Consider the following 72089-nt stretch of genomic DNA (forward strand, 5'->3'; position numbering starts at 1 on the left):
AGGCTCTGTCACTGAGCATTTACTGCAGTAATTCTGGCTATCCTTGGCAAAGACTTTGCCAAAGTTTATTGCAGTACAAGTAAACCAGCAGACTCTTCCCTCTCTAATTAAAGAGTTTAGTTTGATGGCAGGCAAATCTAAGTAAGATATATAATTGAGATTTTGACCTTGAACCACAAGATTAAAGACTGCACCTGTCTTCAGAAACCGCATTATTTTCTGCACGCAATATGTATTTAAAGCAGTTACAGAATTATTAACCACATTTACAGAAATAGATGACCATAGTCAGGTGTTGACACGTATACTAAAGTCTATCATTAATAACAGTCTAGCTAAAGAAAATGAAACTTCTTTAAATCTCAATAAGAAAAAACTACAGTTTTTTTTCTAATATGACTCCCACACAGATCTGCAAGGACTTTAGCATAGCAGAAGCCTCCCTGCACAGCATCTCTGAAAATCCCCTGGAAGGCCACATACTGCTGCGTCCCTGCTCTGCCTGCTGAGGTCCTGCCACCCTGGGCTGCGTAAGTAGCACTGATGCTGCTCACTTCATTAGGCTTCTCTCTCCGCTGTGATCTTTGCTATTTTGCAGCAGGAATGTACATCAAAAGTTATGAGCAAAAAACCATGAAGCCAGAGGTGCTGCCTAGCTGCCTGGCTACCATCTAGCTGGTCTGACAACAGCACCTTGGCTCTAGTGGCTCAGCTGGAAGCTGACCCCCGCCAGCCCATGCCTGACCCAGTCCATATGCCCTCAGCAAACAGGGTGTATGCAAGTTGCAAGTAGTGACTACAGACTCCCTGTCAAAGTGGCAAGCAAGCAAGGACCTTGTGGGGCATACAAGAAGTACAAGTTTCTGCTTGAAAAGAAAAATGGAGTGAGCTAGTGACCTGTTGGCTTTGAGTTCTCCCAAGCCAATATAATTAAGGCCCTTGGTAACATTGCGTTTTCTTTCTGCCTTTTTTTTGCCTTCCTCTTGTAAGTCTTCCCTTTTAAAGTGCATGTAAACGGGAGTTGGATGTGGCTTGGAACCATAACACAGCCAGCCAGAAAGCTTCTTTTCTGCCTGTAAGGATAGCAGGGCAATGGCAGGAGTGAGACAAACTGTTATCTGAATCGGTAGCAACACACAGGGCCAGCATCCCACGTGGAAGTGGTGATACAGCAGCAGGCAATGAAGGACAGAGCAAGCTTGCTCCGTGCCAGCTGCCCGCTCAGCTCAGCTCTGCTGGGTCTTGGGGGCAACAGCCGTGCCTGTTTGTCACCACTATGGCTGGTCCCGCATGCTCTTCCCGAGGGCACACAGGATCATCACAGCTTTTGTCCTCAGAACTGAATTCTATTTCATGCATCTAGAAACCTTGCTCCTCCTCTTCAAAAGCTATACTCTTCCAACAAAAAGATAGTGCATGCTTCAGAGCACCAGCCAAGAGAACTTGCCCAGCGATCGACTGAACTCTAGCTTTTTAACAATCAGTGGAAGCCACTGTAAAAGCAAGTCTTGGCTGCATTCATACTCTGCATCTTGTGTAGATCCTCACACAACGGTCACTGTTGTCTAAATACAGAAGCAAAAATCACCTACAGAAATCCCCAATGTAAAATATATTTCTGTGAGACCTCTGATAAAAGTATTTATTTTTTTTTAGATTGGGCAAATATTAGTAAGAGAAATTTAGAACATTACTACAGATACATGGAATTGTGCTAAAGATACAAAGTAAACTGTTTATATTAAGCATATAAGAGGTAAAGATGTAAAAAACCAAACAAACATGCATTTATATGTTATGTGACCCAAAGCTTCATAATTTATAATAGACAATAATGGCATGATATTTAAATGGAACTTATTTAACATTTATGTAACATTCTCTTTATGTTGTCCTTTGCAGCATTTCTGTTATGTCAAATACTTGTTATGAACAAACTGCTTTCCTTGCTGCAAGCAACTTAGCAAATATCTACATAAAAATATACACACATAACTTCTATAGTAGCTACATATTAGAAGCAAAGAAAAATAAACCTAAACCCATCAAAACTGACATTCTTTCTTAAAGTATAACAGAAAGTCTGCAAATAGGGCATATTTAAAACTGGATTCCACAAGCAGCCAAAAATAAAGAACAAGAACAAAATAAGGAAAATAAGTTTGCTTCTGTTTCGCTCACCACATTTAATTCAGTAAAAATTTGCAGTGACATGAAGTTACCAATTCTAAGAGTAATTAGCACTTTGTAGGAATTAACTGTAAAAATCCTGTTGTAGTCAAACTATATATGCACAAGTCCAGCTTTTATTTTTACCTGAAATGTTATGCCATTGTCAAAATGTGCTACTTTTCTCATGCCTACTTTTAAAAATAACCAGAATATCAAATACCATAATAGCTTGTGCTTCCTTCCTTCTTTTTGACTTAAGATGTTAATGGAAGCAAAAGGGGTCTTAATGGGGATTTATAAAATAACCTCACTTGCATTTTTGAAGTAAAGAAAATTCAAATGTTAGTAAAAAAAAGAATTGTAAAGTAAAACTATCATTTAAGAGAGAATTAAAAGAATTAAAACGCCTGACAAAGGTAATCTTACAGTTAGTCAATACTGTTGCAGTTTTTAGAAAGGATTCCTCCCTGGACACACCTCCTCACCAGTTTTTCTGTTTCTAAATAGGAGAAATAATTAAAAAAGTATTAGACACTTCTGCACGAATAATGCAGCACTGTAACCAAAAGATGCAAATAGATTAAGTAAGGCTAAGAGAAATTCAGTAAAAACCTATAAAAGGCAGAAATCTGAAGACTGAACTAAAAAATAAAATGTTTCCAAAGTAAATAGAAATGTAGCTAAATATGTTTTGGGTAACAAAGGACCAAAAAAATCCCCTCAAGTTTTATTAAAAAACCTCAACCAGCTACTACAGAGAGCAATACTCTGTCCTCATCCCACCTCTCCTCTCTGTTATCTTGTCACAGTAGGTTGCACAAACATCAAAGGCATTGGACATGTATTGCTCCTCTTTCTACATCAGCTGCTCATTGTGCTGTTTAACTTCCCAGAAAAGTCATTCATAAAAATTTACTGCCAGTGCTACTGTTTCACAAATGCAAGTCAAAGTCCTTGGACCAATAACAACCTCTTTATGCTTTAGGTTAGTTAAAAACAGGAGCTAAATATCTCTGTAGTTCCAAATAGCTTACTAATTCATTTGAAAAATACATGGGAAGTTCAGACAAAGTTATATTTTTATTTTCTGAGCACACTGTGTTGAAAAAGTCTTATTTTTGTTTGATAGCTTATCCAATTCTATGAACATGTGAGAAGTTCCTTTTTGTTCAAAAAAAGTCTAATCTTCATAACTATAAAGAAACATTATGAGTTACACAGCAGAAGGTGAATAAAAAGACATTAATTCCTGTGCTTGTCCCTATTAAGACCTTTTTAAGTCTATCATTGTATTTTTGGCCTGAATTATGTTTTTTGAATTCCTGGAATTGGCAGTAGCACTACATTTGTGGAGAGGAGATAATTTTTCTTACAGAGATCTTGCAAAATTGGATTAATCCAAGTCTGCAAAACACTTGGAGCTCCTACAATGCATTTTCTAAATGTAAATGTATCATCAACCAGTAATTAATGTAATTTATTCAATATCCCATGAACTGTTGGGTCCACGCAGCACTTACAGAAGACCCATTAAGAAGTTTCGGGCAAACTGTTCTTCAGCAAGCTTGTTTTTGTTTTATAGATGTGCTACCGAAGCGTGGTGGTCTCCCTTTGGACTGGGAGGAGAACCTGCCCCGCAGCAGTGAGCTTGCTGGGCACTGGGCACTTGTTTGCTCTACCCTGCCCTGCTGCACCTGTGCTGGGGATATGGTCTGGGATTTACCTATGGCAAGCAAATGCACACCTGAAGCAGACTTGATGTGCTGCTCAGACCTGAGCCCAGCCGATCACAAGACCTTGCTGGAGTCTGGGGTAAAAGGAAACGGCTTTGCGCTTCATTTTCTTAGTGAAACCTTTAAGCTTGTGTTTGGGCTCCTCAGGAAGAAGTTTGCCTTCTGTTCCTGTTGTCTTTGACCATGAAATTAACTCCGGAGTGCGCAGCACTTAGCTTAAGCTTTGCTGGTCTTGGATGCCTGTGGTCTAGGATGGACACTGGTACCAGCAGCTCAGGCCAGCACCCCTGCATCCCTGCTCACGGGCGCTGCGATGTTAAAAGCACTGATTCATCCTCAGGCTGCACTGACCTGGAGATGTAAAAAGGCAGAGGTAGCTCTGAAGTAAATTTATCCTATTGACCGCCCTTTTAACTTGAAAGGTAGTGAGATGAATACAAGTTTGAGACTTTCAGGTGAGAGATGATGGGGGGCATTAAGTCATGCAGTTTCCATTAACGCCACGGAAATGGAGGTGTACGTTCAGGGAGGCATTTCCATATAAGTCACAGATGAGGCAGGGAAAGAGCTAAAACGGTTGCACTGCAATCTTTGGAAGTACAGAAGTGAACATGAAGTACATACACGGATAGCCCAATACCACAGCTATTTGGTCACAGAAACAGTCCCTTGAGGTCCTAGCTTGTGTATGGTGTGCCAATGAAAGCTGGTTGTCCACGGTTGGCAGGAGTCACGTGGTATTTCTGGCATTTTCTATTCTAAGCACAGGAATTAGTGCTTTAAATAATGCTCGTTGTAGGTGGCTGCAACACAAAATGTGCGGAGCCTTTTCTTGCAATCCATAGGCCTTATCTTCTAAAGGCTCATCCGTGTGACTAGGTCTTGATCACCAAAGTAGGTAATTGAAATAAATGATCTTATGATGTTTGGCTTGGCCTCTAATGCATGTAAAAATCCTTCCAATAAATAAAGGTCAGTCTCAGCACTGATTCAGGTTTATGATGTGAGCCATGGAATTTGACTCTGAAATGATATAGCCAGTTCCCTATAAGGTTAAAATCCACTTCTCTGGGAGTCCACACTGCTTCCAGTGAAAGGCATGGCTGTAACCAGACCTCATGGTCCTGCTGTGATGAGATGTAGTACAACTGATTTGTGACATTTTTTCCAGCAATAATTACATTTATGGCCATCTGGCAGTTCCTCTGTAAAGAATGCATGCTAGACACGAAATACCTTCATTGCTAGTCAAAGTTGATGCAAATATTCAGTTCCTTGCTATCTATTCCTACCCTTGTCAAAGGCTTTAAGGAAGCCAATTCAGTGTTGGAAATGCAGATATTATTTAGGGAAACATACTCGGGGAACTCAACTATCAGTAAGAATTCCTGATGAGCTGAAGTTTGCTGCTCTTCTTGCTGTTACAGTTGCTGGTACAAATATTTATGAGAGGCACTGTGCTCAAGGGAGCCACCTGGTATCTTATCAGACTGCAAAAGTTTCACCCTGTGATGTAAAGCAGTGTCAGTCTGAATATTGCCTACATGGGGAAGAGATGAGCTTAAACCAAGGGGAAAATGAGCTGGGATTGTTTGATCCCTGCTTAGGGAAGGAGTGTGATTTTTTTAAACCAATCTCAGCAGAACTAGCTGGTTATAAACCTGAAGCAGTTTTGTCTTCACTGGTCAAGCTCTCCGTTTCTTAGGTTTATATAAGCATGGCAGCAATAAATCCCACCATTTGGAGGACTCATCAAGCTTGAGATGAGGATGCTGGACTGATGCTCTCCTTCTGGTTTTACACAGCCAGGGCAAAGGGAGAGTCAGGAGAAACTCATTTTGTATTCAAAAATCAGAGGGTTGGAGGGAGCGAGATGAATGGCATCCATTTCCAGTCACTTGTCCTGGTTTTTAAAAGATGTTTTCATTCAAAGGCCAGTTTTCCTTTGTGTATAGTCCATTGAATTGTGGTTTGTCTTTACTTTGTAAGTCAGCCAACATACGTATTGCATATAAGTAAGTTTCACATATGTATGTACATGTACCATATGCATATTGCACCATAGGCATATTGCACATTGTAATAGTTTTTTAATAAAGTGGTTGAGAATCAGATATAAGAAAAAGCTTAAACACTGCTGGGATTTTTTCTCAAGCACTTGGAGTAAAATCCAACCCCATAGCTCTAAGACCTTATTCCTTACCCAGATAATAGAGACTGTGAAACACCTCAAGGGGGCAAACCCACAAGGCAAGGAGGTGAAGCTGTGCAGTGCTGGGGACCAGCAAAGTCTGAGGACAGGGCTGGATGTGAGTGCTGGCCCCGGCTCTCCGTCTTGGATGCCTGCAGGGAAGTGTTTGCCCCTACACCCAGGACCCAGAGCCCCAGACCCCCCCAGTGTCTGTGAGGAATGCCTGGCTGTGATTTCTGATGGGCAGAGGAAGGAAATGAAGAGCACCTGAGTCCTGCTTCAGTTAAAAGGAGTAATCTTGGCATCTGGGCTTTGCTTTCAGGCTTATTTCCGATTTTTATCCAGTGGCTGCTATACATAATGGCCCAGGCAGCAGAATCTGTGATCATGGTGATAAACAAAGCCCTAGAGACTAGTTTGTTTAGTCATGCCTATTTCAATGTTCTATAGGTGGGCATGTACATCCAGATGATAGGTGCTCTAAGACCATCTGCTTCATGGGTCCTAAAGCCACCTGCATTTACATACCTGTGTAAATAAAAAATAGTGTCGGCCTGCCAGCTTGATAGTTGTTTCATGTCATAATACTTTCTAATCAGACTATAGCTCAGGAAAGATGGGTTTCTTATTTTGTTTTGGCACAGTGGTATGTATTTTGAGCTGTCAAAATTGTGGACATGTCTCTATATTTATTGAATAGTGAATGAAAGAGGTAAAAAAAAATGCTTCTTTTGCATTTATAAGGAAAAAATATGATTTTGAAATATGCAATTCGTAACTTCTAATGCATATGCCACCCTAAGACAGCATGAGAATTAGCTAGAGGACACCAGCATGCTGGAAGAAAGTGAATTTCCCCTTGCTTCAGTGCAGAGCTCAAGTTTTAATCTCCTTTGGAGGTCTTGCAATAAGTAGTGTAAACACGAGTAATCTCTAGAATATGCATTGTTTATTCCAGAAGAGCCATTTGGTTCCATTATGTCATTGCTTGCAAGAAGAAAAAGGGAAACTAAAATCTATCATCTTGACCTGGGCAAGTTTAATAGCCCAGTTTAACAGCATTAGCTCAGCACCTAACAGGGGCCAGGACCTGATGGCAGCAAGTGGGAGGACTTCTCAACAGGCCTCTTCTGTCAGCAATGAAGACGGCAAGCCAGTATGGTCTGTCTGCGTGTGGTGGGAGAGGTCAGACCTCTGCGCCTGGGGAGGCTGGACTGTGGCTGAGACACTACATGTACAGAGAAACTTCTGTGGGGATGGGGCTGACCAAAGCCTTCAAGGAGATCTTCTGGGGACAAAAGTGGGGATGTGCTGCTTCATCGGAGCCAGGCATGCTGCTGATTCAGCTTCCTCCTGCTTTGAGGGTGGCTGCACATACCTACAAATGAAACCAGCATGGGATATCTCTGCCCAAGTTGCTGGGAGATTTACTGAACCGCGAGGTAGCATCGGTGTCAGTGCAAGCCAAGAAGGAGGTACCGTGTAGGTGAAAGGTGCTGGAGGAGGTGGCTAGGCTGAGATACAATGGTGGCTGGGAGAATTGCATCAATATAATGGACGTGGAGTCCTCCAAGGATAGCCAAACAAAGATGCTGGACACACAGAGCAGCGACAGCAGGGAAGGAGCATGCTCCTCAGGGGGGCTGAACTGGACTGTGAGCTTCCCTGAGGAAGGACAGAGCCCGTGCCTTCCAGCAGGTGGGCAAGTCACAGTGACAGGTCCAAGGAAGAAGGGAAGCAGAGAGTGAGTGTCTCTGCTTCTGAGACAGTGTGGGGGAACCTTTTCAGGTACCTCACCTGAGCTCCTGGTGGTCTGTTATCTGCTTCCCCAGACAGGATAACCGATCCAACTAAGGTTAGCAGGTCAAAACTGAAAATCAAGTTCTGGGAACAGGGATGATTCAGGTAAGATTCTCATCACCCAAGGCACAGGCGTACATGGGCCAGTCAGAAAGCTGTATCTCCTGGGTAGGAGAGCAGGGTTGCACAAGTGGTGTAGCTTCATTCATCCTGGCCACCTGGATACATCTGCTTACCCTTTTTTTCAGGGAATTTGCTGGACAGTCAGTGCCATGCTTTATTCCTATTCCTATCCCAACACACACCTATAAGGTGAACATAAGTTCACCCCTCTCCTTATGCCGTTTACCATGGTGCCTCTTGTTTTGGATGATTGCTTACAAAAATATGTTCATCTGATCTTCTTGGTCTGTGCATTTGTCCTCTCCCCAACACCACATCTTGCACCGTTGTATAAACAAATTATCTCAACATGAACAGGGATATAAACAGTAGAAAGGGCAAGGCTATCAAAATAGATTGAGGGATGTAAAAGAAAGGTCTGAAGAACATCTCAAATACAAGTAATATGGGGCCCTGTGACACATAATATGTTCTCAAGATTACAAGAACCTCAGAGATTTGGCTGAATAATTTCAGACTGGACTGTTTGTATGGGCGGGTAAAGTGCTTCAGAAAGAACCGACAGGAAAAAAAGTGAAATGTTGGTGGGGATGAATATATTTATTTTGAAGTGAAGAGTACAGCAGATCGGGGTGATGTAAGTGTCTGGTAATTGTACTATGATGAGAATCCACAGTCCTTGCAAAGGGAAAGAGGGAAAAGGGAAAAAATTACAATAGACTTGAAAAAAACCCAGATTTCTATAAAGTAAGATTATTGATAAGAAGAATTCATAGGAAACCAACCAAAGAAAAGCATTAGCAGGAATGACCAGGTCTCTGTATAAATGAAATGAACAGCATGATATGTCTCCATGCAGAATTGGTATTGGGAAGGGTAGTAAGAATAAAGTACTTTGTTAAATCAGAGCTCTTCCGTGTTGTCAAATTCACAAGGAAGCACAAAGACAGTCATAAGTAAGTTACATCACTAAAGATGAGTGTATAGCATAGGCAAATACAGACAAAATCAGAATTATGGCAGTGCAACTACCAATGCAACGAAGATAACATGAAAATGCTTTATAAGTAAATGCATCGGCAAGAGTTCTATTGTTTGGGAGACAGTGTTTGTAGGAGCCTGTCCTCAGCAGCACTGGGGAGTCTCACCTGGGAGAATCTGTGGGCAGAGCTCATCAGCAAAGGTGGAGAGTGACTGAGCAGTATCTAGAGGGCAACAATGTGAGTGAACAGATATCTGAAAGTGCCACAAGGATTACTTATGGAGACTAGGAGTGACCATTATTTGCATTTTTTACAACCAGGGAAGTTGCAGGTATACCTGATTCTGCCTCAGGAGAAGTAAAGAAAGGAGATGACCAGAAATCTGAGTTTCTTTTAAGCATTATTTTTCTATGCTTCTTCATCCACTGGTGCTAGCTCATTTTGGCATGTATTGATGATATTGTGAAATTATCACGCCCTAAGAGATCCATAAAAGACATATTTTCTAAACAAACAAAAAGGGAAAGAAGCTGAGGTCAGGCAGGTCCCATTAGTTTTGAAGGTGGAAGAGGTACATGGAGAGACATCAGGTGGATCGAAACAAGAAGTAAAAGTAAAAAGGCAAAGAGAAAAAATGAAAAAGGAGCGGGGGAGGAATGACAGAGCTGATAAATAGGAAAAGTGAAAAAGATGTGACTGATGATATGAGAAAAGTTGTTTCTGGAAAAACTGACTCCTTGACCAATGATTCACACAATAAACACCTGGACATTTGCCTTCTTTTCATCAGACTTACTCAGAAACAGCTGGCTCAAGGAACCAGCCTCACTGCTGAGTTTATTCTTGTGATTTTATCTATAGCACTGTGTTATGACTGCTGTAAAGCTTTAAGTGCTTCTGGACTTTGTAATGTATTTGACATGGGAGACTTTTTTTTCCCCCTGTGTGGTTACAACCTCTGTGGCTGGGAAATTATTTCAGCCAGAGAAAGAAAGATACTGGGGGCGAGCAGGCTCACCTTTTCCAGTGACTTTAAAAAAATATAGGTATTCAATCAAACATATTAGGTACCTTAAATTTATATTTCAAGTACCACACTGCACTTCCTAGTAATTGGAATTCCAAGCAGAGACACGAGCATTTGAAAGACAAACACCTGACTTATTTTTGTGGCTCTGACTTCTGACATCATTTCCTGAGTTATTCTGCACATGTTGTGTAAAGGAGGGCTAGAAAAAAGACATTAGGAATTCATTTTTGTGAACTTGTTTTTGCAGCATGAATTCTTGCTGTTTTGAAATTTATATTTCATGCTGAAAGTACGGCTCATCCATCTCCAACTAGTACACAGTTAATCTGCATATAAGTCACTTAAAGTCAACGTATTTCCAAGAAAGTTCTATCTCCATTATTATATTTACTTTGAAATCATTAAAAATGAGTTCTAAGGCATTAATGGAAATTGTTGGGTTTGTTTTGTGCTCTAAAGATAACTCAGTGCTAGCAGACAGCTTTGAGAAAGTCTGAATCATTCTGAGTGCATGAACAAATGGAGAACAGTTGTGTTTGAAAGCATGCTGAAAGCACAGTCTAGAGGGTTTTTCCTGCAAAAACAAACACTAATTTTGAGGGAAAAGTGTGATCTGAAGCACAAACAGAAAGCTTACCTTTCCCAGAATGGTGTGCCTTCCAGTTGTTATCGATTTCCAAATGCTGCTTTCTTTGGATGTATAATTCAGAAAATATTTAATGTGCTGCACAAATAATTTAACAATGTTCAAGAGCAACCTCACATACTGAGGAAATTGAAAGCAGGAGTTAGAACCTGGATGAAAAGTAACATTTCATGAGGGAATAAAATCAGACTTTTTAAAACTTCTGAAATAAGCTTGATATTAAAAAGTGAGTTAGCAGAAAGCATAAAATTTTAAGGATTATTATTTTTTTTAAAGTTCTGGGGGTTTGCAAATATGTTTTATTTATAATTTATTTTACCACAGTTCTTTACAGCCCCGTTGATTTCAGTTCCCCTTGCAACAGGTGCTATAATGCAGAGACCAGCAGGGACTGGTTCCCTGGAAGGGCTGAAAACTTAAACAGACGTGAAAGATGACACACGAGGGAAAGGAACGATTACATCCATTATGTGACGAGTATCTGGAAAAGGGCAAATAGAGTAAAATGCCCGAAGTTACTCAAAGTAAATTTGTTGCAGAGCTCAGACAGAATTTGAATCTTCTGAGTTGATGAATGACAAATTATTCTCATAACTAGGCTGAGTCCTCCCCATCTGCAGGTCTTCTGTGAAAACAAGCCACCTTTATGTCCAAGTTCTTGTCTTCCGAATGTGAGTTATCCCTGCAGCTAGGCAAGTAGCAAACGTGATCTCCACCTGAGGCCCATGCCTTCTCCTTTCCACCTCCTCTCCCAAAGGAACGATAACCTTCCCCCCATGGCTCCAACCCGTGCCCCGCATGTTCATTTCTCACAGCCCCACTGAAAAAAAATGAATTCAGAAAGAAAATCCCAAGGGACATAAAAATATTGAAGGCTGTAAGTTATCTTGGAGCTACATTGCTTTCCTCACATGGCAGCCATTTCACACCACACCTAGTCATTAGGAATCAATAATTCTCCATGCTGTTAATGTTTGAGCTGGGCGAGTCTGAGGAACCATAAAACCGTGTGGAGAAGCACAGGCAGGCACCACCGATCTGTGCAAAGGTGATTCCCACAGATGAAGGAGAGAAGCATTTTTAGAGCAAAATAAGCTTTTCATGTTACAGGTAAGGGATGATCTAGCTGTTGTTTCACAGAAGGATTTTAAAAGCTGAAGCAAGGGTTTTGCTGAATGAAGGCTTTTCAGGCAGCGTTAGGAACTCAGCTGTCCTTGTAAAATGTATGACTGCTGTGCTAAGGCTTAGTCTGGTTTGTATTTGATTTGGATCAATTTGCTCTGTTTTCTCTTTACTGGATTTGAACATCTGAAATCAATCATTTAAAGAAAATCAAAATATTTTTTTTTTCACAGAACCAAATACTTGTGATTGTTACTGATCTTTAACCTCCAGGAATATTCTTTGTTCTCCAAATGTTTGTCATTGAAAGTTGCTTGGATAGTTATATGATGATTATCTTAGAGATTTCTGTTCAGGCGGGGAAACCATAAGGAATTATTAGGGATATAGCACTGAGATGAAGCTACGAAATGAAGGGGAAAATATGGCTCCAGTTCCCTGCCAGATCTCAGGCTGCTTTTAGTTAAGCTGATCCTATTCTAATCCTGAAACTGCCTATTATTGAAAACTTTTGTATGAATTTATATATACTGAAACTCTGTTCTGAGTGACAGAGGAGTGTGTATTTTGCGGCTTAGGTCCTTGGCAGTGTGATGCTTCATGAGACTTGCTAACAGCTTCCAGCCAAAAATGAATGTTCGAGGGCTGATCAAGCCACTCATCCTGGCCTCGCCACAGGCACCGCAGATGGCACGGCATTAGGGAGTGATGTTTATGTTCAAACAGAAGGGAACAGCAAAGACACTTATCATGCGAACCCATAACCTGTGGCATGGCTCTAGTTCTACTGCTGCATTTCATAGCTGGATCTGAACAGAGAAACCTGGCTGAGACACAGTGCAGTTGGGCAGCCACATGAAGGAGTGCATTTTCTGTCCCCTACACTAAGGCTGGATGTGTCCCTTCCTTAAACTTTCTCCTTGCCATAGTAAGTCTTGTTCCTTCTCTATTCCCTGAACATAGACTGTGGTAACCCCAGACCTCCCCATACCCTTTTTCCTCATCTCTTTCTGGCTTCCCCCAGGAATTTTAGCTCCCTGGTGTCTCTGCCTTTGGGGAGGGTGCGCCTTTGGGTCCTCTGTTCCACCTGGTGCCCCCCCCCCCCCCCCCCAATAAATAAGGAATTAGTTTTTTGAAGTTCCCACCCTGCTATAAAGTGCATCTGAAACTGACCAAGGTATTCAGAAGGTATTCAGAAGAGACCAGGGGGAGGGGAGCAGAGAGGCTGTTGGACAGATGGAGGAACTGAACAAGCTTCTGTTGACTAACTCAAATATCAGCAACAGTCTTGGTTCAAAGTGTCCTCCCAGGAGGTTCAAAGTGTCTTCTCTACGCCCCTGTCCCACCTGTGCCAGCCCAGCTCCTCCAGCTGCGGGCAGGGCAGGGAGGGACCCGCTCAGCAGGCATCACTGCCAGGCAGCTGCGGGGGCTTCACCTTCAGCCCTCGTTTCCTGACAAACCTAATGATTTTCCTGATCCCTCCTGGTTTCAAAGGAGTGTCATTTTATCCTCTTCCAGTACTCACACACCTAGCTTCAGCCCAAGGAAAGAGCCCAGTAATTTCCAAGGGTGTCACTGAAGACCCTGCTCAGAATGGGATTTGCAAGATAAAGTCCTGTGGCACATCCTAAAATGAGTGCTGGGGAGAACAGCAGGGTGGGCAGCCGTCTCTGTATTTACAGGTCCCCTTTTGGGTCAGCCATTGAGGAAGGAAAAGGATGTGGGGAAAAAAGAGTATGATGGGAAGCCCAAGCAGGAAGGCTTCTGAAGGGAGCTGTGCCTCCACATGGTCTTCTTCTCCATGGACCCTCCATGGGACAGAACTGGGGTAGCTGATGGATACCTGTAGGTGTGAGCCACTAAATGTGGAGCACCACTGAAGACAGTAACACTGTACACCAGCTTCACCTCTCTCCAGAACCAGCCTCATAATTTTTGTTAAAATCTAGAAGTAGTGAGAAAGCAGGATTATATTTTTGAGGAAGCCATCTAGTTTCCAGGAGGATGTAACACAAGTCACGGCAGTGTGTGCTCAGCATTTCTTTGAAATTTGAGGCAGGCAGTGCTCCTTGGACTTGGAAATTTCATTTCCAGTAGCCATGTTGTTTTAAGGGGTGCAGACACCTCCAGCTTCCTCTGCCTCCACAAGCTGCACTGAACAGTTGTTTTTTGTAAGCAGAAGACAGAGTTCTCAGGATGGTCCCTGCAAGACCTTCATGTTCTTGTGGTTCTAGTGTTTCCTGTGAACGTGTTGTTGCCTTCAGTAAAGCAGAAATGAAAATTGGGCTTGGGTGACCTAATCATTGCAACGGTGAGGTTGCATGGCTTGAAGTTTTATGTCCAGTTTCGACCTCTGACAGCTGTTTGAGGCTCCTGCAGCATGTGGCACCTCCTGCACCACTGGAGACAGACCTTCCCAGAGAGCCCAGCAATGCCAGCGATCTCACCACCCATGGGCAGAGCTGTGCCTGGCCCTTCAGAGCTCACTCTCCCTACAGCTTTGGGAAAGATTAACTTCAGCCTCTATTCACAAAAAGATTGGGCCAACTCCATGGGGTTAAAGTGACTATTAAAGTGACTATTGTCTCTTCTTTGCAGGACCTGAAGCAAGGCGTATTCCAGTATGTTGAAGCTGTGTGGAGTTCAGTTTCTGCTTGTCATTCATTCGGTGAGTTACAGCTTTTCCTTTGTTTATCTGGGATCAAACAGCAAAGGTTGCGTGTGTGCCGCTGAGCTCTAACCCACAGGGCGTCCCGGTGCGCGGGTCGGGCTGGCAGCACGGGCTGGCAGAGCAACTGTAGTGCTGGGTGCGGGAGTGCAGCCTCCAGCACCTGTGTGAATCCCATGGCCAAAAGTTAAGACATGTCACTCATTGGGCAAAAGACTTTAAAAAGGCCTAAAAGTCACCGATTTACCTATTTTGCCTTTTGTACTTCCTCCTTAGATACTACTTTTTCCAATAGGTGGATTTCCTGCTAGAAAAGTTTTAAAAATACTGCAACAATTCACCAAACAGTGAAGACATCTGTATCATGTGTTCTGTATTATAATCCATACATGTGATGACATATTAAATGTTTTTTAAGGCATATAATGGCACATAATTTAAACCATGCTTATTAATTACTTAACCTTATTATTCCGTCTATGTGAAACCCTTTTCAGAGGACTTTCTGGAACTGAAATGTATTAGTTATGCTATTTACATACCTCATCTATTAAATTCAATAGTTTTATGGATATTTGTAGAGGCTACAGTAGTGGCTTCTACTTTACAATTGAAATTAACAGAGGAGATAAGAACAATGAATCAAATGCAAGTCTGTTAAAAAATGCCTCAGAATGTGGAGACCCTGAGGGGTGGGACTGATGTGCAGTGGTGAACACCTCCTTTTTCCTTCCCATTTCAAAAGCTGCTGCCTGTGGCAATGCCAATCCCCAATGAAGCCACGCCACAGGCATTATAGACATCTTCTTAAGGGATGCCAACCAGATATGGGCCAAGGCGAAAAGCCTATTTCCCCTTCAGACCCCTGAGCAGTGGTTCATGCTGTAGACATATGTTTTATGGCCCACATAAAGTAATTTTAATTGGCAGGAAGAGATATATCTTACTTGCTTTGCAGCCTGCACTTTGAACCTGTTGCGTTTTATAACATCACCCTTTGTTCCTCCATGGTGAAGAACATGACCAAGCAAAACCCCTCCAAAAAATGGCCCTGGGAGAAACCTCCAGGAGCCAGGTTGTGCCCACCAGTGCAACATGGGAACAGCTGTAGCACGTGAGATCCAGGGTCCTGCTATCTTGTCCCTGGCAGAGGCCAGCAGTTAGCATTTAGCAAAAATAGTAAAGGGTGGCCGTAAAGTATTCTTTCCTGTATGTGTACCTATAACATGGCTTTTTTTGATATTTTTCTACTGCCAGTAGTGTTTGCTAGCATCCCCCCCCCCCCCCCCCCCCCCTTCCTTCTCCTTTTCTCACAATATTCTAGTTTTCCTTTTTGTAAAAAGAGTCACAAAACCTTGCAGGCAAGGAGGGCAGCATCTCTGGCTATTATTAAGCAGATTCTGGTGTTATTCAAACACCACTTGTGACACACACAGAGAGCAGTGCTTTAGGGTAAATTGCAGTGAACTTAGAAATGTTGTTGTCATAGGCAGAATTAAGTTTTCCCTTGGTAATATGTAGACTGTGTTTTCTATGAGAGGTCGAATAGCTGTCCCAGCAGCAATAGGACCAAATCCAGGGGAAAAGTCATGCAGCAGAGAACATGTGCCCCCAGAGCCCGAATCCACGGGGTGATGAATTGAGTGGCAATGGCACTCCAAATCTGTAAAGCAAAATGAAGTAATTTTTCCTCTGGAAAAAAGGGAGTTTCACCTGTGCAGCCAGATGATGGAATCCTAATTCTGGCAGGCAGCTCCTCAGCACTGATAAGACCTTGGGGACAGGGAGAGTAAGCATTCAGGGGAGCTTGGTCTTGCCTTTGGAGAAACAGGTAGATTATCTGAACCGTAGGCTGAATTGTCTTATGTGCAAGAGCTGCTCTGGGAGGCTGATTTTTGCTTTGCTTTTTTTACCTGAAAGCAAGAACAGTACTGAAACATTAGGGCTAGAGTGTGTCCAGAGGTCTTTGGGCAGTAAGGAGGAGATGGTTATAAAACTCATAAAAATTTTGCCAGAAAAAACCCACATGTGAAGGCATTACCAGCCATTAGGAAGAAAACAGAGGCCAAGACAGTTTTGCATGGCATTTTTGCCATGAGGTAGAAACCAAAGATCAGCAGGACATGTTTGCAGGTCTTGGTTTTGGTTTGTGCTCACATGCAACTGTTGTGAAGACACAGGGCTGGAGCAGCTTGCCCAGATGGCTGTGAAGCTGTGGTGGGATAGGGGACCTGGGGAGGTCCACCTTTTTCTGTACAAAAAAGGTTTGATCTACTGAGCAAATTAAAAGGGGTGAAGCCCCAATTCCTCCCCATCTACAGATGTGGCACTGGGTCTCCCAACACACTTGGGGCCACAGGACTGTGCGGCTCCTGGATGGGATGTGGCTGGTTCTGCTGGGGACACAGAGGTGATCCAAAAATGCTTTTATAAATTTCCCCTTGTTCTCAGTCTACATTCAGCTCTTTGCTGCTTTTGTTTGCTATTGAAGGTAGATCAAATGTCATTTAATTATGTAGTGGTTAGAAAAGGTCAGAGCCCAAATATTTGTTTTCAAATTAATTAATAAATAACATTGCTTTTAGAAATGAATGTGCACTAAAGAATCCAGATATATTCAGTGCAAACCAGCAAGAGTGTCCTCCATTACACTACAGCAAAATAACTTGCAAGAGGCTCAGTGACGGAGAGCTGCTGTTCGTGTGTGGTGACAGCAGACGTTCCTCAGCTGCTTTCCTCCATCCCTTTCTCTCTCTCACAGGCTATGTGCCAGTACTTGGGGGACCTGCATGTAACTGGGCCTCTGAAGGACATGAATTTCTCTGTTCCAGAAGGAGGGGGAGTGCGCTTCATCTACCAGGTAATAAAGTGTCTCTTGGTCTCCACTCTGGACAAAACGCCCATAGCTTCACACACTGACCTCAACAGGCGGTGTTGTCATCGGTGCTGGTGGGAAGAACAGTCCCCTGAGAGGATCTGGAATTAACTTTGACTTCCTCTATCTGGGAATTCAAGAGTCGACATGCAAAAAGCAGGAGACAACCCCTTCTCTCGAACACATTTTAAGAGGATATCCTAAGACAGGGATTAATAAAACCAGCATTCCTAGAGAATGGGTTTCCATGTAACTTGTGTCATCATTTTCCTTCAGCTCTGAAGTTTTCTTCCCAAAGCTATAACCACAGAAGGACAGATCCAGCTCCCAGGCAAATGGAGGATGTGTGTCATTTTTTTCCACTCCCGTGCTCAAAGCCCTGTCCTAAGCAGACATTTGCTTTGGAAAGAAACCACAGCTGGGATTTCCTGAAGCATTCAGGAAATAATGTGAAAACTCCTCTGTTGAGGATCAGAAAAGAGCAGATTTGTTTGAGCAGACTCTTGGAATAGCATTCCCCTAGCCAACCACACTGTTGGCAACAGATATTAGAAGACACAAAAGCATGAAGTTATTTCGATTATGGTGAAAATGCTGAAAAAAAGTTGATTTTCCCTCTGATTTTTCCCCATTCTAGTTCACATCTGAGGTGCCTGCTGTGAGTTTCAGAGTGACTGGCGAAACAGATGGAATCATTGACATTGTGCCAAGGACAGGCATCCTGTATCTCAATGGGTCTCTGGACTGGGAGACCAGACCAGTGCACAGGCTGCAGGTAAAAACCCAGTGAAGAACAGCAAGTGAGGGTTAATCATGTTGACCCTTTTCTGTAAACTTGAGATTAATGGAAAACTGTTGAAATTTAAAATTATTTCTTTTGTCTATGTTTACAGACAGCTTTTTCTTTTTTAATATAGAGCTTTGTTGAAGGATGCATGATTTTACAGTTCTGAAAGACTTTGCATAGGAAAATGCTCCTTAGCATAGGCTGGTTATGTTGAGAAAACAAAAATGATGCTGATACCAGTCCTTTAATTCTCCTAATATGAGGAGCACACTTGACTGGAAGAGAAATCTGGCTCCAAGAATGAGATTCACTTGTCTCTGAAGACTGATAGGATGAATTCCATGGCTGGAATGGGAAAATAAACTGTTGTAATCTTTTTAGGAAGATTATAATCTATTTAGTGACAAATGGTGTGAGCAAATGACATTTAGACACAGAGGCATGGATCTAACCTCAGCAGAAAGCTGTTTGTCAGATGTCAGAGGCTATTAGAGGAAAGAGCATTGTGTGCTTGTCCTGCTGTTATGCTCTTTTCACAAGGATCTCATTGTAAACACTGTTGGGAGTGGGACAGTGTGTAGGCTATCTTTAGGTCTCAATATAGCCTTGTGCTTATATTCTGTGTGAAAAATAGTATCGTCTTTTTCTGAGGCACTAGCCACTGAAAAGGAGATGATTGTGAGAGGATCAATATCGGAACGGACAAAGTGCATGATGATGTTTCAGCTAACCTTAGCTATCTTTCTGAAGTTTAGCACCTCAGGTTTAATGGTTTCATGTCCTCAGCTCTAAAGCACCCTTGGAATGGAATTAGAGAGGATAATTTTCTAGCTTCAGAAGTTATTAACCCTAAACATAGGAATCCTTTACAGACAAGAAGAAGTGATGACAGAACTGAAAAATGATGCTTGGTTAGGCATAAATAATCATGATTTGATCTATTATGTGCAAAGAAAATAAAGTCTGACAGAAATGACATGGTTTAATCCCAGCCAGTAACTAAGTACGACACAGCCGCTCACTCACTCCCCTCTCACCCAGAGGGATGGGGAGAAGAATCAGAAAGGAATGTAAAAATCAAGGGTTGAGATAAGAACAATTTAATAATTGAAATGATATAAACCAACCAACCAAACAAAAATAACAGTTATAATGAAAAGGAGGGAGAAGGGGAGAGGAATGAAATCCAAAGGGAAGGGAGAAAAGAACACAAGTGATGCAAAATACAACTGCTGACCACCCGCTGACTGATGCCCAGCCAGTCCCTAGCAGTGACTGGCAGTCCCTGGCCAGCCTCCACCCCAGTTTATATACCGAGCATGATGCCCCATGGTATGGAATTCCTCTTTGGCTAGTTAAGGTCATCTGTTCTAGCTCTGTCTTCTCCCAATTTCTTGTGTCCCTCCAGCCTTCTCTCTGCTAAGGCCTGAGAAACTAAAAAGTTCTTGACTTGGTATAAACGTTACCCAGCAACAACTAAAACCATCGGCGTGTTAACAGCATGGCTCTCACAAAATGCAAACCACAGCACTGCACCAGCTACTAAGAAGAAAACTAACTCTATCCCAGTTGAAACCAAGACAAGATATAACATATACTTGGTGCTTCAAAATCAAGGAAGTCTGAGAAATAAGAAGTCAAATTGTTTGGAACAAAAATGTAATCAGAACTAAGAATTAAGTTTTCTTTACAGACACTTAGATCAGCCTATTTTTCTGCTTGATATTTACGATAGCACACTTGATTCTGCTATATCATGTTGCGTTTTCTCCTGGTTCTTTAGAAAGTATCTGTTTCTATTTAAAGAAAGCCGTGAAGTCTAAGCTGTGCAAAAATACAAGTAGTCTGCTACGACTGGAAGTAAGAAATTGCCCTCTGAAAAGTGTTATCAGAAGCAGGAGTAGGTTATTTTGTTTTGTTGGCATTATATACTGTGGTGAATTATTGTCAGTGAGCTACTGTGGTAAATCTGTACTTGTACATGGAGCCACCCAGTGATGGCTCTCACCAGATTTGCATTACAGTAAGAATTTTATATCCTGATGTTCATTTATGTCTTTTAATTTATCTACGTGAAAATATTTATTTGCTGTTCCTTCTTTTTCCAAATCAAGGTGGAAAGCCTGGATCAAAAGGGAAACATAGTGGAAGGTCCATACACTGTTACAATATATGTGGAGGATATCAATGACAACCCTCCACAATTTGACCAGATAAAGTACACTGGAGTAGTGAGGCAGAACTCTCGTCCAGGTAATCATCATCATAATTAAATATTATAGTTAATCGGAGTCTAAGTAGATTAGTTAAACAAGAAGATGAAGTGGCTGCTCTACTTGGCAAGCTGAAACATGTATCAGTTTTCCTTCCCGCAGGATTGCACAAAATAAGGATGCAAGCATGTATAATATAATGAAAAGGCAAAGAGGTGACCACTATGTGGTGTGAAGGGATAAGTGTAATCAAAATTTTTCATAGTATGTGTTGCTTTGCAAGTATCACTTAACAGGCAAATACTGCTGCCCTCTCCGTTGCACTGAAAAAAACCCCTGAGCTAGAAGGAGTTTAAAGTTTAAAGGTTACTAAAAACTATATAGAAAGAGTAATCTAAGAATATGTAAGTCTTTGCACATCAGTGAAATAAAATGCCCAGGTAGATATGGGGTATGTGTTTACTCTGACTGATGCTTCTCAGAACGTGGGCTGAACCTTAGTGTTTAGGAGTCTCAGATTATGGATTGCCATGATCCAGTCCAGAAATCAGGAAAGTATCAAAGAGCAGTTCAAGACCCACATCTTGGAAATGAAAAAAAGGACTAAGCCAGCTGTTATCACTGTGACTATGGACTCAAGAAGAAACTTTTGCTAAAGAATATGCTTATAAAGCTCCATGGGGTCAGAAAACCATTCTGCAATATTTTACCGTATTCTTCAACTACATGCAAGTCAAAAAGATTTTGCACGTTGCATTGGTGATCAGAAGGCAAAAATTCACTTACGTCACCATGCATTTCCTTTATATTTTTTTTTCAGTGTATGATTGTCCTTTTACTTATAACTGTTACAGCTGTAGGGCATTTTTCTCAAGGTGCTTTGTGTTGAACTGATTTGTACAAGGACTGCAAAGTGGTCTTAAAGAGGGATACCAATGAGCTACATTCCAGGTGCAGGCACTCTTGAGTGGTATAGCCCTCTGATTTAGCTGTCACCTTCATCAACTGGTCTTCAGACCTGTTGTGATCCTACTAAGCAGAGCTGGTAGAGGAGGGACCTGTGGAATGGTACACAGACAATGTTACCTTCACACACAAGCATGGTTTAACCATAAGAGATGCATTATGAAACAACAGCAGCTCCCCATAAGCTGCCTTCCTGCCTTGAGAGCTCTGCTCGTATGGACTATATGTTGAGGTTTCAGTCTCCTCTTACTACTGTTTCTTCTCTAATCTGAACAGGCAAGCCCTTCATGTATGTCCACGCCACTGACCGAGATGATCCTACAACTCCCCATGCACAGCTGACATACAGCATTCTCCATCATTTTCCCAACCCTTATGCAGAAATGCTTTTCCAGATCAATAATGTAACTGGAGCAATCTCACCAAGTAAGATGGGTATGTAAAAAGATTGTTGTTTGTCAAAAAGCAACCGTGAGTCCCTGAGTGTACATAGGAACAAAACAATAACACAGCTCTAATGTTAAATTCTGAATAAACATGGTCTGTGGAACATATTCCACCGAGGTTTTGGGGAACTTTGTGTCCCACCAAATTCAAGGGAATTAGCAGAAATGGAGATTGGCATCTAAAAGTACATTGAGAACAGAGGTAGATCCTCTGGCCCTCAGGACTACGCTGGGCTGGGATCTTGGGATTAATTGTCTTCCTAGAAACCTAGAAATCCAAAAGCAGTAACATGAAAAGAAAACTCATCTGCCATGATGATCTCAACCTAACTGCAATGATTTAAAAAACCCATCTCTTCTGCTGGGCTGAACAAGTGCCTAACTGGAGTGAGGGCTGTTCAGTGATGCATCTGCACAACATGAGACCACAGCACAGAGGTCTCATATGATTACATCCATATGACGTTGTGCTGCACTGTTCAGAGAAGCCAAAGATTTGGCTTGCTGAGATTTGGCACAGAGGCCTTTTTACGGAGCGTTTGGAGCAGATGAAGCAGCATAGTGCATGTAGGAGGCAATGGGCAGATAACCATCTCCGTAGCCTCTGCGTCCTTTCACTTGGCTCTTTCCTTTGTCTGTAGGCTCTCATTACTTAGATCCTCAAAAGCAGGACACCTTCACGCTTGTCGTCACTGTGAAGGACATGGCAGGAATGACAATGAATGCTTTCACCAGCAGTGCTGATGTGATCATCACTGTGAAGGAGAGCCTGTGGAAAGCTCCCCCCATCATCCACATCCAAGAAAATTCAACCCAGGTCCACCCTGTCAATATCAGCCAGGTAGGGTCCTTGGTCACACTCCCTGCATCTCTTCTTGGTGCCACGGAGTCTTTTTCTCCCAGCTAACTCTGGTGTCCCCACTGTATTCAATGCCAGGCTCTTCAGAAGGACTTTGGCATCTCCTAGTTATTTTTTATATGGTATCCTTTGGAAATGATCTTTAGTGCAGGTCTCATTAACTTACTTTTAGTATGAAAGTTAATGGTCTGAAGGTGACTGAGACACAGTCAATACAAATGCTAGAGTGACTGGACTTTGGCTGTCAGTTTGGAGAGGCTGTTGGCACTGCCTGTGTGTGAGAATATCCCATAGACAGAGGAAACATTCAGGGAATCTTGTTACAGCATAATGACTGGAAGAAAAAGGTGCTTTAGAAGCCTGCTTGGCACAATATGGAAGATAAAGCCCCTGAGACACCCAAAGGGGCTCTGAGACAGACACATGGCAGTTGGGTGCGCTCTTCTCTCCCAATGAGTTTCTCTGAGCACTCTTACCCTTGCTTTAACACCATGGGCCTTCCAGGCTTTGGAGGAACCAAGAGCTAACCTGTTGAAGGTTATTTTGAGGTTAGCTTCTTCCATCCGCAGAAGAGCCTGGCAGGGGACCAACTCCACTGCAACCCTGCTGTGAGCAGTCCCCTGCACTCAGGGACATCTGCTGTGACCAGTTTTGTGTGATGCAGCACACCTGCTATATCAGAAGTACATGGGAAGGAATGAAATGCCCTCCTTCAGCATTCTGCATTCCCATGGTATTCCTTTTTCATAGTGCAAATGCAAAATATTTTGCTGATAACTGCAGACCCATAGCAAAGTATACATCTGTAGATATTAACTAAAAGGCCAGCAGCCTTTTAGAAATATTTGACTTTGAAAAATGCCTTGCCATTGACACTCCCAATGCCATCATCCTTTGGTCATGTCAGGATTCCCTGGATCCTGTTTGCAAGAGTAACTGACTTGCTGCTATTCCTACTGGCCTCAGTGGCAGCAGGTGGAATAAAAAGTAATCTGCAGTGGTGTCCCCATTCTGGGCTCACTTGTATATAAATTTCATGTGGCAGCCAATGACATGTCGAGTCTGCCTAGGAGAAAATGAAATGCAGTTGCTGCTATATAGTATAAAACATAAACAGTAATACTGACTCCTTCATTAATTTGGCAGCCTGTTCACTGCATTTTATTTTAAATCTGAAGCACCCCACTAAAGATCCTTCATCACAGACTTTGATGTATGTAAAGAGCATGCACACACATATGTGCATAGGTACTGGGTATTTGTTTTGTTGTTCCACATCCCCGAATTAGATAAACCAAAACAACAGGCAGGAATAGACAGTCTAAGGAGATGGAATAAACTCATGCTAAGACATTCAAATACATATTGTTATCACCTAATAGATATATGTATCACCATTTAGCTCCACATCTCAAAACCCTTCCATAAAAAGGTAAGTGTTGCAGCCCACCTGGACAGCTGGAGAAACTGAGGTGAAGTGGTTTCATCACAATTCGGAGAGCAGAGGTGGATATCAGTCTTTTTTTCTGCAACTCATCCCAAGAGCCTGACAGATTGTTAATTTTCTGGTTTATGAAGCTAACAGGAATGTAACCTTTTCTGTTTGTGGTCCCAAAATGATCCCTGTTAAACCTCAGTCTACACTTCTGACTTCCTATCCTGACTTATTTTTATGGTTTTAGGTGCAGTCAAATGAGCCAGATGTAATTTATGACCTTTTTGAAAGAGAAAAGCTGCGCAGGCTCCCATTTTCAGTCGATCAGAATGGTGTTATTTATGTGACCAAACCATTGGACAGGGAAGAAAAGGATACTGTAAGTAAACACATAAAACCTGACCGATGGGAGAGACCATAGCAGGAAGCTGATTATTGGTGAGAAAGTAAATACAAGAAAGCTCACTAGAAAGGACAGAGGGGGGAAAAAAAAAAGAAAAAAGAAATAAAAGCTTTGTTCCTTGTCATTTTTGTTTGGGAATGACTTGATAGATATGAAAGCCCATTCATCTACTACATTGTAAACAGCTTTCAGCTTGGTACCCTACATTTCTCCAGGGGTCTGGCAGTAGCAATCACTGCCCACAGTGTATATATAGTGTACAACATGGACCAGCCATGGCAGGACTGTAGGTGCATGAGAAAGAGGTAGGCAGTGGCTTCTGTGGAGGTCAGCAGATTTGGATGTTTCAGATCTGCTCCAGATCCCAGGGGCCTCAGGGATCTCTCCACAGCAGAAGCAGAGTTTAACTTACAGTTGCAACTATAGTTACCCTGAAGTTCCCCATCTGGGGGTCTTTTAGACAGAAAACCCTCTGTCCCCTTCCACTCTTGGAGGAAATTTGTGCACGGAATAGGCCAGAGATCAGATATGCTGGAGGAATCCTATCTCTGTATGTGACAGATGAATTTGCAAGGTGACAAAAATGACATATTCCTACTTTTCTTGAATTTTTGTGAGAGCAAGTTCACAGTGCAAGTGAAGTATTCAGGACTTCTAAATTCTTTTGAGAACTCAGACCTCAGGCACTAAGGGGTGATGGAAGAGTTCTGAATTAAACAGAGTGAAAATACTGAAGAAACATATGAGAGGATATTTCATTTGCATGGAATGCTCCCATAGTTGCACATATAAATGCAAAACATGGTCACAGTGGACATTCAAAACACCTAATCTCAATATTCTTATTGCAGTATGATTTCTTTGTGGTCACAAAAGATAAGCAGGGAGAGCTGGTGGACAAGCCTCTGCATGTTTCTGTTATTGTGGAAGACATTAATGACAATCCCCCTGTGTGCCAGCAGCCCCTCACTGTAATTGAAGTTCAAGAAAATGAAGGTGGAGGTAAGAAAACAGCTTCTACTCATTCATACACATCATTCTAATCCAGTTATTGTTTCAAGCTGAGTGCAAATAAAGCTAGAAATTCTGATCCAAAGAGTAAAATGTGGCTCTGCTGGAGAAATGTTTTCCTGTGCAAACAGGCCTGTTGTTTTCACTTCAGTAATTCATGTGGAAAGGATTTCAATAACCTGAGAAGGACAGACTCAAGACCCCAACTTACAAAATGCCGTTCCATTTAAAACATAAAATTGCATTTTCCCACAACCACAGTTCTGGACAAATGCTTAAAACATAAAAACACCCTTTTTATTACTAATACAAGAAATACTGCTCTAAAAGTGGCATGAGCCCATTTTCCGTGTTCCAGATGCTCCACCAGCATCATGCCTTTGACTTCAATGGACCATTACTGAAACCGGTTCCTAAATCTTCACATCAGTTATAAAGCTCCAAGGCTGAAGTGTCTGTTGTTAGTCATTTCTTCTGATCAAAACAAGTAGCCCAGTCCTTATGGACTTCCCCAAGCCCAAAGCAGCTGTTTGGGATGCTAGAGGAAGAACTCCCAGAAGTCAAATGATTGTGCCCATTGCAGTGTTTTCCACACAGCTGTATTTTTGTTGCCCCTCTACCCTTTGCAATGTTATCACTGCTGTCAGTGTGTATCTCTGTGGAGAAACAGGACCACTGCATGATCTTACTGACTCTGGTCTGTCCTCTGCTACAGGGAGTAATATTGGCACTCTGCTGGCAACGGACATGGATGAGGAGAACACTCTTAACTCTCGTCTGCAGTTCAAAATTGCAAGTCAGGTTCCTGATGCTCCTGCAAGTAATCTGTTCTTTATTCAGCAAGACACTGGGGTTTTGCACTTAACTAGCCGTTCATTAAACAAGCGCATTGCATCCAACTATTCTTTGAAGGTGCTGGTGACAGATGCTGGTATGTAACGACTGCTGTTACACATTGGAATAACTTTGCTCACACTGACATCCCCTGTGCTCAGTGTCCAAGGGGTGAGGGGAGACCTGGAGGATTCACTGGATGGGCAGCAGCACTGAGAGCTGGCTCGCTCTGGTGTGGTACTGCCTTGTTCTCGAGATGCAGGGAGGTTAATCGTGATTCATAATGCAAGTATGGAAGGAAACCAGCTCTAGGGCAGAGCATAGCTAAATTGGGAAGCTTGTTAACAAGTACTCCAGTAAAAGATTTCCTTCCACAGGGGAAAAAAAAGAAAAGAAAAAAAAAAAAAAGAGAAGATATGATTGTGGTTTTTCCCCAAAATCTTTCAAAGGGACTTACTGAAAAAAATCAAGAAATTAAACACAGCTGCTCAGAGTCCAGATAACTTATTTTAAAGGATTAAGAGCTGAAATTAATCTTCAAAAAGAATCTTGTCCGTTATGTAAATTCCCAGGAGTCCTTTGTGGTTAACTGAATGGAAAGGAAATCAAACTCCATGCTAAAGCTTAAAGCTTTATGCTGGAGACCTTATAGTCAGGCAAAACTTGTGGGTGGAGGAACTGGCATGTGAAGAAAGCAATGTGGCATTTCTGTAAATGAAATAGCATCGCTTAGGCAGATGATACAAAAACCAAATCCAATTCATTTTGGATACTTATTTGAATTCCATCCAAACAGTTTTGTTTGGAATATTCCTTAACTTTCAGCTCATGAAGCACATCTGTAAACCACTAAAACTCAGCTACGTACAAATAGCACATGACCAGACAGAGTATGCTTCTAAAATCACAAACCCCCATGGCTATGGGTGTCCCTGACCAGCTAGCACTGAGATCTGAAGTTCAAGTCTGTCTGTAACTGTAATAATGAGAGTGCTGCCTAACAGCCCACCAAGAGGACACGGTAACATAACAACCTGGAGCTTACTTTTTGACATACAAAAGTGATATTAAGAAGGCAAGTAGAAGCAATTCATAGCTATCATCATCCTGGTAAAGGAATATGGTTTAAAAAAAATTAGGGAAATTAGATGAAACAGGATGAGACAATGCTGAAGGAATTGGGAAGGTGAATAGCAAGATAGAGAATGAGGTTGTCACTGACTAGAAATATTGGAAATTAAGTACGTCTTACAACAGCAGGACTTTGCTTGGATTGGGCAATTTGGCAGCTCACTTTTGCTCAGAGTGAACCCTTTTGAAGGAAAGTTATTTTTGGCAGAAGGGTTGCCTTGACGTTGTTTGTTCCCTTTCCATGCAGTATTCCAAACGATCTGTGATGTGCAAATACACGTCATCGACATCAATGATCAGATTCCCATCTTTGAAATATCAGATGTGAGTACTTTTAATTTCATTTTTGATGTCTCAATAACATTTGAGAAATGTCTGAACGTATGTCTATAGAATGTCAATGGGAAACCAACCATTTACAGCACAAGTAACAGAGCAATCCACTAGAGAAAATAAAGGCAATATATTGTTTCAAAGCCTGCATATAAACTCTATCTAGACAGTGAAGGGTGAACAGTGAGACTGACATAGTTAATTCTGAAATAGAAGGTAATTTGCTCAGTGGGAAACTATGTGTACAGAAGGGAATGATTCTATTAAAGCAGTTTATTCAGAAATGTAAGTTCTGGAGGGAAAGGAGTAAGAAAAGGCTTTAAAATTAGTTAAAATAGCTAAATGGAAAAAAGCTAACATCTCCCAAGTTCCCTTCCCAACACAATATTCATGTATCCGGGAAAGCCAGAAGGTGAATGGAGATCAAAGGCCCTATTTGCTTTAACCAAAAACAGTGGTTCAGTGATCCATGCCCAAACGCATACCTGCTGGCCCTTGGTTCTAAAACGGGTGTCAGGCTCTTGCATTTTCCTCTGGTGGTGGTGCTGGCATCTATCAGAGAGATCTGCAGACCTTCTGTGACTCCTGCCTGCTGGCCCAAGCCTCCCTGCAGACACTGCAGTGGCTGGAATGTCTGCATTTAGGTGTCTAAGTTCCCACCATACTTGTAGGCAATGTAGGCGGTGGGCTTGGGAGACCTGTCTGATCCAGCAGGTGGAGGTGTCCTCTTGAGGAAGCTGTCTCTTGAGGAAAGTCTTGGGCTTTGCTGACTGCATGGCCCAGCTCTCTGTTGATGGTGGCGAGAGCTTAGGCACATGCAGACTTGGTGCATACATAGCAGGCTGTTGACTTTCTCACCTCAAGGTCTCAGTCCAGGACCTGGTCTCAAGATGAGACTGCTGAATCGGGGAACATATCAGGCAGAGTAAATGGAGCTGGGCTGCTAATGTGGCAAAGGCCTGTGCTGCATGGAACAATTAAATATTTAACGGTAGTGGTTAGGGTGCTCACTGGATGCAGAGGAGCTGTACTGTACCTACTGCTGTATTGCATGAATGCGGAGAGTGGTTTCAGCAGAGGAGGTAATGGTTTGGGACTGTTGGTATAGTAGTAGCTTGCCCACTGACAGAGATGCCATCACCTTTGATAAATGTATGGCTAAAAAGGGGGATATACGAGCTTCGCAGAGGCTCTAGTGCCCATCTTGCAGCTTTAGGTTCCCCTGGGCAGTGAGGTAGCTCACAAGTATTGCTGCAAGGCACTTCGCTAATGTTTTTGTACATCTCTTTTAACCTGGTTACGTCTCTGCTGTGAAGCACACGCACTACTTCCCTCCCCTACAACGCTGCTGTGGGTTAAAATACATCTGTGCCTGTGGGTCACAAGCTTGTTGTAGTGCTCAAGTTTTTAACTGCAGATGGTGCTTGGTGTGTCGTGTTTCAACCATCTCTCTCTCCTCAGTATCACCACGTGAATGTTGCAGAAAATATCCCAGTAGGAACAGTGATATTGGAAATCCAAGCTACTGATAGAGACGAGCCTGCCACAGGGAGCTCCTACATCATTTACCAAATGAAGGAAGGAGATCCAAACAACACGTTCATCATAGAGACAGATCCTGAAACAAACCGAGGCTTCGTCAAGATTAATAAGGTGAATAGATGGGTTTATTCTTCTCCTTTATAACTGTATCTATGTATATGTATATATTTGTCATAAACAGTAACTGCCCTAGTGATGACTTGGGGGCTGGGGGGTGGGGGTTGGCTGGTGGCAGGGATGAGGACACCCTAAGCATGCTGCTTACTGCAGGAGGCCCCACTCTTGGGCTCAAGCACCGTGCCTGTGCAGGGCTCAGGCACACCTAGCCTCCTGCCCTTGCTGTCCCCTACTCACCCTCCACCACCAGCAGCTGGCTCTGCTGCTGTCCCCTTCTCCAGAAGGGCAGGCTCTGGTTGGTGAAACAGGTCTTTTTGCACCATAAAGAAAAAGAAGTGGCTTTGAGTGATTTTGCAGCAGCATTTCTGGAAAACAGAAAGACAGCTAAATGCTTCCATGGGCTGTGGTCATGGTGGTGGGCTGTAACGGGGCAGATCCTTTTCCTGCTGGTGCTCTGGACTGTTGGTGCCTCTTGCAATGGGAGGTAGAAGTGAGACCAGCATGTCTCAGTGTCAGGATGGAGAGGCAGTTTGTTCCTGCTGAGGCAAACGTTAACTATGTCAAAACCAAGGTCAGCATGGGCTGTGATGGGTGATACATCCCGTATGTTGAATGCTGGAGGCAGGAATATAAGGAAAACTTCTGCACCCATGAATTTCAATGGCAAAAGTGCTCTCCCTTTGAAATCAGCCTTCTTGAAGGCACTTGAATTACAGATCCAGGACATTTTCCAAGGGATGATGTTGTTTGCCTCCAGTTCACCTGCCACCAGCCAGGCCAAAAGGCATTTGGTGGACCATCTTCAGGCTCAGCCTTGGCATTTTTTTTTCCCAAGGAGGCAACTGTAAGAAACTCTGTGGTGTAACAACCCTTGCATGACTTTTGTCACCTGGAGGTTACCCTAGGCCTTCTCGTTCAGAGCTACAAATACTGTTGCTATAAACATGGTATAGTTATTGAACTTACGTCAGGCAGGTGGCAATATTATTAGGAAATGCAGTTGCTGAGGAGGCCTCAGAACGGGCATGAGGTTTCATTTAAATTGACTGTTCCTACTGTCATTTTGCTTCTGACAGCTCTCCCTTATTTCGTCTGTATCTGGGATGCAATTTCCTCCTTAAGAAGAAGGGGACTTCGTAGTTTCCCATGGGAGCTCCCCGTGGCAGTGGGGCCATTGCTTAAAGCACCTCTTCTTTCTAATTTATCCAGGCTCTTGATTTTGAGGCAGCTCCAGTATACAACCTGGTGATCAATGCCACAAACCCTGAACCGCTGGTGCCAGGCGTGCAGTACAACTCGAGCTCCCTTGCCATTTTTAAAGTTTTCGTATCAAACGTGGATGAACCGCCTGTTTTCCACAAGACAGTTTACAATAAAGAAGTGTCTGAAGATGTTCCTGTCAATACTCTGATCATAACGGTGGAGGCCTATGATCCTGAGGGGGATACTGTACGGTAAAAGAGAGTGACCATGATTTATTTATTGAATTTAGGATTTAGAAAATTGTTCTAAAAGAGGTACAAGGAAAACACACCCAATATTTGGCATGCAGGAAGTATTTTTATACAAAAGTCTTATATCCTGGTAGAAGGTAGAGGTGCGGTGGGATGGTGGCCAGTGACCCACCTGCAGCAGACTGCTGGGCAGTGCCTTTCTAGCCAGCTTTCTCTCTGTGCTGTGACAAGCATACACCAGCAGGGCCCTTGAACCAGGAAACTAAAAGGGAGGAAGGACAATATAAGTCTCCAGGAAAAAGGCAGAGCCAGTCTGAGAATACCAGGGCTTCCATTACCTTTAATAAATGAATGAAGCATATACTACCAACACCATGTTGTATGATCAAGTCACCTTGAGTCTCTGCCAGCTCACGGTTCTCTGCACAGTGCTGTGCTGCATGGTATAGATGTACCTTACACAGTAGAGTTGGATAGAATTATTTGTGGCTCCTGCTGCATGATTCCCAGCTGGGATGCTGAACAGATCAACCCAAAACAAACAATCCTTGAAATTTAACTAAAATCCAGCAAAACACCAAGTAGTTAATGGAGTTGCAGAATATGACTGTTGGGCCTCCTGTGGATTTTTATTCCCAGAGGTTTCTCATCTGGCTTTCTACTTTCCCCTAACTTTTGGGAACTTAGAATGTTTGGCCTTCTGTCAAACTGGTTTGAACGTGAGCCACATAGTCCAGAACCTCTGGGGGATGATGATAGAGACAGATGACAGGAATTCATATATACATGAACCACATTTCTGCTAGAAAATAGGTTAAAGGGCATAAAATAAAAAGTATAAAAAGTAAAAGATGTACAAGCATGTCAACATGCTCTTTTTAATGCAAGGGGTACTGAAAGAACAAAAACGTTGAATGAGGAGGTCAGGTCACATCTACCCAAGCAAATGCTTGTGCTTTACTGGGTCATATGTTCATAGTTAAATTTGTGTAAGTAAATATCCAAAGACCTTGGTTGTTTTTTTAAACAGTAATATAAAAGCAATTATGGGGGGATGTTTAAAGCACTTTCTGTTCCAAGGCTGCCCCAATGGTAATTACAAACTGCTCCAGACTGGCAGCCGATAGCCACTGTCGTCCATCTCTGGGCCCTGGCCCCTTGCTGATCCAAAAAGGGATGCCTGGCTGCATGCTCCCTCTGCCCCCCAGCCTTTGGATTGTGCCTTCATCAAAACCAAGGCACGGGAGATGCGAAGAGGAGAGAGGGACATGGGGTTGGGACAGAATGCCCTTTTGGACCAAGAGCTCAGGAAAGCCTCAGGTTTCCCAGTCAGGAGGAAGGTGGAGTTGCAGTACATAGGCTAGAGGAATGGTGGTGTTCCCATGGTTCTGCTCACAATCATCCTCAATGATTTTGGCCTCCCTTCCTCTGTCTCTCTCTCCTGGTTGGCTGTAGTACTGGGACTTTTCCAAGAACTCTCTCTTTGAGTACAGTTGTAATCAAGCCGCTTGCCTAAAATAAAAAAAACAGAAGTATTTGCTTTGTCAGCAGTTTTTCCTGATTTGGAATAGTATATGTGATTTTTTTCCCCCTCTTTCTTTCCAAAGATACTCCTTAGAAGGTGACGTGAGGAAATGGCTGAGGATTGATTCAGCCACCGGGCAGGTATACACTGCTTCCACTTTGGATCGAGAACAACAAGAAATGTACACAGTTGAGGTTGTTGCGTCAGAGCTAAGTAAGTGATGAAACGGCTCCATACACACACAGAGGGATCCCTTGCCCTTACTGCGTTGTGAGGAATTATCATACTTCCTACGACTAAACCCATGAAAAGTACAGGAACATGTGATGTATCCTTAGAAGTAAAATTTTCTTAAGAATTTAACTTTCTTAAAAGAAATCTTGCTGTTGCAATGAGGATTAAAAAAGCATACATTAAGTTAGCTATCATACACCATTATATTTGCTTGAGCCACATGGCATGCAGCGACAGAATTTCTTCAGCGTTTTCAGCATCAACATTTTCTGCCACCTTTTTCCTCTATAGCTGTAAAGCTTTTAGTCTTTGTCGTAGGTACATTTAGGCTTCCTGAAAACAGCTGGAGAGTAACTTGCAACCTTGTACAGAGTTTCATTTTGTTATGAATAAAAGTAATACACTGGTTGGTCTGAAATATATTAGGGGTCTTAGTTCCAGCCATTAGAATCTTTCAAAAGTCCATCTGAGGAGATTTCATATGTGATTTACATTTCATAGGGGTTAAAAACTCTGGACTATATCTGATATAAATCTAGATTTCCCTTCTTAAACACAGATAAACAATAATTCTGGCAACTGTTGGGGGGGATATGGGTTAAGATGCAGTTCTTGTATGTCAGGAAAAAAAGAGTGCTTCCTCGAGCACCAAGATGGAGTGGGGCTGTTCCTGCAGGAACAGGCTGGAGAGATGACAGGGCTCTGAAAGCTCTCCTCGGGCCCCTTGTCTTGGCCCCAAGGCAGAATATTGACTTCATTTCTTATATATAGAAGAGAGATGGGAAACCCATGGAGTTTCATGCTTAAAAGAGTTCTCCAAAGACCACCAGTCATCTTGGATATGACAGCTTACCAGATATGATGGATGTGACCGCTTATGAGAGATGATGGTCTATCTGCCTCCTTTCGCTTGCTAGTGTTCTGTAGTTAGCAAGAATTGGGGATAAATAAACCATACTTTTTAAAAAGTGGTGGCAACAACCACGAGTCCCTCAGGACCTCCTGAGACCTCGCCTCTGCAACCTGCAGACAGAGTACCACCTCCCACTCTCTGCCTGATGGCGTACCCATACAATAGCTGCAAACACAATGAGCCAGTGTGTAAGTCCAAGATGTGCATGTAACTTTGCATTCTGCTAAACTCTGCAGGTAATGCAGCTCAAAAATCCAAAACAACCTTGATACTACACTTAAGTGATGTGAATGACAACCCTCCACACTTAGCTATGGATTATCCACCTTTCTTCTGCCACCCACTCAGTGGAGGAGAGAGAGCTTTCATTCAAGCTGCTGATGCTGATGAACAGTGGTATTATCCAAAATTTACTTTTTCTCTCGCGGATGATATGAATACAAGAAATAATTGGGAAATCTCAAAAGTCAATGGTAAGTTAAAGCTATTTTTATAATGATTTGGGACTCTAAGTACTCAGGGAAATATAAAAAAAAAATGGAATTCCTTTTCATTCCTACTGTTGCATATTCAGTATTCCATGAAGAAAAAAAGTAGGTTGTTGAGAAATTGCATGCTTTTTGGCATTTATTTTTTTGTACATCTAAGTCATTATTTTTTTCAAGAGATAACATCTAGTATGTTGCAAGCTAAAATTTCACTAGTAATTATGAGAGAAGAAACATGTAAGAATAAAATGTACTGTGTGTTTAATGAATACAAATGACTTTGGCTAAATCAATAAGGCAGTTTGCAAACTGTCTATTTCTGACGTTTCATGTGCAAAGGGAAGTCAGGCCTCACAAACCAACTGGAGTTCTTTGAAGGTGGTCAGTAAGCACATGGATAAGCGCTTGACCCACAGAGCCTGTCTGCATTCCTGAAAGATGTTTGATGAAATGTCCCACTAGAGAAAGTTGGGTTACCATGATGTGAAAGGGACAAGTTTTGAAAGGATAAATAATAATTTAAAATTCAGGAAATGGATTCAATGGTCAGCTCTTGCAGTGAAGGGAGTTCATATCTGGTTTTCCAAAGTGTTTTTTTTTTGCTAGGATCTGTGCAGTTCAATAAATATGGATTTGCAATGAGGAGGCAAAGTTCACTTACTATACAAAGTTATTTGGGTAGGAATGAAGTGTGAAGAACTGCAGAACATAGCCTCAAAACTGAGTTGGTAGAAAAATAAAATGGCAGATTCACATGAACGCTGGACTTATTCTAGAGACAAGATACTGATGCTGATAGACCTTTGGTCTGGTCCCAACAGCTCTTACAGTCTTACTTTTCCAAGTTGTAAAGAGTCTTAGATGTGTCAGTGTACGTGCGCTAGGATGGTCTGTCCTACTAAATTATCTTGGGAACAATTTAAGTTGGTTATGGCTTCTATGAGTACGGGGGTTATTCTTGAACTGGATGTGATGCTATCAGTGTAGCACTACCCAAGATCAGATCTGGTCAGCTGTAGAAATTAGGAAGGAAATGTTATGACCATATTATGCTGAAGGCCAGACTCGACTTTTAGACCATCCTTTTTGACTTAATGTCTGCAAACCAATGAGATATGGGAAGACACAGGAAAACAGGAACTACCATCATGTGCAAAGCAGCCTTAAAGGATCATTTGCAGCTGGTATGAATGTTGAGCTATTTTTTTTTCTTGTGCTGACATGAATGTCCCATTTCCTACTTACAGGTACTCATGCTTACCTCTCCCCAAAACATGTTGACTTTGAAGAGAAGGTCTATAATGTTCCAGTAATAATTAATGACAATGGACAGCCACCTTTGGAAATGAAAGTGAATCTTGAAGGTATGCTATGCACAGAGCTATTCATTTCAAGACAAGTTACATTTATGAATAACCAAACCGGACTACTAAACTTCTCCTTAACCTCATGGCATTTCTTTTTGCAGTAAACATCTGCAAGTGTTCAAGTGAAAAGTCATGTTTTATCGAAGTACAGCGTGAACACTTCTGGCCAAGTCCCGGCCAGGCAATTGGGATTCTGATTGGGGTCCTGCTTGTCATTGGTAGGTCACTGTTTCTTGGTTTATATGAAGCCAAGTCTCTGAGAGATGAAGGTGCTGCTGCATTTCTGATGCTAATGCACTTGGGTGAAAAGATGTCATGAATGTTGCAGAATGAGCAAAAGGGGGAAGATCTCATGATTGTGTATAATGTTTGCTGCAAACTTGTAAGTTTTTAGTCATAGGAATAGCTTTCTTTGGCTGTGCTTCTGCTTCAAAGTGCAGCAAGCAGCTGCGACAGAAGAAACCGCTGCGCTTGTCACATATTGTCATTTCATTGCTACCTACTGCCTTTTCCCTGTCAAGGAAGGGATTGGAGCCTTGTCTTGGGCTTCTAGATTATAGGAAAATAGTGAAGCATCCAAGGATGTCATGCTTAGAATGCCTATACCCATAGCTTACAATTATGGTTTTATTTACCTATTTCATCTTTGTAGGTTTCCATTTTTCATATGGAGGATTGCTTTGAGCCGTGGGAATCTGGCATTTACATGAACAAACTACAGTCTAATTGTTAAACAGTAGTGAACAGTATTATGTTCTTCTTATAGGCATAAGCTGATGCAACTTCAACAAGTAATTTAAAACTTTTTCCAAAACAAGACAAAATATTTTTTAGTATTAGAATAGGATAGGGTAGGATAGGATAGGATAGGATAGGGTAGGATAGGATAGGATAGGATAGGATAGGATAGGATAGGGTAGGATAGGATAGGATAGGATAGGATAGGATAGGATAGGATAGGATAGGATAGGGTAGGATAGGGTAGGATAGGATAGGATAGGATAGGATAGGATAGGATAGGATAGGATAGGATAGGATAGGATAGGATAGGATAGGATAGGGTAGGGTAGGATAGGATAGGATAGAGTAGGATAGGGTAGGATAGGATAGGATAGGATAGGATAGGATAGGATAGGGTAGGGTAGGATAGGATAGGATAGAGTAGGATAGGGTAGGATAGGATAGGATAGGATAGGATAGGATAGGATAGGGTAGGATAGGATAGGATAGGATAGGATAGGATAGGATAGGATAGGATAGGGTAGGATAGGGTAGGATAGGATAGGATAGGATAGGATAGGATAGGATAGGATAGGATAGGATAGGATAGGGTAGGGTAGGATAGGATAGGATATAGTAGGATAGGGTAGGATAGGATAGGATAGGATAGGATAGGATAGGATAGGATAGGGTAGGATAAGATAGGATAGGATAGGATAGGATAGGATAGGATAGGATAGGATAGGATAGGATAGGATAGGATAGAACAGGATAGGATAGGATAGGATAGGATAGGATAGGATAGGATAGGATAGGATAGGATAGGATAGGATAGGGTAGGATAAGATAGGATAGGATAGGATAGGATAGGATAGGATAGGATAGGATAGGATAGGATAGGATAGGATAGAACAGGATAGGATAGGATAGGATAGGATAGGGTAGGATAGAACAGGATAGGATAGGATAGAACAGGATACAATACAATACAACACGTCATTTGGAAGTGGCCTACAATGATCACAGTCCAACTGCCTGACCACTCCAGGGCCAACTAAAAGTTAAAGCATATTATTAACAGCATTGTCCAAATGCCTCAAACACTGACAGGCTTGAGGCATCAACCACCTCTCTAGGAATCCTGTTCCAGTGTTTGACCACCCCAGTAAACAAATGCTTCCTCATGTCCAGTCTAAACCTCCCCTGGAGCAGTTTTAAACCATTCCCACATGTGCTGTCACTGGATCCAGGGAGAAGAGCTCAGCACCTCCCTCTCCACCTCCCCTCCTCAGGAAGCCATAGAGAGCGGTGAGGTCACCCCTCAGCCTCCTTTTCTCCAACCTGGACAAGCCCAAAGCCCTTACCCGCTCCTCATCGGACATGCCTTCCAGCCCTCTCACCAGCTGCGTTGCCCTCCTCTGAAGGCTTTCAGGGACCTTCACATCCTTCTGAAATTGTGGGCCCCAGAACCGCACACAGTGCGCAAGGTGAGGCCGCAGCGACACTGAACGCAGGGACAGGCGCCGCTGGGGCCGCTGGTTGTGCTGTGTCCGATCACCCCAGGGTGACCCAGCACCCGTGACTGCCAGGGCACGCTGCTGACTCACGCTGAGCCTGCTGTCACCAGCACCCCCAGGTCCCTTTCTGCAGCGCTGCTCCCCAGCCACTCCTCTCCCAATCTTTACTTGTGCCTGGCGTTACTCCATCCCCAGGTGCAGAATCTGGCATCTGGATTTGTTAAATTTCATCCCATTAATCATTGCCTGATGCTGCAGCCTACATAGATCCTTCTGTAAGGCCTCTTGTCCCTCAAGTGAGTCACAGCACTGCCCAGTTTGGTATCATCAGGGAACCTGCTAACGGTGCGTACAGCTCCTGCATCCAGATCAGTGATACCTGTGTTGAACAGAACTGGCCCTAGAGCTGAACCCTCAGGAACGCCGCTGCTGACAGGTCACCAGCCAGGTGTAGCCCCGTTCACATCAACCCTTTGAGCCCTGCCCTGTAGCCAGCTCTTTGCCCAGTGCGCCAGGAATCCACTCACACCACAGCTGGGCAACTGGTCCTGAAGGATGCTGTGAGGGACAATGTCAAAAGCCTTACTAAAATCCAGAAAAACTGTATCTTCCATCTTTCCCTTCATCCACTAGGTGGGTGACCTTATCATAGAGGACATCAAATTAGTTAAACAAGACTTTTCCTTTGTGAACCCTTGTTGACTGTGCCTGATGATTACATTATTCTTTAAATTCCTTTCAGTGGTACCCAGTATGATCTTCTTCAGAATTTTTCTAGGAATTGAGGTTAGATTAACAGGTCTGTAGTTCCCTGGGTCTTCCCTCATGTCCTTTTTGTAGATTGGAATAACATTGGCTAGCTTCCAGTCAGCAGGGACCTCCCCAGACTCCCAAGACTTTTTGTCCTTTTGTAGATGATCGAGAAGGGTCCTGCCATAACATCCTCTAGCTCCTTCAGTATTCTCTTTATCTATGTAAGTACAAAAGTAGTGAGGATGACTGTTGATGGGATTCAGTCCCCTAGGAAGTGAAGAGCAAGAAGAAGTCAGCGCTCAGTCCTGTGTGATTTTTGAATGTGATGGTCACAAGAGCCAGACTGGAAAACTGTGACTCAGCTGTAGCAAGGGAAGTGTGAAAGACCCATGGAGAAAATCAAAGAAAAGGAATTATATATGTTACAGACCTCATATCCAAAAGAGTTGGATTAAATTAGAGAATAAAAGGGAAAAAACCCCAAGAACTTACATAAACTATCATTACTTCAATTCTAAAGGAAGACAGAACAAGCCCCCAAGAGCAAGTTCAGTATCTAAAAAGAGAAAACCAAAGCTGTGTTGATTTCCTTTTGTAATACACAAACCCCTCAAGCAAGAGAAAGTGCCAATGCATATGTGATGCATATGTGTTTGTCTTTTGAAGGTAAAAATAATTCATAGCCATACTCAGCCATACTCAGACCATGTGATTGACAGAGAAACCCCTCAATCCGCATCATCATCTCTGTTCAAGCTTCTCGCATCACTTATTTCTGCACAATGCCTTAGTCAGATCCTTCACTTAGTATAGTGTCACATTTAAGTGAAAATTATGTTGGATAAATGACTAAAGGTGTTTTCATTCCAAGAGAGCTGATCAGCTTCAGAGAGCATAGTAAAAGTTGTTACTTCTTTATGACTCTTAAAAAACACAGTATACGTAGCTCATAAAGGATTTTTAAAAGAATTCCTGAAATGGGTATGCATGTTTTTTAAGTAGCAAGTTTCTCTCACTGCAAAGGTAAAATCAGGTGGAAGCCTCTCAGATGAACTTAACAGGGATCAGAGATGGGCAAGGAAAAACAACGAGAGGTATCTAAAGATTTTATGAAACCTAGGGAGATTACAAATGTTGAGTTTGGCCTTGAAGCTCAGAAGATATGACCATAAAAACAGCTGTCTCTTGGGGGCCTGTCTGACACCAGAATGTATTCTGGCTCAGACCTCAACACCTTTTGTCCCAAAAGCAAGGATCCTCTATGGCCTTACTTTCTTTAAAAGAAACACAGAGCATAGACACTAGAAACCAAAATACAACAAAACAGATAATATACCCCAAACCTTCAGCCAGTCTATTCTGATGGGAGAAACTCTTTCATTAAGGCAAACTGTCTCTCTCCTGGAAGGTATTTCTCCCACTTGAGAAGAGCGTGGGGGAATAAATATCCTATGGCAGATACTAGTCATGTTTCTTGATTGACTACTCAAATACTGCAAATACGAATGTAAAATAAGAACAACTACAGAAAAGATATTCAGAGCAATAAATGGGGCAAGGGTAGTAGCTGAGCACTCCTATATACTTTACTAAAGGAACAAAGAGGTATGGAAAGTGATAATCTAACAGTGCTAAAGAGGAAATAGTTTTAAATATAGTGTAACAAGCTCATTAGGATTTTAAAAGATCAAATACATGTGTCTATACATATGTATATAAGATGTGTATATATACATATGAATATATGCATATGAAGACATCTAGACACCTTAGATCAGGGGCCCTCAAACTTTTTAACCAGGGGGCCGGCGCGCGGATGCAGTGGCAGGCAGTCATCTGCGGCTGCTTGGTTTCCCCCCCCAAGCCCTGGCTGGGGGGGGCAGGGGGGTCTGTAAATACTGGGGGCCGGATTGAGGACCCTGGGGGGCTGTATCCAGCCCGTGGGCCGTAGTTTGAGATCCCCTGCCTTAGACTGAGTACGACAAGTGATGATAAAGGGTATAAACTCTTCTAATCCAGGCCAGAAGAAAATCTTAGCTATTCTAAGCCGTAGGTGCATAAATCTCTGGGGTCCATCAGCTATTCCTAACAGATACCAAGGATGTTCCCAAAGAACAATTTTGCTGTTATTAATCTCCATTTAATCTATGAAATTCTATAAAAAATTCTAAATCTATAAAAATCTATAAAAAGCTATAAAAGCTATTCATTTGCTGTGACAGAATTGTCATTCCATTGGGAAAAAAACACCCAAGGACTACATTTCAAGGCAAATATGACAAACCTAGAGAACAAGTCTTACAAGGAGTGGCTGAGGGAACTGAGGTTGTCTAGTCTGGAGAAAAGAAGACTCAGGGGGGACCTTATCTCTCTCTACAGCTACCTGAGAGGAGGCTGTAGGCAGCTGGGGGTCAGTCTCTTCTCCCAGATAACAAGTGACAGGATAAGAGGAAACGTTCTCAAGTTACACCAGAGGTTGTTTAGATTGGATATTAGGAAAAATTTCTCCACCAAAAGGGTGGTCAAGCATTGGAACAGGCTGCCCAGGGAGATGGTGGAATCACCATCCCTGGGGATGTTTAAAAAATGTGTAGATGTGGTGCTTAGGGACATAGTTTAGTGGTGGACTTGGCAGTGCTGGGTTAATGGTTGGACTTGATGATCTTAAAGGTCTTTTCCAACCAAAATGATTCTATGATTCTATGATCACTGCTCAGAGGGAAGGGGGGCTAAAAAAGACACTTTGCCATCTGGTCAGATCCTAGAGGAGATGTTCTCCTTTGGGGGAAGTCTTTTGAGACGTGAGGCATCTGATCCTGCTCACCAATGCCTGGGGTCCATGAACATGTTGTCAGTCCAATGTTGTAATTCCACAAAACCATTTCCTTCTGTTCAAGGGGTAAAGCAGTATGGATATTACAGTGTGGGTGTCACATCCTTTGCTGAAATACCTTTTCAGAAAGTTTTCTCTTCCCTTTACTGATGACTGCTCTCTGTTTTCCAGGTTTAATTTTAGGGACTGTGTTTTTTCGGATGAAACACAAACAGAAAAATGAAAAGAAGAGACATAAGAAAGATGTAAGGGATAAGTCTGAACTCAACAGACTGGCTTAATGACTGTTTCATCAAGAGACAAAAATGCCCTTTGGGTCTGAGCTTTGTAGCTCACAAAGCCCAGAAGTGTACTATCACAAACTGAGGATACAAACATGCAAAAGCAGGCTCCCAGGGTTTTGTCTTCACTTTTGTGAACTAAAATAGCATGTTTCACTAATACTATTCAGTCATGAAGCAGAAAACATACGTACACTTCAGCAGCAGCCATTAATAAGAATATCAGCTTTGGCCAAAGTGTTAACTCACGACAACACCAAATGCTGAGCTCCTGCAAGGATGAATACATGGGACGTTTTTGTGTTGGACCTTCTTTGTGTGGACCTTCTTTGTTTGGCAGCTGAAGTAAATATGGACTTCTCAGAGGACTACATTTTGTCTAACTGCACATCTTCGGATCTTTCCATCTCACTAAGTTACCGAATAGCAGAATGGCAAATAAAGTCCTGTGCTACATTTGAAGATGTCCCATGAAATTGGAGGAATCTCTGACTCTCAACAAAGGAGCTTCCAAATTTACTGTAATCTGTAATCTGCCCTGGGTCATGCCTGCTTACATTATGCTAGTGAATTTGTGCTAACTAGCAATGTGACATTTCAGTTTTTCATTTTTGATATCCACAGAATATAACCAGTTTGTGAAGCACCGTGGCCTTTCATTATCGTTTCCGAGTTAAAAAAGACATTCTGAGTCATGTGGAATTGGGTAATGTTCTGTTTATCATACTGCTGCAAATATTGTTCTTGCCCCCTACACATTAGATAAGAATAAAAAAGTTCTTTAAAGGTTTTAGTGCCTGCTTTTTTTTTTATTTTTTTAAAGAGAGAGAGAGAGTGCATGAGAACAAACCATTGTTACTTGGTTATCTGTTGTATTTAACCCTCACTTTGGCATAATACAGATTAAAAATGGCTCTCAAGCCAGAGTGACACATATCCAGCTGATTCAAGATGCAATGATTGCTGGAGGCACTTGTATCTTGGTTTCAGTAAAATGTATTTAAGCCCAGGGTGACAGTCAGAGAAGGAAAGCCTTTCTCCTGACAGCATGGCTATAGAAGGGCATTTTTGGTGACAATTTGAGGGAGGCTTCTCTTTTAAGCTATAAATAAAAGCTGACAAATATTGTGTTACACTGAAAAGACAATATACTTTTGAAAACACTGAAGAAAAGGTCATATGGAAAAGAGTATGTTTGTTTACGCAGGATTTTTTTAATAGCTTTTACATGCAGCACAGAACTAGAAAGAAAAGAGCACTTTTTTAGTAGCATTGCATTATAATAGGTTTTCCTAGAATGCTGCCAGAAAAAACTTTGCTTTTGGGCTTCAGCAATGCAACCCAATTGTTGTACCTCTTACCCCAGCTTCCCCAGCTGTTAGAGCTCTGTTATTTGCTGTGGGGCTCACTGCTGGAATGTATTTATTTTATGATGGGAATGCAATCCATTATATTTGGAAAGAATGACATTCAGTTACGTCAGTGTGTCCAGGGATCGGGATTAGTATATTGTTTTATAAATAAAGGAGCCAAAGTTCAGGAGTCGTTGTACTTGTGTGTACCAATACAGCTTTATCTGAAGATGGGGAAAATGTGCAGAAGTTCCACTTTGCTCTATCTCTCTGACTTGCCTTTCTGTTTGCCAGTTTTACCCAACTCATTTCCTATTTTTAACAATATATTTTCTGGAGAAGAGTCAAACAATGTCTTGTCTTATTTACCTACATCCATGGCTGGTTTGGTAGCAGGACCTTATCTCTTTCTTCAGCCTGCAGAGGCATTGCTGCAATTTCTTGTGGCTCGTGGGGTAACTCACTGTGCCCTCTGCCCAGCTGCCCTTAGCCTGGTGGGCAGCAGAGCTTCTAGGACAAACAAAAAGGTCCCCACTCCTTGGGTGTTGACCATATATTTAGTCATAAAGACTTTCAGTCTCAGTGTATGGGGGGGTCAGCACTCCTGCAGGTATTACTCTACCAAATGTGGTTCACGTGTGGTAGGAGACATCTGAATGAAACCACCCTGTGGTGCTCCCTCTCTGGTAGCTGCCCTGGGCAAGCATCTCTAGGGGCTAAGCATGTTTCCCCTTGCTGCTGCAATGAGCCCTTGGCAGCCCATGCTCTTGCATGCTGCAGAGCACAGCCACGGCCCACAGCACCCTGACTGCCTTACCCTACTTGCCCAAAGTCCCCTGCACTCAAGGGACATGTCATGTCCATGCTTGCATGGGCACTACCTAAGCAATGCAGCTGCTAGCTAACCTCCAGCTGGGGCCCCACATACTTCTTAGTGCTTCTTGTACTGCATTTTATTCCTACCCTTAACCCCCCCCCCAAAAAAAAACCCACTCAAAAAAAACCCAACAAAACAAACCCTTTCCAACCCTGCCACAAATAATCTCATTTTTTTCACCCTCCCGCTGCCTGCCTGCCTGCCAAGACTTCACCCCCAGCCCTCCAGGGGTTTATTTAACCCAGTCCTGCTCTGGCTTCTCCATCAGTTCAGTCTCTTTTGGGAGCCAGACAAAAACTCTCACCCAGCCTTAACCCTCCCCCCACAGCAGACTGCTGCCCCCGGCCTCCTTTCCAGAGGACAAATTCAGTTTTCTTTGGGTCTCTAGAGAGGGAAAGAAGCAATACTTATTATTGTTCCTTCCCACCATGCTTTCCACCAGACCCAGCTGGTTCCCAGGTCCCTGCAGGAGCAGCAGATACTAGGGCGGTTTGCCCTTGTACATTACATTTCGCTCTGAATTCAAGTTTTAAAGGACGAGTACTTCTTTTTGAGCTCCTCAGATTCCTGCCAAGGTCTCTTGGTCTCTGTATCCCCCAAAGTAGTTTTGCTGACACTTTTTGGTAATAACTAATAACACATAAACTGCACGTTACATGTAAAAGTGTAAAGATATAGACAGCACTGAAAACAAAATTTAGTACAAACTTCCAAAAATTAATTATTTGAAGTTGGCCACATATATTTTTTTTAACAATGTTGAAATATTGGCTTATATTTGTTTTTTACGCTTGATTAATGGGTATGGCATACTGACATGATTTGCACACATACACTATTCACTATGAAGAAACTAGTGAGGTTTGCAAGCATTAAAACTGAATTAGTGCTTTAAATGCATGATACTTAAAAGAAAATGGTGGAGAAGCTAAAGCTCTACTACTTTATATCCACAAATTGTTAGAACAACTTTATACATTGATATGAGAAAGACAAATTTTGAAAACAGTGTTGATGGCTTTGGACTCCAGTTACAACCTTTCTGCCAAGAATAATATCACACAAGAAGTCCAGTGGTGAAATCTGCTGAGAATATGTCCTCTGGTGGTGCTCCTTCCCATGGCTCCTCCTCCAAGCATGCAACATCTCATTACAAGGTTTACAGATAGCAGAAGATGTTTCAGTGCTTTTTAATTCTTTTTTACAGGATTAGAGACTTATCAGAGTTTTTATTATCTCCAGGATTAATGGCATGCATTAATTAAACTGTCATTATGCCTGTTTTTCAACCCTTTTGTAAACATAAACTTGAAAAGTACGAACAAGATTTTTATCTGGGTTTATAGAACAAGCGCCACAGAACAGCAGCTCTTGGGAAAAGTGTCCTTAATCCACGTTTTGAAGTATAGTTCATCAGCTCTGCTCACACGATCAAACACACAAGGCTGTATCCACCGTGCATAGCTACTGCCGTGCCTGTTAATAGCGATGAAGATAAGGCAGCCCTCAGTGGCATGGCGATGGGTGGGGAGGGCTGTGGGCCAGCAGTGCGGCTGGGCCTGCGGTGCCACTCAGCTGGCTGGAGCCATAGGTGCTCGTGGAGGGACAGACTCCCCCTCCAGACCTGGGGAATGCAGGGGGAAATGTGACTTCACCCATAAAACAGCTCTGCAGTGATCTGTGCCCTTGGGGTAGGCAAGCACCACGTGGAGGAGCGCAGAGGGCACTCAGGCAGGATTAGGAAGCTGACCAGTAAGGGGCAACAGGTCTTGGCTGAAAGAGGATGGATCTCCCAATCCCCCTGTGTAGCAGGTAACCATAGATGCACCTCACCAGGAGTCTGAGAAGACTTTTCTTTAAAAAAAAAAACCACACATTTATTCCTAGTGTTATTTTTTGCAGATCTGCCAGAACTGAGAGCTTTCATTAGCTAATCGCTTGTACAAACTAGAGGGAGGAACCACTTAATGCATAGAATTATCACTCCTTCTAGACACCAGAGATCTTGTGCCCAGTCTCTAAATGTCATTCCAATGGCATTCAGCCCCTCAGAGAAGTTCTCCTTCCCTGCTGACTGACTTTGGGCCTTGCACAAAGGACTCAGAAATTTGCAGCTTAAATTACGAGATAAAGTCTTCTCTGCCATGGCAGGGGAAGATCCTCTGGGGACAGAGCTCAGAAAAGGAAGGCATCAGATTCTGCGACCAGCAGGTTACATGAACATGCATGAGCATCCACTAGTGCAGTAAAGTACAGTGGAAACACTCAGAAAGATGGACAACATCATCAAGTCAAGGATCCGAAGCCAGGAAAAACACTTCCAGTTTTATAATTGTGGATTCCAAAAGCAAAACAGAAGATTAAGGCAAACCGACAGCAGATCTTTGAACTCATTGCTGAACAGCATGTTCCTCTACTGACAGTGAAAGACTGCACAGCTCAGGGAGAAGAACTACTCCAGCCTGTTCTGTTTACAGCTTGGGGGCCAGAGACAGGCCACAAGTACAGTTGCAAAAGGGTATTATGCCACGGATAAGCTCAAGGGGAAGAAGTGTCATGCATTTGCAGCTGAGAAGATGACAACTATTATTGCCATGAGCTGCATGCATACGTACATCCCATTCATCTGGTTATGATATCAATATCGTAAGTGGACTCATCTCACCATTCCTGAACCATTCCGTAAGACATGTTAATGCTGAATATGGTCAAGAAATGTGTTTCCACAAACTCCTCTTCCAGTGCACAGCTCCTCAGGACTAACACTTTACTTGCAAATCCTCTGGGGAAGTGTAGGTCTAGCATAGCATTCCTGGTTCTGAGAACTGAGCAGGAATAATAGCAGCTGGCAGCTAGAAATCAGGGCTGCTCTCTGGTGCAATAATCCCATCACCGGGTGAAGAGCTAGGGTTGGCATCCACTTGCTAACAGCATAGGGACAGCTTCTGCCATTTCACCATGTCTAGAAACAGCTTCTTTGAATATTTCATACCCTGAGGTCTTTATGGCAGAACTACATTCCTACATTTGAATTATTCCTTTTGCTTGGCAAAGCCGAAGTCACCCAACAGCTGAGCCCCCAAGACATTTCCTCAGGTGAGACTCGTGGAGGGTTTATTGCATCCCTCTGTGCAGTGCAGCAAGCTCACCCTTGCCAGCAAAGTGACTTGTCTGTCCTCACTCAGCACTGAAAGACCACTGCGGGAAGGCAGTGGAGGACTCGCAGTACTCGAGTGGAGAGAGCAAAGATTTACTGACTTATCTGAGTTACAACTCAAGAAAACTTTCAAAACCAACTTTTCCCAGCTGGCTGAGCAGACTAACATTGGCATAGCTGGTGCTGTGTTGCTTTCACACATTTAATCTTGACAGTGAAGGGTTACTGGAAAAAACGGTGGTGTGAGAGCATCAAAGGGCAGAAGGAACAAGAAGGCAGCACCAAACAAGACATGACAAAAAACGAGAGCAGAAGTCTACTCCAAGCCTCAGCTGAAGACCTGCATGAGTGGCCATGCCTGAAGGCTTTGCAGCTCCTCTGAGCCACCTCTGTCTTTCCTGCCTGGAAGGAGGTCGGTGAACTTCAGGATGCATATACATCCTTCCAGGTCCGGTGGCTGCAGAAGAGTTAGAGGCAGCAAGTGCCAGTGGCTTCAGAAGCCAGGGGATTTCCAGCTGCCAACCCTCTTGAACTTCTTTTGCTGTTGCCTGCTGCTGCCAGGCCTGACTGAGAAGGGGCCTGGTTTTCTTTCATTTTTGGCCAACATCTGAAAGGCTAAAGATTTTTTCTGTTGCTCTTTGGATAACTCTGTTGATGTTAAAGTCTACTCTTGTGAAACTTTTTCCATTTCCCCAGGAAATATTTTGTGTTAATATATTCTTATCCTTTCCTTATTGATTTTATCTGCAATGCCTTTTGCCAAGTCTAATTTTTAGAGCCTTACGTTTATTGTCTTAGGTTGCAGTTGTTAAGTGTTTTGCTGGGCTTCTTGTTTTTTCCATGATGCACAGTGCACTTCTTTCAAACAAGGCACAGCTAAGAGGGGTCTGTTATTTCTGTCTAAGTCAGGCTGTCGGTATGGGCTAGCAGAAAAAGTGAATGAATATGAGACAGGGCACCTTCCTACATGCTTACATCAAGGGAGCTGAGGCCTAAAGAAAGCTGAATGGTGCCTAATTAGTTAAGATAAGAAGGAAATGAGAAGGGGACACATGGGAAGCCCTAAGCGGTGACTGTTCGCTCATGCTTCTGACTATGTGGGTTCAAGCATTAGTAAACCATTTTGTACTAACAAGTCATTTAGTTACAAATATCTTTTATTTTAGGAGCATCCTGGATGTTGGACTTGCAGGTTTGTCACCTGTTAATGTCTCTGAACTTTCCAGAGCTCTGTGATGGCGCAGGATAGGGTCACCCTGGGGACAGTGGGTCTCTGAATGCCCCCAAGTGTCAGGGCATGTTGCAGTGTCTCCTCCCTGCATCTCTTCTGCATTGGTCACTTGTTTGCTTTGCAGACATCAGCCCACGTGCTTGTCCCATTTTTTTAAGGCCTAACTCCTGAAAGCTGTAAGCTCTTGTTGCAAAAGCAGATGTCTTCTTTGCCAGGCGCATGCCTCATCTGCAAGTTAGACCTGCTGAGAAATGCCTTTTAAGTCAACTTGTGGAATATTATCACCTGTGCAGAGCTGTGGGCATCCACTGGAGAGCCCTTGCTGGGCTGCTGGCTTGCTCCCACCAGCAATGCTGGCTCGGCAGACCCTGCCTCCTATTCACTCGCAGGGATGAAACCACCAGCTGCCTCCTTTCATGCTGTTCGTGTGGATAATAACCCAGCTCTGACAACAAGAACAGCTCTGTGTGGGCTAAGTGAATGCCTGACATGAGCAGCAATGAGCAAAATTGGTGGTGGGGTGGCTTCCCCAGCAAAGCACCAGGAGCAATGAGGAGCCCTGTCCAGGAAAACATGGATGCTGGGGAGGGAGGGAGCTTGGCCAGAGACACTGAGACACTGAGTGACTCAGTGTGTGCCATGTAAAGGATGTTCAGTTTGTAGGGATATGGAAAGACTTGTTTTCCCAGGGACTCAGGGAGGTGTTATCACAGCAGAGCTGTGATGATAGCCACTTTCCCAGAATATTTGGAGCGAAAGATAGCCTGAATATTTAAATATTATTGATATTAGCAATCTCCAGAGCCTGTTTGATTTGCAAGGGCCTATCACCCAGCCCCAGTCTGCCTTTGATGTGCATTCCTGCATATGCACGAACCACATTCATTTCCTTTTGCAGTGTTTTCATTTGCTGCTAGCAAGTCTCGGCCCCTCAGACAGGCCTGTGGCTATTCAAACTGTGTCAGTAGTTTTCATATCACTGCAAGTCTTAAACAAACTCTGCATACCACCATTTAACCATGGTCCAGAGAGTTTTAAATTCCCACATGAAGGCTTATGGCTTCTCTTCATAAACTACCCACCATCATCACTGCAACTGCCCAGAATATTTGCCTGAAAATTGAGTCCTTGCCAGCACCCACTGTGGAGTCCCACTTTCTAACTCTGTGTATAAAACAGGGCTTCCCTGTCTGAAAGAGGTATCGAAGGGTGCCACCAGAGCACATGACAGGAGGAATAAAATGGGGTACAACTCAAATATATTCTGAAGATGCTCTTAAGCTGTACAGATTTGCATGTGGCAAAGTTAGCTGGAGGCAGTCTTAACAAAGAAGTATGTCCATGGAACACTTCCACAAGAAACATCCCTGTAAAAACTAACATGTATGGGAAACAAAGCAGTTCTCTGTCATCCTGCTGTCCCCTATGCTGCTTCTACTTGTGCCATTTTTGTGTTGTTATATGGTGCTCATAGCAGAATGACAATAATCAACCCACCAGGGCATTACTGTTTCTCAGGGTGCACCACTATGCCTTCAGAAGGTGGTGACATGAAAAGACAGGCAAACATATTGCAGCCATTGTCTGTTACCAAGGATGTAGAGTGGATCAGCTGAAACTGGAGAAAAGCAGAACTAACAGAAGTAGACAGTAGGGTATGCAACAAAACAGGCTGGGACCAAAGCCAGGGTGGAAGTGTGGACAAGACAGGCCCATGGTTGAAGGCCAGGTCATGATTCAAAACATAAAACCATGAGCCTTGATCATGGTGCATCCAACTGGAACACAGTGGTGCAGTCTGGAGTCACAAAAATGTCGGGAAACTTAAAAAGCAAGGAGGGTAGGGAAGAGACTGAGTGACTGGAGCAGGGTAAACAGGTGGATTGGGAGTGGTCACCAATGCTTCTGAGGAGCCCTTGGGTATCCCGCCTGTCCCACAAGTGCTGGGCCAGGAGGGTGCAGGTTTCCCACAGAACCTGGGTCATATCTGCAAGGCCCAGGCAGATGGCAATGACATAGCCCTTCCTAGTTTGTCAGTGTGGGAGCTTGTGACATTACCCTCTGGCGTTCAAGATGTGTTTAACTATAAAGCCATCATGACCATGGATAATAACTAATGGGGGAGGAAAATGAAGAGGATGTGAGCAAACAGAAAAGGATTAAGCAGTGAAGCACTACAGTTTTTCTTGGACTCTTGCAGTGCTGGGCAAAAATGCATCAGTGCATTAACCGAAAACAGGTTCAGATAACAGTGGCAAGCATGTCTGTGGTTTGAGGACTTCCAACACTTAGCTGTCAGCTGAAAAATGAAGGGCCTTCAGGGAGAAGCAATGCAGGTGTTCTTGCCAGAGTTTCTTGGCATAGTGGTTGATCACCTTTGCTGCACCAGAGATTCAAGTGGAGCCAGTAAGTGCAGAGTGGAAGTAGGGAAGAAACTCTTGGCTGACAAAGAAGCACCCTGGAAAGTGAAGGCACGGAGGGCATTGTCCTGAGCAAGCATGGCCAGGATTACCACAACACTTTGGTGAGGTTTGAGAAGGCAGTGGTGTTACCTGACACTGATTTCCATTGCAGGGGACTAAATGACAGGGTGATGTAGAGGGATTTGAAAATGATGTTTAGAAGTCTAAGGATTTACCACTAGGTATAAGAAATGAGTGTGGACCTCAGCTTGAAATTACCCTGAATGACACTGGAACCAGATGCTCTAAATGGCAGCGAGCAGTGGGGGACCCCTGCATGGAGCCATCTGTCTCTGGGGGTCCTGGTCACCAGGTGCAGTCTTGTGAGCAAGGCAGCTCAGAGACGATTTCTGAAGGCAGGATCAGTGATGTCTGGAAGGAACTAACTGCTGTGGACTTCTGTGGATTGGTGTGACCTTAGGTACTACATGAGTTGATAGATACTCGCACCTCGGGTTCATACATCTGGCCACCAGAAATTGCCCATGTTCCAGTATTTCCAACACAGTTTGTACCTCCAGGATGAAATATCACTGTTTTGGGACAGAGCAGCCTTCAAGCCTTAATTTAAATCCAAGGTAGCCGATGTGTCTGTCAAGGCAGGGCAGACCTGTACTAGGATTTTTACTGGAACTATCTTGCTAGCATAATTCCAGCAGAACAACCTCTATAAATTACACATTTTTTCACTGTTGTAACTGGGAGGTCTCAGAACAGTATAAGCTGCATTTGCCCTTTACTGAGCATCTGCCTTGCTGTTTTGATTTCTTGGCTGATAAGGAAGTTACACAAATCTAAACACTGAGGAGAAGAAGGACCATGCCGCCTGTTGCTTTGACAGCACAGCCTTAACTGCAGAGTTAGAGGCATCTGAGCCCACAAAGAGGAGCTCTGCTGGGTTTCAGTGTGTATGTGTAGGGATGAGGTGATCATCTACTTCAGCTGCTCCAAAGCAAACTGCAATTCCCTGGAACATTTATTCTCCATTTTAGAGAGTACAGGTAGAGGGGTCACTCACTTGAAAAGCTTTTGATGAACCTGTAACATACGTCAAAAAGGAAGCACGCATTTTTTAATTAGCTGGAGCAGCAGCCAAGCTCCCAGTATCACAGATCCAGGAAAGGGATCTCTATGATCTCTTGGAAGATGTTATGCAGAAATACCATGACTGTCACTTTGTTTGGAAAACAAAGAAAGATTACTTTGACAAAGAAGTCCCAGGGCAAAGGAAATGTAGGATCACTCTAGTTTTCCAAGAAAAGAGGTGATTATTGTGTCTGGTTACTATACATCAATCTAATGATAAAACATTATGGATAAAATTCTGGAACATCACTGGAGCATTTAAAGACATTTGGGTATTTCAAGATACTAAAACATCCATTGTTGATATAGAATATGGTCTTCCATTCACCGCCCTGATGGATGTAGATGTGTTCCCTGAAAGCCAACTTAAATTTAAGATCAGTGCTTCCTGCTACCTTTGAAATACTTCATTTCTGAGGAGTGGGGGATATAAACCTCCAGATTTGACTTGATTCAGAATCCTGTTGCCTACAGAAATGGCAAAAGTCTGGACTTGCCCTTTGTGAAGTATGAACTTCACCTTTCACTAGCACAATCCAGAGTATCCCTGGATACACCAGCAAAGAGCATTATGGGCTTGTTCATAGAGAGAGGGCAAAAAATATGCCTTTAGTGTTGTTAACTCAGTAGAACCACATGATGCTATATGGTAGCATTAGTCCAAGATTTGGCAGAATACCTGCAATGCTCCCCTACCTTGCTAAATAACGTTTTGGTTTGTGTCCTAACTCAGGTACTTTATCAGGTGTCTTGACTGTGATGATGGTATGTCAGTTCAGTAAAGAATAACAGCAGCTGTATCAGGAGAAGTTGAAAGGATGAAACTCCTCACGTTTCAGGATCTGTCACTACTTGTAGGACACGTGAGGACACTGAGGGCAGCTTTACAATCATGCCACTTAACAGCAGTACACAGGGAGTGGAAAGGATTCTTCTTGGCTAACCAGACCAGGCATAGCAGAGACAAGAGGAAACTGATTAATAAAAAGGATATAAAAAGGGAGCTTAGAATTCCCTGCAACAACAGTGAAAAAAAAACGTCAAGGATGAGGAAGTTCAATGATAGAAAATTAAATTCATTCTTTAGGCAGGAGTGGAGGTATCTCCAAGAATGGATGTAATGACAAAGATGACAACATTTGCAAGAGGGGTTACCTGACAGCAGGTATTTATGTATAAGGCCCCATCTGATGTGACTGATGGAACAGAGCACCTGTGGGCAAGAGTTAATACTGAAGGTGGACAAGACGTGCAAAAAGGCAGATGCTGGCATGGGAAGGGGAACAGAAACATGTTATTGAGAGAAGAAAACAAACCGTGAGGAAGAAAAAATAAAAGAAAAAAGTTTATCCAAGAGTACAAAGAGCAAATAAAACAGGAGGGAGGCTGTAGTTGACTGAAGAATAGAAGAGCAACCATCTCCACCAAAAAAAAAAAAAAGAGTAGGATAAAAAAGATACAATCTGAAGAAATTGAGCTGAGAACTGGTGGCAGACCATCAGTGTATGTCTTAGCCGTCAAAATGAAGCAGCAGAACTTACATGTTTAGGATGTAGCGAGTCAAATGGGTGCAAGAATGTAAACATACTCTAAATGTCCATGTTCAGTTTGAAGAAAAAAACTCTACGGGAGCTTAGATGTTCCTAGATGTTCTAGCCAGAATACACTTTCAAAAAGTTACTGAACAAACAAAAGCAATACAGTTTTAGACTTGACTTCAGTAAGTGGAAGGAAACTACAGAATGCCTGTATTAAATATAAAATAAAGTTATTTATATAACTTTAGCAAAAATATTAAAAGTTTATATTTTCTGGAGAGGCTACCAAAGATAAACAAAAAATACAAGTACTAAAACATGAGCTTTGGTAATATAACAAAAAATGGTGAAGTTGCCTGAACTGAAAAGCTCAGAGAACTGAATGAGGAGTAATTTTGGTACTTCTTTAAGTCAAAGATGCAAAACCTACTTGTAGGGAGAGACAAACTTACAGAGAAGCACTCCAGATTTAATTGGCTCAGTATCCTCTCAAAGAAGACATTAGGAATAGTCCTTAAAATACAAACAAGTTCTTATGATCAAATAAAGCTGTGGTCCTTAAAGAATACAAACAATTTTTTCTGAGCAAATAAAACTATGTTTTGTGCATCATGATGTGCAAAGATAAAGCAAGAATAACCCAAAAATCAGAATTTAGATGCAGCAATGGAAATTTAATAAAAAAAAAATAAAATCAATGTTATAATAAAGAAAAAAAACCAACAGGGAAAGAAGAAGTGGAGCCACAACAGAGCAAAGACTGATTAGCTGAAAGATTCAATTAATACTTTGTCTTAGTTTACAATAAGAAGAATAAAAAAAAGCATGGAAACAAACAAGGCAACTATAGGAAATTATTGCATTTGAGTCATAAACAGATCTTCAAGTACTCAATAATAGGCTTTCATCTCCTAAATTCTAGTGGAATTAGTTACATGCAACCACAGTTTTGGTAGCAAGATAAAAATGGTGTGATTGTGAGTAGAGAACAGCAAATACGATGCCTCTGTTTCAGAAAGGAAAAGATAGTGTTCTGGTCCAGGACCAGTACTCTGACTTCAGGAGTAGGCATGGCTTTAAAGAACAAGCAGAACTGAAATGAAAGAATAATTAAAGACATGAAAATAATTGCTGAATGGGATAAAAGACACATGGGTTTACAAAGTTTAATTATCCCAGACTGACAGAAAAATTAATTTCCCCTGAAAAAGAAATACAACAGATTTAATCCCACTGAGTGTCAGCTGATATTTTGATACATTGTCAAATGGGAAATGGTTAATATAACTGAGGAACACAGAGGATAGAAGGGGGATTAAAAATGATACTAGGGTTTCACAAAGAGAAGGTAAAACCAGACGACATTGAAAAGGAAATAATGGCTAAAGAGCATTGTTAGAGTTTGTCAAAGATCAGTCTTGGTTTCATCTAATTAAATATTTTCCTTTGGGACTTCAGCAAGGAATGTAATTTTTCCAATGACATTTGCTAGGGACACAAGTAGTCTGTAATGGTCAACACAATGCAGCACCAGAGTATCACAAAGGAGTAAGAGGTGACCTTGAGAAATAAGTAAATAAGAAATAAGAAATAGAAATGGGTTGAAAGTTAATAAGGGCACCATCACTTGGGGATCAAAAATAATTTCTGCTGTATCTGAAACAACAGATGGGAACAGCTTGGCAGGGAGAAGCCAACTATACTAGTGTGGTGTTGGATGAGCGTGAACCACTGCTGCAACACAGCCATGAGAAAAACAAATATGTGCCTAGCGTGCATCAGAGGAAATAACAGAAAACTATGAATATTGGCCTCCAAGACACTGCAAGGTCTTATCTGAAATGCTGCCGACATTCCTGGTCATCCCCTGTGAGGAAGGATTACTTGAAACAAGAGTAGATGCAGACAGTGTCCAGACTGATGGACACTATCTTACAGGAGGGACTGGAGCCTGCTTAGCAGGGAAAAGGAATACAAAGGGTTTCTAGAAATACATCAGCAAAAAGTAAACACCAGGGCAAGAAAAATAGTTATATAAGGGGAAGTGGCATAAGATGGAAATCTAAACTAGTTACAAACAACGTTAGCATAGATGATAGAATTTGGTTTTTAGGATTCAGGAGAGCAAAACTGTGGCGCATCCTCCCAGCAGGAGCAGTGGAACAAGAAATTTGCCTGATATCAACATGCAGCAGGTTCGCTGCATAGGAGATGCACCCAGTGGGGCTGCCTGAGAAGCAGCAGACTGCGCTTGGGGGTCCCTTGTGCCCCTGGAGGAGGTGAAGGCAGGCCCCTGTTTCTTGTGGCCTGACCAACCATGGTTCCTGCATCTGAGCTATCAGCCTGATTTAACTAGAGCTCTGCGGGTCTCCCTATCCTTGAATTAAATGTTGCATGTGTGGAAATCTGAAAGTGCTCATCTTCTGCATCTTTCAGTGCCTCTCACTCTGCTTCTGCTTTAGCAGCACAATTCATTCCTCCCATTTGGACAAGAAGCTCTCTACATCAATCTGGCTGTTAAGCTTTATATGTTATTATATTATTATAATATAATATATATATGATAATGAAAATAATTATAATATATCTGTGATATTATAATATCACTGCTGGACATGCATCATTGACACTATTCCACAGTGGAGGAACACATAATGTGCTCCCTTTTTGGGACTGCCTGTTCTCTTAACTCCCAGGAACATGTGTTCCCCTTATAGACTATACAGTACCAACTTCTTGCGGTGGAAGGTTATCTCTAAATTACAGAAAAATCATATTTTCACAGGTCATGCATTATATAGTAAAGCTATAAGGTGTACATAGGTTTACAATGTATTTTCCTGATAACAATAAATGTCTATAGTAGTACAGTGAGTGAAGTATAACAAAAACAGCCTGCAGTTTGTGTCTAAATGAAACAAAGCATAAAGCAGATAAAGTGCTACCATCATGTTATCATAGACATGTGATTAGGAGAACTACTTAGTTTGAAAGTTACAAAATCCTTTTGAAGTCTAAGCTTGGATGAAGCTAATCTGCACAGGAAGCAATCATTTTTCTTTGTATACCACTGTTGTTCTTCCATTTCAGCTCCCTTAGAGTTTGTGCCTTTTTAAGCAAATAGGCTGCTGGGCTGTGGGAAACTGGGCACCTATATATTCGTCATCTTTCACAGTGATGGATGAAATCCAGAAGCCTTGCGTTTGCTTTAGTGCCCAGTACAGAGCACTGGACCTCAAGAGTCAGATGTTCATGTTTTATGTTCACTGCAAATGTATGAATAACTTGGGATTTACTGAGCCCAGGATTTAGGAAAAAAAGAAAAAAAGAAGAGAAAATCAGTGCTTATGGTGGAGAATATAGGGCATGAGAGGAAGCAGGTGAATTGCAGTAGCAGGGAAATCTTGGATAGCAACTAAAGGAAAAGTAGCTGAAGAAGTGTAGAGGAATGAAGCTGGGTTAATTAACATTGATAACATACAGCTGTGGGCTGGCTTCAGGGGCGGTGGGTTGGCAGATGTGGATAAGGTGCAGCTGTGGCTGGTTCTGTTAAGGGACTGGGCAGCCAGTGAAGAGGGAGCAGCCAAGGAAGAGAGAGGAGGAAGAAGCAGAGAGAAGAGAGAGAACGCCTGCCCTGGGTGAGGAGGGACAAGGAGAAGGCAGCAGAGGGACTGGCATGAAGAGTATGTTGGAATGAGATGGTAAAAGACTTTGTTGCAGCCGGCTAGTTTGGAGAGTGCTGTGACAAAGAAGCAGAGAAGGGAAAAGAAATGGAGGAAGCAGAGCAAGAAAGGCATATGAAAACAGGAGAGGTGGTGTAGTTGTGCAAGGAGAAAAGAGCTCACCTGCTGGAGCTGGATGGGAAGGGAAACAAGGCACAAAATTACAGAAATTTTCAGAAGTGGTTTGCTGACTGTGCAAAGCAAGTGCTAAACTTAAAGCACATTCAGGTGCATTCAGGATCATAGAATCTACAATCATTAAGGTTGGAAAAAACAATTAAGATCATTGAGTCCAGCTGTAAGCCCGACACTGCCAAGTCCACCATTAATCACGTCCCTAAGTGCCACATCTACATGTCACTTTGAGAGATGGTGACTTAAGGATTTCCCTGGACAGCCTGTTCCGATGATTGACAACCCTTTCAGTGAATAAATTTTTCCTAATATCCAATCTAAGCTGTTTCCTCTTGTCCTGTCACTTGGTATCTGGGAGAAGAGACCGATTTCCCCCCCTGCCTACAGCCTCCTCTCAGGCAGCTGCAGAGAGCAACAAGGTCCCCCTGAGCCTCCTCCTCTCCAGGCTAAATAACCCCATTTCTCTCAGCTGCTCCTACAAGACCTGTGCTCCAGACCCTTCACCAGCTCCGTTGCCCTTCTCTGGACACGCTCCAGCACCTCAATGTCCCTCTTGCAGCGAGGGGCCCAAACCTGAACCCCAGAATTCGAGGTGTGACCTCACCAGTGCTGAGTACAGGGGGATGATCACCGCCCTGGTCCTGCTGGCCACACTGCTTCTAATACAAGTCACAATGCTGTTGGACTTCTTGGCCACCTGGGCACACTGCTGGATAATAGGTTAAAATTAAGCATAAATGTAATTTCTGTTATGATTCCCATCTTGGAACAGAAGACAGATTAAGAACAGGGAAAGGGTGCTACACCTTGAACACCCAGGTGACCACCTGATTTGCAATGGACTTTGTAATAGCAAACACCTTCAGAGCAGGAGCTCATTTACTCACCCCTCCACCTTTTCCCTTTCCATGAACTCAGAAAGAAAAGAAAGTGTCAGGAGAAGGTATCCAGAGCTGCCTGGTGTCCAGGGGCTAAGCAGGCACTTCAGACGTGCTGAGGATGTGATTCATGCTGATGCCTTCACTGCATTTTGTGATTTCCTCCTTTCTTCCAGTCTCTGTTTTGGTACGGTCCCTAGAGCAGTGTGGGAACCAGAACATATGTTTTGGGGAATTTCTTTCTCTAATTGGAACAGGGCACAAAACGAAATTTTCACAAAGCAAATGACACTGGTGAAAACTCACCAGTTCAAATGAATATTTTACATTGACTTTTGCATTTCCAATAAGAAAAAAAACCCTATATTTTGAAAAAGATTATCCTGAAGTAGAAGAAAAACACTGCATTTTTAAAACTGACAGTTGAAATTTTAAAATAATAACAATAATAATAATAAAACCCTAGACTGAAATATTCCATCCTCCTTAAAGACTTCTGGAGGTTTTCCTTTTCCAAAATAAAATGCTCTTGACATACCCATGTTTCCACGGAAAGTTTCAGTTCTGACATGAATGGCATTGTTTGACTGAAAAAAACAGTCTTCCACTGGAAAAAATCTGACTAGTTCTTGTGTGGCCATCCACACCCCTTTCTTTCTCCTCAATATCTTTTTCCAGTCTTGATCAGTTAGTCCTCTGGCAAAAAAGCTCTGCCTGCTGGAAAAAGGAGCAGAGAGAACGTTTGCTGCTGTTCTACTCATTGCTGTGAATACCCTCTGCTTTTTCACATCAACCCTTTCCCCACCAAGACCTTGCAGAATGTAGGTTTTCAGGGCAGCCACCGCTTCCCTCTCTGCAGGACCAGTATAATGGGGCAGGGTCAAACCACAAACCCCATCGTAACACTCCACCAGAGGAGACACCTTGCTGTGGGCAATGGTAGTACCCCAGCTGGGGCAAGCAGGCTCTTAATAAACACAGGTCCTTAATAAACACGGTTACATTTTGTAGCGCTGCATGTTTGCTTTTCTGTTCTCTCAGCTGCCTTGGACCTGAGTAATATTGAGTAAGTGCTGATTACTGACAATTAAAGGAGTTCTGTGTGCAAATAGCACTGATAACACAGGCTTTAGGCAGGTGCTGGCATTTTTTTTAACTGCTCCTGCACCACGTGAGGAGGATTTCTAGGAACAGCCAAGGTGGTTGAGTGTAAGCTCTGCACACAGCTATGTCAAGGAAAAGAGTTATTGCACATAGCAGGTCTTGGTTTCCAGTGCTCTAAGTGCACCATTAGTTCCACATCATCCCCAGACAGGTGAGTTCATGGCTCCAGCAGCGCTGGTGCAGGGCCTGAGAAAGATTTGTTGCTGTTACTTGAGTTTGTTAACAGAGCACTTGGGCAGCACTGGACGACAGGGCTATTCCAGTAAACACAATGGAAAAATTGTCTGTGGCACAGAGCTGCATCCCAAGGAGCTGAGGGAGGGAGGGGAGAGTGTGCCAGCTGAGTGCCCCTGTGTGACTCTTAGACCATCTTCAACTGTGCATTAAAGCACAAGCTTGTTTTAAAACATCTATTACAGAAAAGTTAAACACAGCTAAACATCACTCAAAGCCCAGCTACCATTTGGCTTTGGGTAATGCTGACATTAAGAGGAGGGTCTGGATTGGGGTGGGATATCTTGCCACGGTACCCAGCCCAGCCCAGCGAGCCATCCTACAAACTGCTCCAGCTGCAGCATGGGATGGACGGTGGGCAACTGCCCCGACAAGAGGGCTGCTCTGCAGTGGCAGGAGGGAGCAGCAAGCTGTAAATCTCCCTGAGTGGAAAGAGCAAACACCATGACGTAGGCTGGAGCTTGGCTGGAAGCTGTAAACGCTGCCTTCGTAAACCCTTGTGGAACTACTGCTGGCATGGCTGAACTGTGGCTGTGAACTGCTGTAGAGATGACAAGCCCCGACAGAAATATTTATGTGCCTGTAGCTGCTTAAAATCAAAAAAGCTGTTCAGCAATTGACTTGTGGGTCTATCCAAAAATATGAGCAGAAGGGTCTCTTATTCCTCAAATATTTCAAAATTAGCAGGTTCTATCTTTGCCAAAATAAATCTTTAAAGCTTTATAATACTTATTCTCATAATTTGAGTCTTTGATGTGACATCTGTCCTTGAGTCCATGTTTAGAAAGGAAGGCTAAGAAACACATCTGAATAAAGCAAAGCTTCAGAAAGCACCATGTCATGCCAAGCAGTGTCACCACTCAAGGACCAGTGTCACACCACAGGCATCCCTTTGAGGCAGCACTCTCTCTCCTCCAGGCACCAGAGGTACCATTCCCACCAGAGCTTTTGATTTCTGCAGAGCTCCCAGGGCCACATGCCCTGAAAGTGTCCCTGGTTTGAACCTCAGGGATGCTACAACCCAACCGGAGTGAGCAGGATCTTTCTTTGTCACCGATGGTCTCCTCCAAGAAGTTCTGGGCACCTGCACTGTGGAACGGGGATCAGTATTTTTCCTTAACCATCTTCAACGAGGGGAAGGAGAAGAAGTTGTTGTTAGGACTTAAACGTGGCTACTTCAGAGGTGATATTTCTCTAGCTCCTGATAGGCAATAAATGTTACCTATAAAAGAGACAACATTGACACCAAGGAGGCAGAGCCTGAGGTGTTACAGACTGATCAGTAGCCCTCAGCAGCCAATACTGGGCTTTGGTGTTTGAACCCAATTTCAAGTCTGAACCACGTGTGTCTGTCCCCATCACTTGCAATGACACAGCAGCAGCACAGCACGGAGGTAAAGCCCATGGGGCTTCTCTGCACACATGGCTGCTGGCAGGAACATTCACCAGAGGAGAGGCAAGAAGCGTGCTCTGCAAATCCTTCTCTTTACACAAGTGTTTCTTTCCTTGTGTCAATGGAAATGTTATCACCACCAGCAACAGCAGCAGAGCCAGAGGTCTCTTTTGTTTGTAATCTCTGCTGAGCAGATGAATCATTGCTGCACACCATCAGATCATTTCTGTTTTCTAACACTCTGCTCATTTCATTACAAAAATCCAGCCTTGAGTGGAGTAAATTAATTTGTCTTTTTCTTGTCCTCACATTCTTTTGATATTTGGAATGTGATTTCCATGTAAAAACAGAAATCTGTGCCTGGGCCAGTTAGCATCAGGCCGTAGGCTGTGTCCAGCACCACTTTCTGGGCACCAGCCACTATTCCGTAGATGGGCTCCTTTGGAACAGACCTCTTAGTTATCCAGTTCACATCCTGTCATCACTGGCTTGCTGTTTCATCCTGCTGCAAAACAAGGTAGTTCTGGAAAGTTTAAGCCCAGTCCTGTCTGTCTAATGTCAAGTTTAAAGCTCCCCTGGCCTTTTTTGTGAGTTCACCTGGGTACACCCTGCCCGAAAGCTGCAATGTGCATCAGCTCAGGCAGCTCAGCAACTGCCTTCAGATCAGGAGATGACTCTGTCTCAGTGGTGCTGCGCTCTGTCACCATACAAAAATCTCCAGAGGATGCACTAAAATGAAAAGCATGTGTAATTATCCATTGTATTGTCTAACCATACCAATCTGAAAAAGAGCAAAGAACCTCAGGCCGACCAAGAGCAACAGGGTTCCTCCCCAGACTTCACAATGAGGCTGAAATTGTACCCATCCACCATGTGTGCAGAGGAAAGTATTCTCTGTAGGAGCTCCAAACAAAGAGAAACTGTTGCTGGGATAAACCCAATGAACATAAAGTAGCTCATCCTCTGGTGTGAGTCTTCTAAGATATCACGCTGAAATTTCTGCTGTCTTTCTAGTTTGCTTTTCAATCTTTGGAACTTCTATCAGCTGTGAATTTCTTTAGTTCAGTGTAGTAGAAAGGAGTAATCTGCAACATGTAGCTGGTGGAAAAATAGCAGCGGTAATGATGGCTTGGCCAGAACTGTTAATATTGTAAAGTTAAATAGAAAATGGGCAGTGGGATAGAATACTACACCGATCCCTAAATATACATACTGATATTGGGACTAAGACCACATTTTGTGCCCCTGCTCTGAGCTCCCAGGGGCTAACACGGACGGTTGCACGTGCTCCTGCGATACTGGTGCATGCAGGTTATTGCAGTACATCTCACTCCCATCCATGCCTCCCTCTGACCCATGCCCTGGGCTCTCATAACAGCATTAAGGGGCAGCAAGGACCATGGTGAGCAGTGCTGTACCATCAACCCTAAGTTTTAGGGAGAACTCTTAACTGTCGGGGTGGCATTGAAGGTGTACACTTTGAGTGCTGATTTCTGTGAGTGTGATACACACATAAAAAGAAGTATCTCCTATCTGCTTCCCCGTTAACTGCAATGTCCTGTGTCATCTACCAGGTCTGGACTTTTGGACTGATGCAGAGACTTCTCTGCTAGCACAAACCTCTGCAAAGCACTTCAGCTCACTGGCCAGCACCATGGCCTTTATTCACAGGGCATGGCAGCTTAGAGAGGTTTACTTGCTGATCTTCAGCCAGGGTTGGGACTCCACAATTTCCCATTAAAAAGAAAAAAATATTTTGAGTGTGACTGATTTATAACAGAGAAAACAAAACCCCAAGAAAATGTTGTATGTAAAGGCTTTTGTAAACAAAATGTTTCAGAGTTTAACTGAGGCTTTGCATGCACATACTAATGTCAAGCTTAATTTATTGTGCTTTGTTGCTTAAAAAATCATGGGAGAACCATCTTCCCGCACGTTAGTTATTATTTAAGAAAGGAAATTCTGTTAGTACGGCATTGAACCTTAGGTCACTGCAGGCCAGGGGAAGATAAATTTCTTTACCTATGTGTCTCTATTTTTCTTCTGTCTCTGCAGGTCTACTTAAAGCAGGAGCTCCTGGGTCAGGCAATGGCTAACTGCGTGTTTGTGCAGCGCCTGGTGCAACACTGCCCCAGCTGTGCCTGGGGATGCTGCTGTATGTAAGTGTTTTATAATAACATGACTGATTGGTAATTCTGTACATTTCAGGAGTAATCAAGTTTGTTGAGATCATCTTTATGATTCAGCCACTGCTTTATCATTATTAGCCAAAGTCATGCCTATCCCTGCACCAGACTGTGCTGGAATAGGAACAAGGGAGTTTTCTTCCCTGGCTCTCCAGGACCATGGTGGGGCCATAGGAAGCAGAGAGCTCCTCTTTGCCTGTGTCTCAGCCAACAGCTTGGGAAGCGATGTATCCTTCTGGATCCCATAACCAGGGGCCAGACCTTTCATGCTGTTTGAGGGGAAGTCTTGACTGCATGTTACAAGAAATCACAAAGCAGGCTAGAAACATGACAGCACCAGTCACCTTTGCTGCTCTCCAGAACTGCACACCACAGTGTGCCTCCACAGAAAGACCTAAAGGGCAGTCAGGCTAGTGAAGGACTTTATCTTCCATCTCAGAGGCAGACACCCAAGTCTCTGAAATACAAACTGGTTTATGCAGTCTTGCAAAGCCCAAAACTGTACGAAAGAAATCTTTAAATTCATTGAGCCCTGAGCCCAGCTTGCTGCTCTGGGGAACTCTTTCCTGGGCTTGCTCCATTCCCGTGTGTCACCAGGCCCTCTTGGCCAAGGTTCTGCTTTGTCCCACAGCAAATCATACAGAGGTCCCCTTGTGCCCTGTGTCTGGGGCATGTCCCACCACTTCCCTGCACCCTGCCCAGCACCGGTCGTGCTGGGCTCTGCACCCCAGAGATGAGCTGGCAGAAGGGGCTGTGATAATGAAGCTTCTGTGTGTGGCCAAAACAGCCTTAGCCCTTGCAGTGACTCTGCTTGCTTCTCCCCATCTCAGCCTCTTTTCATTTATCGACTTCTTTCTTGGAATGCTGTTAGGGAAGTTCAGGCCAGCACCCTTCTCTAGGCAGCTGCCTTCCCTGTTGCCTGCAGTTCTCGGTGCCTCCCCAGCCCCTCTGGCACACCACCACGCTCCCTTCCCTTTCTTCTTGGGGACATGCTGGGGCTGAGGTGAAAAGTGCAAGTGAAGTCTCTGTTAATATTTTGGGAGTACATTACTGTATGTGTTTGTACATAAACTCTTGGAGGTTCATCAAGTTAACTCTGTGTCCTGATGAATATAACCACTTCTGGCACTATCTCTTCATTTCGCAGATAAGATTGTTATCTGCTAGTGAGTCTTTTGATTTGTGTTTTGTTGCATGTACTTATTCTAGATCAGTTTGTAATGTTGCTTTATTTTTCCTTCTTAAGAGGTAAACACAGCTGCAGACTTCAGTTCTGTGTTTCCTCACCTACAGCTCAGGGACACTGTCGTAAATGATACCCCATAGCTGAGGTGGGTCAGAATCCACAGCTCTGGATTTTGAGGTTGCTCAACCATGCGGATTTGGCAATGTGTTTTGCGAAGTGACCCCTCAAATATGTGTTGAGCTGTGGCATTGAAAAAAATACAAAGACATGTGCCTGTGACTTCCATGAACAGCAGCAAAACAGATCACTCTCCCATGGAAAGAAGAACGTCACAGGAACAGCAGCCATCTCCATCACCACCTGAACATGTGGAAAGCAGAATGGCAAGAAGTTTATTGAAAAAGCAGGCATTGGTTAAGTACATTCTGCATGATTTTGTGCTATTACCAATTAAAATATTGAGTTCTTCAGTCATTTCTCATCTCTTCACATAGGACAATAAGGAAAAAATGGCTTCTCAGTCTAATTACAAAATTTCAGCTAATAAAACATATAGCATGCTCTGCCTTCACAGGAGAGGTTTTCTGTCATTCAGGTCTCCTTGGCCATATAAAGGGAATATTTGCCAGTGTATACTATAATACTGGTTGAATGTTATCAGCTAGCTATTGTGGTGTCTAACATAAATCTATAGTGCTCCCCATTATCAATTAACCAATCCCATTTAAAATGTTTGGCCACACTAGGGAGAACTGAAAGCCAGCAGGAGATATATCACCTTAAACATCATACTTTCAGGCTGTAATAGCTAAGGAGTCTGAAGAGCTTTAGGAAGGGGGCAGGAGCATCCATGACATGCTGAGCTCTCCCTACTATATTAGGTAACATGGAAGTGGAGAAAGCTGTGCAGGATTACGAGTAGGATGAAGAACGGTATGTTTCTCTCTCGCCCTCTTCGCTATTTTTCTCTGTTGTACTTATCCCAAGCAATTTATGTCTAAGTTTTAAATTCTGTTTAGAAAGTGATAGTTAGGTCAAGGCTGGTGACAAGATATAACACATCTGACCTCCACATCATTGCTTCTCTTAATGCTCAGGAAGGTGTTGAACAGAAGGTGTTGACCTCTGGTCACTGTGCAGAAGAACTCATGAACTGAGATGTCTCACCCTGAATCTACTTTTTTTGCAATAGAGATGTCTACAGCTCAAAATCACTGCCCCCATTGAAGCCAGCATATCTGTAGGAAGAGAAGCCAAAGAATAAACGAAGGTGGGAAATTAATTATGCCCTAACCCTTAGAAACTAATCTTGCTTCAAATAATTTATAGTACAGGCAAGGTCAGAGGTACCACAGCATCCACATGTGCCAGAAAAGAATGATGACTGGATCTTGTTGCTGTGAACCTCATCCTTATCTTGTAATCGTCCTGAAATCAGCATCTCATCAGCACCACACAAACTATGAGAAGCAGCTTGTTATTATTTTACTGATCATCATTTTCAATGGTGATTTAACAGCTGGTGTGGAGAGGAGCATGGCATGTGAAGGCACACTGCCTGCTCCCTGTTAACATCAGACAAATGAGAACTGTTTTCCTACATGTCTAAATGAAAGGAGGTTCTTTCTCAGTGGTCTCTGACATGTCATATGTCTCCTTGCTCTCTGCAAATCCAGTGCACATCTTTCCAGCGTCTCCCGCTGGGCCAGAAAAAAATGGACAATAAAGTGCTGCCACAAATTAATCAAGGTAGCAACAAGCAGCCCCTATCACAACTGTTGCCAACTGGTGACTTTTTAAAGACTGGCAATCCAGTGTAGTACCTTCAGTGTGCATTAGTCACTTGGCACGGTGGAAGTCTTTCATGGACACTCTCCTTTTCTGAATGGTGCAAAAAAGATGGAGTTCCCCAGTTTAAGATTTTCAGCTTGCTAGCATTGGCAAATGTCTCATTGTGCCCGTGATGGTGTCTGAGGAAATAGCTGTTAGTGCATGTCAGTGCCAGGATGAAGTTCGGTGAGTTGAGGAAAGGGACTGTACGGTATGATTGCTTGAAGTACAAGGAAGCTGGGTTAGGTGACCTCAGGCAGACAAGCCCAATCTTTCTGACAAAGCAGATCATGCAGTCTACTACAAATCTATTAGAGGGCTCCAGCCCATCACAGTTTGAGATTTGCTTCCTTTGCCTGACTGGCTGAATATGAATTTTTGTAAGATGACCCAAAGGACATGTGTGCACTTCTATGGACGAAGAGTCCATTTGGACCACTGTCTCATCCTCCATCACATATGTAGTCATTCATGTGTGATGGATGACATCCCCAAAGTGCTCAAGAATGACCGAGGCATGGAATGGACAGAGGTATTGCTCTACCAAGCATAGGTCAGCTTCATTCCCTAAATCCAAGCTTGATTGAGGTGTGTTCATTTTTTCCTCCCAGATGAGTTATATACACACAGCTACTCAGATACCATGTTCTTCTCACCATGGACTCACAAACTGACTTGAAAAGTCTCCTCTTTATCAGTCCCTCCTTCCTTCTGATGTTACCAAAACAGAGAGTACACTACCCGTGTCTCTAGACGATGTCAGTGTTGCAATGGAAAAACACTGGGAGGAAACATAGATCATCTTCTCATAAAGTGTATAACTTTTCAAGTGACTTATATTTCCCTGAGATCTCTATGTTTGGAGCAATAATTATTTTTGCCTACACACAACATTAGAATGAGTGGTAATATTTTCAAGTCATCAGCTGCATGAAAGCTTGCAAGTTGTAATTTTGGAATTACCATTCATCTTACTTGTCCCATTAATCTCATTGCGTGGATCTCTCTAGCAAGACATTTAACTTCTAAACTTGTTCGTACATAAAATATTATAATAAATCAACTTAATTAACATGTATCAAGCTGTGACACAGTTATTCCAATAACATAATTTGTTTAATGATATAATTTGTTGGTTTGATAGCAAATTAATAGCAAAACTACTAAAAGTATACACAGAATCCTCATTACAAAATATCAGAACTAACTGTATCTAGGCAGTTGGATGAAGAAAATACTGTGAAAGAGCAGGCTAATCTAAAATAGCTTTTTCCTAAATAAAAAGTGTTGTGTCAAATTTGAGGACATCATTATGTCTAGTTTTATTCAGTGCTTTCCTGTATTAATGGACTTTTTCCAATGTGCTACACAAATTGTCAAGTCTTTGAGGATATTAAATTCTAATTGCCACGGGCTGTTGTGCACTGCAGTTTCAGAGCTGGACTCAAAAGCATCTGGTTACAGTGGTAACTTTTGTAAATATCTTTTAGATCAATAACATTAACTTTCCAAAATACATAATGCGAACAAAACAGGCAAGTGCTACAGATGTGGCTTGGCTTTTACAGAGTCCTAATAGGCAGAATTCCTTGCTATTCCATGAAATTTCCACTGCAGAACTGAAGACAGCAAAAACTTCGAGTGAAATGAGACTAGCAATCAGGATTACTTTTAAATTCTGTCTTCTTAGTTGTAGCTTGATCTGCAAAGTGCAACTAAATAGTCACAGATTACAGATGTAACATTGAATTCCGTCAATATATTTCAACAATATGTTCAACAGCTTTAAAAATTTTTCCTATATTCATGAGTGACATTTTGTTAGGTAAAATTATGTATTCAAGGAAAACATTGTGAATACTCAGCATATACCCAGCTGTGTATGGGTACTTGGGCATATTGTCACCAGAATTATGCAGGTAGATGTCTTTGACATCCTCTCCAGTTTTGATGCCATCGAGTTTACAGCATCAGACACTGCATTAGCAATCTTTCCTGGATGTGCCTGAAGTGGTGTTCGAGACTTACAGGTTCCACAATGTAATGATAAGGGAGCCTACATTACCTCACAAAAATATTAAGTGGTCTGAAAACCAGCAATACTTGCAAAATACAGAATTCTGTGAAAGAAAGAGCATGCATGGATATAGCATAGCCCTTTTATAAGTTATTTTTAGCACTGGCATTTCTAACTGCTAGGCTTTAAAGGAAATTTCTGTTAAGAAAAAAAGACATTTCCAAGGAGCAGACATTTGACCCATCCTTGTGTTTGTAAATACAGAGATTACCATAAAATGTTCTTGTTTATCAAACAATCACGTCTTCTTGAGAGCTGTTTGACTTTTAATTCTGACATGGCTCAGCGTTCACTAGCTGGGAAGAGTTTACTCCCATCTCTTCTGTTTTACAGAACCCAGGGAGCCAAGCCATGCCAGGTGGTGACAGAAACCTTCTCCAGACTGCTTCCTGCAAATGACATCACCTCCCTCACTTCTGCCTCTTGATTTTCCATGCTGCATAGACCTGTAACAGGGAGTATGAAAATGAGAAACAATGCCAAATCCCCAACTCCAGCCTCACTGGCTGAGGAGGAATTTTTCCGATCCACCTGTCACACCTAGTGCAGATCTGCCTGGTCCTGGTGCACCTGCATCCCTGTACCATCCACAGGGACAGTCAGTCAATTTTACTAGTGAAATCCTCAGGTGGGTAAAGTGTCCCTGACCTGTGCTCCTCTGAGGTGCACACCATGGCTGTGATCCACATGGGGTGCTCCCCTGTGCCTTTGGAAAAGCCACCTTCACCCTCCTTCCATCACACCATGCTCAAGTGAGTCCAACTGTATAAAGCCTCTCTTCTTTTTGCCTGTTTCTAGTCACCTGGAGGCCAGAATGTGCTGCCTATATTTAGTGAAAAAATAAAACTGTCCTCATCGTGTTCTGTTTTAAGTCCACGGAGAGCTTTGCTGCTGGTTTTAACATGGAAAGGACAGTGCCACGTCTTTCTCTCTGTGCTGGAGCTGCCACTGCTGCACTGCTGCCCTTGAAGCCCAGCACTAAGTCAAAGCCTTTAAATCAGAGGGCTCTGTGCACTAGCAAACAAATGCCACCGGGCACTAAAAGAAACACTTCTGAGAAATCACAAGACCAAGGAAAATAAAGATAATATTGCAAAGGAAAGGAAGGGCATTGTTATGCTGCTGGGGTGTTTTTCGGTGATGATTTATATTTAACCTACCTAAATAAACTGCAATGACTGTTCTGTGAGTGCAAAAATGGATTGAAAGTTTCCATTTGATTAAATAAGGAGAAGAAATTACCCTGTGGCTAGTCTGTACATTCGCTGATCAACAATAAAATCTCAATGGAAACTAGTGACCTGCCACTGTCAACACACAACCAATTTGAACTGAGCTTGAAGGGGGCAGTCATGCAAGCACCACTTTGGCATTTATTTAACATCACTTTAAAGCCCAGTTTTCTGTCCAGGTCACACTATTTTCCATGCATTGTTGGGTGAGGCATGTCGGCTCTGGCTTTACACAAGGATTGAACAGGATCAGGTTATGCCGAGCTGTTGTACAGCCGAGTGGATGCCCTGCACTCTGAGACTTGGAGGAATAATCCCCCCAGGGGACTTGAGACAAGCTGGGAGATGGCACAGTTAGGGACGGCTCCCAGAGTCAGACAACCCAGATTCTGGAGGGAAAAGGGGTTGGTAGTGCAGATGACAACCACTCTGTGCCAGCAGGCACCGGCACAGGAAAGCAGTCTGAGGAACATGTCCTCTGGGTGCAAATATCTGCAACCACCCAGCAAGGCAGAGACCAGCTCCCCAGTGCTCTTCAGCCCCAACTCAGTGCCAACCGTGCCAGATCAAGGTTGTCCCCTTCCACAGCCACCCCTAGGTCTGCCTACTAATCTCCCTCTTTTTACCCTGCTCAGGCATCCTGGGAAATGTGAAGTTGACTGCACTTCACCTACCTTGGGAAGACCCAGGGAACTTCCATGTTTACTAGTGGAATTCTTGAGCGGCATAAAAAGATAAGCTTCAGCCTAAGCCCTTCCAAGCTAGAAGAATTCCTGATGGGTTGTGTTGCATATTGGGTTAAAAGGAGAGTTGAAAAAAATTAAGTTACTGCAGATTTAACATCTTGCTAAATTTTGCCACCCTTTTGCAACTTCTTTCCCTAAACAGAGCATTGACGATGCTGAAAATACAAGTCCCAAAAGAATTTGCAGTAGGATATCCTGCTCTCAGCTTCTCTCCAGGGAGAAACTGGACTGAGGGAGATGTATCTAACCCATACAAAGAATTTTAACATAAACAACATAAACAGTCAACCATCCTCCCACTGGTTGCTCAGAGACCTAGTCAGGGAATTCTCCTTTATTTCAAGATTCATTATCTAACATGAAAAATGTTCAACACTGCTCGCTTAGTTTAGGAAAAAGTTGCTGTGGAGTTCTTGTTCTGCATTTTCTGGAAATGTACGTGTACTTTGCTTTCTCCTCCCGATATTTATTGACTCTTTGAATTCCACCACTAAATTAAAAGGAAGATATAAAAGCAGGGCTGTTCCAAGGTAACTTTTTATGCCTTTTTGCAGGACCTGCATATTTTCCATGCTCTTAAATCTCTGCATTTGCCTGGTAGAAACACAGAATCTTTCTTGTTTGAGGGTGTTTAGCTGAAGAAGTCTCTGAGATCTCTCAGGCAGTGTCCAGCCTGATTAGGAATTGTGATTTTTAAAAAAAAAAAAACGAACAACCCCTTTGATTTCAGATTTCCCCACAGATCCTACTTTTAAGTTTCATTATTTTGGTCACCTTTTTTCGGCATCGCTTTTATCAGCTTTGTAAACTGTCTGGACTATTTGATTGTCCTGACTTATAAAATCATTTCCATCTCAGCTCAGTCTCTGCATTTTTCCCTGCATTTCTTCTGCATTTAGCATTTGCAGGTATTCTTACTTCTGACTACTTTCTGCCATCAGCTGCTGGTGGCAATGCCAGCACAGCTCCCTCTGCTTTGGCATCTTCCAAAATAAAGCCCAGTGCAGGAAAAAAGCTGGATGCCATAAAATGAGAAGTAACAGCTGTTGTGTGCAACCAACACCCAAAGACCAAGGCAAAGAAAAAAAATCATCTTTTTAATTCCTTCATAATGTTGTGCGACAGTGTGACAGTAAGAGTTTATTTGCAAAGTTTTTGGTTGCTGTGCCTCTGCCTTTCGCTAGCTGGAGAAGGAATGAGCGGTAGCCAGTCAGGGAGGTTTCTCTTGTCTCCTTCACTACAAAGTCTGAATATTTCAGTTCACAAACATAATTTTAGGGAAAAGTATGTTGCACGTTGGAGACCCTCAAATGTGTCTTGCTTTGTGAGGGCCGCTGAAAATGGTGTTTTGGGTACATCATCTTCAAGAATCCTAGTGTACATCAGATTTGTCTAGAGTTGCTTTTAGCGCTGGATGAATTTTAGAAGGTATTAGCACATTTTATTCTATGTCAACAAGATAAGAATGATGTTTTAGTCACTGAAATTGCAAGCACTGTTGCAAAAGAAAAGCATCAAGTAAGAAATGCATTTACAGATCCTGTTTAGCAGCAAGGCTCCTCCTGAGTTGCTTTGGTGCTTTATTTAGCTTGCAGAGGCTAGGCTCAAACCTCTCCTTTCCCCTACAATTTCCAGGGTTACTTACAGCCCCTGGGGTTTTTATGTCTTTTGCCTTCCTCTGTTAGAGGTGGAACTGCTCTGCCTCGTTTTGTTGTCTCACTCTTCAAATGCCTTCCTTTTTTCAGGACTTCTTCCCATCACTGACAGCTGGGGAGAGGGGGATCACTCCCCTCACCTTGGGGGTTTCTCTGAATCTGCAATGCCTTAGGATTTCCTAATTAGCACATTTCTGCCAGCCTGACAAATTCACAAAACGTTCAAAATCATCCTGATATTTTACAACTCATCAGATACTGACAATACTTACATATTTTAAACTCATACCTCTCAGTTTGCTGCTCACTTTAAAGCTCCCACACATGCTAAACTAGTAATAAGGATTGTAGATAATAACTCAGTCACAACCGAGATGGCTTTGAGAACATTTTTTCTAAATTACCTTCTTCACCGTGGGAAAGACATTAAGCTCTTTGGGGGA

At 42.8% G+C, this 72089-nt stretch overlaps 1 protein-coding gene across 2 annotated transcripts; it reads left to right on the plus strand.

Moving 5' to 3' along the window:
* Positions 1 to 402: 402 nt before the first annotated feature.
* On the plus strand, positions 403 to 42295 carry CDH17 (cadherin 17). 2 transcript variants are annotated; one of them, XM_027814261.2, is made up of 18 exons: positions 403 to 530; positions 14399 to 14468; positions 17230 to 17328; positions 17981 to 18118; positions 20245 to 20383; positions 21586 to 21744; positions 22397 to 22596; positions 24297 to 24428; positions 25304 to 25454; positions 26179 to 26394; positions 27676 to 27752; positions 29223 to 29414; positions 30630 to 30874; positions 32482 to 32612; positions 33783 to 34019; positions 35282 to 35398; positions 35503 to 35619; positions 41396 to 42295. In XM_027814261.2, exons 2-18 carry the CDS (start codon positions 14424 to 14426, stop codon positions 41503 to 41505), a joined length of 2505 nt encoding a protein of 834 aa, XP_027670062.2. In that variant the 5' UTR covers positions 403 to 530; positions 14399 to 14423; the 3' UTR covers positions 41506 to 42295. The 2 variants fall into 2 exon arrangements, with proteins under 2 accessions (XP_027670062.2, XP_005445493.2); XM_005445436.3 differs by lacking the exon at positions 403 to 530 and having other exon boundaries at positions 14108 to 14468.
* Positions 42296 to 72089: the final 29794 nt, after the last annotated feature.

The sequence above is a fragment of the Falco cherrug genome, chromosome 3 (assembly GCF_023634085.1).
Source record: "Falco cherrug isolate bFalChe1 chromosome 3, bFalChe1.pri, whole genome shotgun sequence".
NCBI lineage: Eukaryota > Metazoa > Chordata > Aves > Falconiformes > Falconidae > Falco > Falco cherrug.

Excerpts from the sequence above, each read along its gene's own strand:
- CDH17 (XM_027814261.2), top strand. The coding sequence starts at position 14,424 with ATGTTGAAGCTGTGTGGAGTTCAGTTTCTGCTTGTCATTCATTCG. Across the intron at positions 14,469-17,229 it reads TTCTGCTTGTCATTCATTCG|GCTATGTGCCAGTACTTGGG; the intron begins GTGAGTTACAGC and ends TCTCTCTCACAG. Across the intron at positions 29,415-30,629 it reads GCTTCGTCAAGATTAATAAG|GCTCTTGATTTTGAGGCAGC; the intron begins GTGAATAGATGG and ends TAATTTATCCAG.